General features: G+C 34.7%; 1 protein-coding gene across 1 annotated transcript; it reads right to left on the reverse strand.

Moving 5' to 3' along the window:
• Window positions 1-5295: 5295 nt before the first annotated feature.
• Window positions 5296-32561, reverse strand: LOC129222102 (protein obstructor-E-like). Its single transcript, XM_054856542.1, has 5 exons — window positions 32452-32561; window positions 21097-21315; window positions 19512-19700; window positions 17545-17707; window positions 5296-7172 (listed from the first exon to the last, which is right to left on the reverse strand). Exons 1-5 carry the CDS (start codon window positions 32498-32500, stop codon window positions 7034-7036), a joined length of 759 nt encoding a protein of 252 aa, XP_054712517.1. The 5' UTR covers window positions 32501-32561; the 3' UTR covers window positions 5296-7033.
• Window positions 32562-59727: the final 27166 nt, after the last annotated feature.

Here is a 59727-nt window from a genome sequence, read left to right on the forward strand (position 1 = left end):
GTAAATTTTCCCTACAATGGTTAAGTCATAATAGTAATGATTTTAAAATGAAGCCTGATGAGCAACTCTGGTGAAGAAATTTGTATGATGAACTACAAGACCAAGAAGGGATATAGTTGAGCTGCAAAAGCTGGTGACTATGTATTTGTAAAACTTGCAACAAAGAAAAATAAAGACTTATGGAGTTCCAATTTTAGAAGATGATGCAAATGAAAAAATAACACCAAAATTTGCAACAGAAATGGCGTCATTTCTTATTGACCTGATGTAGATGATGTTGGGGAATTATTTATGAAGAGGAAGTGATAATGATTCGTCCTCAGCCAACTTGAAATAGACGCACGCATTTGGTGTTTCTAATTTCGTTTTCAACTTATAATGCTTGTTAATTTACGATAAAAATATTTTTGAAGAAATTAGAACCAACTTCAAAACTGCAGCTAGAAATTGCTCCAAAAAGTAAAAAATAATTTTATTCTTTTGAACACCATCGATATACTTTTAAATATTTGAATAATTTTTGAAGTTGGCTCAAAAACGAAACTTAATATCATCTGTAACCATACTTCGTTCATATTTTTTAGAAAAACCACTCAGTTAGGAATAAAGCAATAATACCATTCCACAGATATGCTGTTATCAACGTATTACATTGCATGCGGGGTTGTTTAAAACACTTGAGTAACTAAAAATTAACAGTTGTATGTTATTGTTTCTGCACAAAGGAAAATGTTTACTTCTTATTTCGTGGTATGCTATTTCTTGCTTCCAGATTCCTCGCTAGAGTACTGTTGAACCTAGAGCTGTGGAGTCGGAGTCGAAGAGTCAGTCGGAGTGATTTTGGGGTAAAGAATTCGGAGTCTGAGTCGTTGAAAAACATACCGATTCTGGGCTTCTTTTTTTCTCTCTAATTTTCACTTACTTACCAAGAAATTGACTACAAATTGGTTCCATTTTACAAAGACCTATTAATACGAAAATAACTGCCATTGGCAACTAGCTGCCTTTTTTACTTCCTTTTACAAAAAAGGAAGTATTGTATTTGCAAAAAAATTTTCACTCAAAAATCGACTTTAATTTCCATTTTACTCACCCCCGAATAAATGAGTTTTTTTTTTTTTTTCCCCCGACTCGACCACACGTGGATAAGTGCCTAAGAATGTATAGACACGCGAAATATCCATTTTGACGATTCCCGAGTTAATTACATCGAGTTTTCCCGTGACGTCTGTATATACGTGCGTATGTGCGGATGTATGTCGCATAACTCAAGAACGGTATGTCCTAGAAAGTTGAAATTTGGTACGTAGACTCCTAGTGGGGTCTAGTTGTGCACCTCCCCTTTTGGTTGCATTTGGGTGTTTCTAAATGGGACTTTTTCCCCCTTTTGGGGGGAAATAATTGTTAATTTCGATGAAAACTCAAGTGGTGTTGTAATTTGGCGAACACTTGGCGATAGATTGCCAGTCTTTTGGTCGCCAAGTTTTGTCACCAACTTGGCGAGAAATTTGGCGATTTTTTTTTTAAAATCTGATTTTAATTTGGTTACTGTTGGGGATATTTAGAGAGTAAACTATTGAATCACATTAAAACTGCCAGTAATGGGGAAATGACATTAAATTGGGGGTAAAAGGAAGTCATGTGATGCACACATCAGCTCGTTTATTTATCGAACTTTCACTTTCTGTAGTAGCTACTTCCACTGATCCGCTAATTTGCTTTTTTTTTTTTTTAACTTTCTTTAACTAATAGCAACTGTCAGAAAACGGTTTTGTTGCCTAACATTTACAATAATTACTTTCAAATAAAAATATGATATATTTTTTACTTTGATCCCAGTTAAATAGTAAAAGGAATGCAATCCTTGAGCAAGTCAGGATCCGTAGCTTGGGAAGGAATTGCTGAGGGTGTTCGGTAATTTCAAATGTAAGTGTTGGAGCGGAGGCACAAATTCAAAAGATCCGATAAAATATACTATGTTTATAAGCTTGTTTCTTACTAAAACGTGTGAAATAAAACAAGTCTATGATTTCTTTGTTACAACGTTCAGTGATTTCAGTTAATTTAAAAATATTCATATTAAGGTTAATTCTAAAGCAGTCAATAAAATTAAAATTAAGAATAGATTACCTTAGGGTGTCACCCACCAGATGGGTGTCCCCCGGAGCGGACCTTTCCCTCGCAAGAAAGGTTTTTTGACTTTGCAATGCAAAAAAGCTTTTTTTTCTCTTAAGCTACTGCTTTCAAAAATTGAAAGCACACGATTTGATCAACATCTATTTGTTAAACATTAAAGGGGAACAAATTAATCCTTTTCAATTAAAAAAGGGGGATTTTAAAGGAAATCTCATTTTTAAAATCGTAACTATAGGAAAATTTGATTTTCAAATTGAATTTCTAACGTTGTATGCATGTTAGGTTTCCAAAAAAATACAACGCGAAAACTTTATAAAAAGGAGTTAATATTTCAATCTCTGTTTAGAGGTTTTCTCCTTTTCTCATCGAGGGGGGGGGGATTAAAAAGTACAGTAACCCCTCGTTATATCGCGCTTTTCGGGGGACAAAGAAAAAGAGCGATATATCCGAAAGCGCGATATAACAGAGATCATTAAAAAAAAGTTATAAGTCCAATACATAAGTAAATTAGCATTCGTTCTTTTTGACATGATTTTCTAATGGTTTCGATGTAATTCACGAATGTACTATCACACCTATTAAAATTTAAACAAGATTGAAATTTAAGTAAATTTTCACCGTCAGAAAGTTAAAAACATCAAATGGTGAATGAAGACGATCTTTTTGAGCTGCCAAAAGATAAGAGTGAGCATTCTCCAATACCTTCTTATTCCCAATAGACTTTCTAATATCTTTGACTTGCTGTAGAAAGGATGTGAAAAGTAAAAGTAACCCCATTGTTTACAGAAAACTCTTTTGCCGGTCCATACACTGTTAAAACCAGGAGTGCCACAGGGGTAAAGAATTTCACCCTAGGGTGAAAAAACAGTGCCGCGGGGTGAAACCGAGGCTAGGAAGTGTCGTCAAGGTGCTTTTGGTTCCTCAGTGGGTGAACGACGTTAACAAAAGTGATTCAATAGGAGAGCGACTCATTGCGCATGCGCTATGACTAATCGTCCAACGACAACTTCAGTTGGAATGGCGAACGAAGGAAGTTGCAACGAAATTTGCTTTCACATTGAATGAAGTACAAAACTGAAAATTTCGTGGATTAATCTTCGAAATATCACGTAAGTAAAGGCATTTGATCATATTGTAGCACTTAGAGCTTTCGAACATATTTAAAGTGTTTAAAGTATGTTGACAACTGCTTATTGTTCCGTTTACCTTATTAAATATTTATTATCTTGCTATTTATATCCTGCAAAACTGTTACCTAAAACTATCTATCAGTACTATCTTGAACAACAACAACATTAAAAATAAAAATGTTTAAATCAGCTGATAATTGAATTGCTAATTCCGGAATAAAAATGCATCGACGTGAGCAGCCAATATACCAATTTCTATTTCTTCTCAAATGAAATAACTACGTAGTGGAAACGAACAGAGCAGCAAAGGCGGGGGGAAAAAAAAACCGCCTGAAAAGAAATCTTTCTCACTCAGCGTTTGACTCATGAGTTTCACATCGTGTTTTGGTTAACGTATCTTTCTTAGGCGTTATTGCATGAAGCGAATGTAGTTATCTACTCGTTTTTATTTTGGAAAACTTGACATTGGAAAGAAGGGTTTTTAAATCAGTATTTATCTTGTACGCATAAGGATACTCAAATATCGAATCTTATACTAAGTATTGATATGTTACGCTCGATTAAAATTTTAAACGTTTATGAACGCTTTTATTTTCCCATGATTCTAATCTAATGTTACCTAATATTTCTGGTTGTTCCGATAAATGATTGATAACTACCTTCCCTATTCATTTTCAGTACGGATCATGCATTAAAAGTTGTCAACAACATATTCATTACTGAGCAATCCAAGTGTGAATATAAGAAAGTTAGTGCACGAACAGACAAATTAAAGTCATGAACACTTCTAAACTATGTTCGAAAGTTGAAATGTGATCAAATACCTTCGTATATATAAATCAAAATAAATAAAACACAATTGTATTAAAAAACGCAAACAACACGGGGGGGGGGGGGGAATCTCTCTAGGAAGCAATAAAGGTGCCATTTTCTCACCTAGAGTACCATCTATCACCTACGGTGCAGGTTGGGTGAAGGGAGCCAGTTTTTCACCCTTGCTAAGGGTGCAATTTCGGCTCTCTATCGGGTGTCGCTGGTGAACAAGCGTTTCACCACTGAAAGGTGCCAAACGCAACCTGTAGTTTTAACAGTGTATCATTCTTTTTTTTTTTTGATGCAAATCCCGGTTTGTGCAACCAAGCACAAATCTTTTCTGTGCTAAATGAAGGGCGTATGTGCTCTTCTACATGGGCTAGTATGACACTTGCTTGATGTCTCTCACTCATTGTAAAGGCAATGTATCAGAACAAAAGAAAATGTCAAGTACAATAGTTTACAGACTGATATATACTGCGCGGGCCGCGGGTACGTACATTTGGATGACAGGTATTGCTGCTGCTTTTCCAGTGGATTCTGAAGAACAGCTTCCTTTTGTTTATTGACAAAAAAAGAAGAAAGAGACTTTCTCTGAGCAATACCATATGTTTTCAGAAATGGTTTCAAACTTAAAGCGAAGTTTTTTTTTTTCTTAGACTTTAATATTTCAGGAGACAGAAAAAAAGAGCGATATATCCGAATGAGTGATATAACGAGACGCGATATAACGAGGGGCTACTGTAAAATGAAATAAGTAAATAAATACAGTCGGAGTCGGACGTTACAACATCCTGGAGTCGGAGTCGGCCATTTTGCTTCCGACTCCGCAGCCCTGGTTGGACCATCGATGAGATAGAAAGGTGAACATCCGGTTCACAGGTGGAAACTGACACAAATATTATGTTTCAGAGAGATGCCAGTTTGCCGAATTTGAAGCAGTGTCCATCAGAACGTCATCGTTATTTTCCCTTCTCCCCATCTAAACTCATTCCAATAAAGCATCTGAATTGGTTGCTAGCCAATTTTCTACGTGAACGTGGTCGGACAATACATTCGAGGGTTTTATTAATTCGAGGGTCAGTCGCATTTACTGTTTGATGGTTTGCCGATTGTAGCTGTTTTCTGTTTGATGAGTGAGTGCAAACTATGCTTAAGGTTAACTTGTAAAATGAATGATGTAACTCATTATAGTACACAGAAATCACACACAAAATAAAAAAAAAAACATTTATTCAGGTGTCTATTTACATAAAAACGTAAAATTATCCACTCGATGCTTATTTTCTGTGCAGAGGTAGATAAATACTATAAAAACAGTGACTGCTTGTGCAAGTGAATTCACGAGGCTTAAAAAAATAAAAGGTCTTTTCACCTAGATGCAATTGACAAAAATAAGTTAAAATTTTTCGATTTTTCATCGAGGTTATTTTCCCCAACGTGCACATAACTACAAAGAGTGATTTTCTAACAAAATCTATTTTCCGACACCCAACCGAAATCACGATAACAAAGCTGAAATGTATAAAAACTTTATTAATATCCATCGCACCAGTCGATTTATTTCAATGAGGTGTATAAATAGAGTAGTACACTTGCGATCTGGGATTAACTAGCAGTCTAATTTCCCGTGTCATTAATTTTGTAAGTCAGAGAAAATACTACAAGAATTCTCGGTACAAATACAGACAACTTGGGTAATCGAAATATGAATTTGCCACATAACAGATTAGAAACAATGGGTAAAGTTTGGAATTTTTGTTTGTTTTCAGATTTTTAGAATCGTGGAGGGAATACTATTTTTATTTCATCCAACAATATCTTACTGTATCTTGTATCACGTGGCTTATCCAAGATTGCAAGTGGCATACTCTTCCTATACTTATCTTGTTGATTTACATGTGAGTAATTTACACAGTGAAGTTATGACATTGAATAGAGTGACACTAAAAAAACTGCTTTGCTTAAAACTCTGCAAAGCAGCCAAGAACAAGCTGCATCCGACATCCAAATCGGTGGAAGAAAAATTGAACAAACTTGAAATGTATAAAAGACCAGTTACGAAAGCACATACATAAATAATAACTCCAATTAAATACAGTTCTAAAACAGAATTACATCCTATTATTTCCAAAAAAGAAAAAAAATTAAGAGTTCAAAGAGTTTGGAAGTTCCAAATAAAGACGTTAACTTTTAATTGATTAACGGGGGTGAAAAAGAGTCGTCTAAGCTGCTATCACACTGAATATCTTTTTGATCCACTTTTCATTATACCAACCAAGCTCACCGCTTGAATGAACGTTTTCTGTGAATTTCAAGCTGGAAAAAATTCTCCGATTCAAAAAAATAAAAAAATCTTATAATTGTTTGTATTTTGTTTGTTGGCTAGTAATAAATTAATCTTACAGAACCGCTTTTATACGTTGATCTGAAAGTGTGGTAAAAGGAGGTTGTCTAAGCGGTTGGCTGAGCGAAAGGTAGATCGAAAAATTATTCCATGTAATAGATGCGTTTTGAACCATTTGGTGAACAGGAATAAAACTTATAGCTTGACCACGGAGAGATAGATGGTGGGTGAGCTGGAAGCGGAAACGGACCACTTCATTTTTTAATGGGAAGGATCAGCAAGAACACACACGCAGTAAAAACTTAACTGCGTACGTGTTATCGCTGATCCTACCTATTACAAAAAGAAGTGGTTCATTTTCCGCTTCCAGTCATCAGCCATCTCTCCATAGGCAAGCGATATTGGAATCAGTTTGTAGTTCTAGAAATCTAGACTCTGTGAAAGTGGAAAAGATTTTTTTTCTCTCCAAACAAAATAATATTTTTGGCACAAAAATATGCAAACAGAATTGAATTAGAAACTAAGTTACGAGAATGTTCTGTCTTTGAGAATGATTCAGACGGCCTAGGCCGTCGAAGTCTTTCGAGCGTCCAAGTGCCGTCCTAATTTATTTGCCATTTTGAGGCCTGAATTGTCCGGCTGGTCTAGCTGCTGGACGGCGAGGAGGGGCGTCTGCTCCGGCGACTAAGTTTCCGGCTTTGGAGTCATCCTCATCGTCAGGGGCTGGTGTGGTAGGTGGAGGTTCGCTGAAATAGAGAAAATAGTTTGAAACAATTTGAGGACTATTAACACAGGTCTGAAATAATTGGGTATGCTTATAAAATATTTTTAAACATACGTTGTTCCACAACGCGAAATTTCAACTGGCGCGAGGGGTCTTGGAACTCATCCCTCGCGTAAGTCGGGATCCGACTGTACTGCAGTTCATGCCTTAGTAACAATGATTGACTTTTTTTTTTTTATTCCGAAGATTTCACCGACTCTTTGGCAAGTAGCGTTTTTTTATTTTCTCACCCTATTTTTTGAAAAGTTCTGTTTTGTATAATTAATTCTCCCTCTTTATTAAAGCTGAAAATATGGAATATTTTCTGCCGACCACTGTAGAAATGTATTTCGTAACCTCAACAAAGTTTTTATTCTCTTGAGAATCGTGTATCAAAACTTTGAACAACATAAAAATCTCTTATAGAGCGCGTTCAGAAAACAAATGCGATGAGCTCGTTTGTTTCCCAGGGAGTAGGAATTTTTAATATAGCAGCCGTTTACATCATAATCTGCAGTTCATCAATACCTGCTCTGAAGTATCCCGCTTTGCACCTGTTAAGGAGAAGGTCCAAAATCTACTTCAGATGATCCACTTGTTTTCCTATATTTAGGGCATTTTCGCATCGCGTACCCCACAATGACCCGGCTTTTTGACAATGTGAGCGGATTCCTAACAACAGTAAAAAACCGTTTATCCGACCCTCGTTAACCAAGATCTCCAGATAATCCAAATATTAATTTGAGTAATAATTTCAAATAATGATAGCAAGAACGTAACTATAAGTAAGCCAAACATTATTTATTTTATTTCGGTTAAATGTATGGCTCTTGCATAGTTTGCATAACAAATTATGGTATCCTAAAAAACCTCATGGCGTACTTGGATCGTCAATCAGACATCAACTAGACTAGAATTGAAAAACCGTTTACGTGACTGAAAATTTAACTTCAAGAATTTCCAACAGAATGACATAAATCCGTCTACCGCATGGGCGGATTTATGGGGGGTCAGAGGGGGGCAATGCCCCCCCAGTTTTGGGAGGACTTTATGTAGTAACAACACATCTTCCAAAAATTAAAAAAAAAAAAAATCATTTTTTCGTTTTTGAATAGTTTAGAAGAGCATGGGTGGATTTATAGGGGGGGGGGGGGCAAAGGGGACAATGCTCCCCAGTTTTGGGAGGAGTTTATATAGTAACAACTTATCTTCCAAAATCTTATAACAAAAAAAAATCATGATTTTTTCTTTTTTGAATAGGAAATGAAAATTTATTTTTTCTTTTAAACTTAAAATAGCCGTTTCTTACAAGTTTGAACAATACTGTACAATTGTATAATCTACTACTCAATTTCAGAGGCTGGAAAGTGCAAATTATTGATAGGTTCTAAAATCCCTGAAAAGATTGGCGCAGTATAGCCTACAAGGGCTCTTAAACCAAAAACCCAATCTAACCAACCAAACCTTGAAAATAATTAGACAAGTCTTGGAAACTCCTAAGCAAAGTGTGCTTTAATTTTATTTCTTATCAAGTGTATAAATGAAGAATTGTTCAAATGCGTAGTATGTTAAACTCTTGATACCTATTCTCTAAATCTGTGCACCATTTCTTTTAAAGTATTAACTTGCATCACAAAGCACTTTTAAAGCGTAAAATTAAAAAAAAAAAATATTTGCCTATTATTTCCAACTAACCCTTATAAGACTTCAAAATGCAGAAATTTATATCCATTTTAGATCATTTCCTCCGGGGTCTTTCCTAAAAATGTTGTTCCAAAAAAAAAAAAAAAAAAAAAAAAAAAATCCTGCCCCCCCAGGAACTCAGTCCTAAATCCGCCTATGGTTACCGATTCTCTAAAGACGGAATTCCGTCCTCAGTAGTAAAAAGTGGCACCCCCCATGCTCATATAACCTGATATATCCGGATTTTCGGATTGCCTTTGGTCCCAGTTAAGCCGGATAAACGAAGCTGTATGAGTTTGTAGAGGTAACGTTTGGAAATATGTGTACGTTTGCTGGTCATTGAGCAACCTTTCTGAATAAAAATTACCACATTTAAATATTTTCACACATGCCCCCCCCCCCCGATTCCTCCTATCCTCACTTTCTATTTCAGAAAAGTATACAGCCATGAGTCCCTTTCAGTGACCATAAAAATGGGAAAGTAAATGCTTTCTGAGCAACCTTGGGCACTGGCAAAAGGAAAGTATAACTGAAGAAAATTGCCTCGATGACCTACTGAGATAGGGGATGAGAGTGCTAGCTACGACCTGTTCTTTTAGTTCGCAGTAGCCCCAGGGGCATCATTGCAACTATAACAGAAATTTGGCGTTGTCAAAAAGGCTGGAGGAAAAAAAGAAAGTCATAAATCAAACGTGTCTTTGTTTTTCGCAAATGCTCATTAATTATTATCGTTCGTAGAAAAGCAATAATTATAATGTATCTGACCCAAATATCGACTACTTTACAAAACTGATGCTTGAGATCTTTCATTAGGGGTAACTTTTAATTATAAATCGATAAAAGTTATAGAGCTATTGGTGAAACAGCACGTTCACACCTTCTGGGACATGTGTTTTCAATGTATTTTTCTTTTTTTTTTTTTTTTTTTTTTTTTGTCTTTTTTCTTAACTTTTCATGTATCTAATTAGGTGAGCTTTTTTCTAACACACCAAGTTCGATCAATTTTCAAACCTGTCAAAAGTTTTTTTTTCTTTTCTTTTAGCAGCAGCTTCGATGCTACATCATTCGCCAGTGTGCAGATAGCAAACGACAATATCAAAATAAGAGGAAATAAAAATTGAACATAACATCTTTGTGAGACATCCGAGTAGGTGGGCCGAAGTGCATCTAAGTCCATCAGCTCACAGGTCCCACGTCTTACCCTTGCCCTTTAATATCTTTCGTATGTATATATTGCATGACAGCGCTGGACAGCTTTGAAAGTATTCAGAGTCTATACTGCCGTGTGCAGGTAAACGGCAGTATCTGCAAAAATGAGTTTTCGAGATATTTGAAGAAACGCGTTTTGGATTCAATACTAACAACTGGGAAATGTTGGAATTAGACGTCTTTATCGAGCCGTTTTTTCAGCGGAAACCAAATAAGCGAGCTTGTACAATAAAGATAACGTACAATAGATGACAAAAAAAAAAAAAAAGAAAAATGAAAAATTTGCAGTTACTGCCCTTTGCCTACACACGGCAGTATAATCGAGTTAGTCTTGCAAACAACATAATTCGGGCAATTCGGGCTTGCAAGAATTTTTCATCTAAAAAGTTGGTTTGCCGAGCAATTGTGCAGATGGGTCATTTGATCTATCAAATGTGTAAATGACCACAGCAATGATCGAAAATATTCAAAAAGTAGATGTCCTGGTTAGATCCATTATTAATAGTTTTCAATGGTTATGTGTCCAGTTCAAAGCTGTCTACGCAGTGAGAGTGCACAAGCTCCTTAGGTATTACTGTCTACTACAGAAAGTTGGTGTAAGCTTTAAATTTAGTATCCCCGTCGATAAACTGCTGTAGTTACAGAACAAAGGAACATTATTATGCCACAACTTGCAAAAAAATATTGTATGAGCGTTCTTCGGGATGGTATGCATTTCAGTTGATTGCGACTGGTGCTTAGCATATGGAAATCAAGAAATTTTCACATTCAAAAAAGTGCTACTTGGAACCTCGAAAAACGAATACGCAACATTTTTTCGCACATTATTCGGATACAATTGGATTCACATTTCCGCACAAAGGTAGAAAAAGCTGTAAATTTAAAGTTAGAACTGTTTCTTGGTCGATGATTATACGATATTGCTCTAGGTTTAAAATAACGGGACATCGGCAAGTTTGAAGCTGTTGCAGAGCAGATAAAGATAAAGGGTGCTTTGAGGTGTGAATGTGTCCGTGGCAGATACATATCATGTGTCCTAAAATTGGAACTGTTATGTACAAATCAATGAGATCAAAGCATGAACGTCCAGGTTAAAAGATGATGAAAGTTTTTAGCGATAACTGTCTAGGTTAATAAAAATAAAGCCAGAACGTTCTGGGAGAAAACAAATTGAAAAATTGAGTATAAGTGTTTTAAAACGACAATGAAGTTTTTCACCAAGTCGAAATGGTTGATTTATTTTATAACTAGTTCAGTCATTTTCATATGAGGCACTGAGAAGCAAAGTAGAGTGAGTGACAAAATTAAAAATTTCGAGGTAATCAGTACAAATATTAGGAGAACTTCTTCTCTGTTTTAGGGCAAGAGATGGTACTAGTAGCTTTAATGGGAACTGCTATACAGCATGATTTAGAAAAAAAAAAAATCGATGAACGCTTACCTAGGATCTGATTTTTTTAACGCGTTTCACTCGAAACTTTAAAAACTCCACTTATATCTCTATGCTTCTCACTGCCTATATTACTAGCTACAAATTGACATCCTCTATGTTATGAATCATGTTCAGCGATCATCATCGTGCGATTACATGATTTCTATGAAACGAAATAAGTTGTATATTTATTCTTGAACAATGACTAACTCGACCTGACAAAGTGCATGTTATAGCGAAATACTATGTATTGGTTAAAACTCTGTTAATATAGGTCAGGTGAGACAGCAGAAATAAGACCTTTATATATATATAAAAAAAAGCAGAGTTGTTGGAGAAAACGTGGAGTTGCTCAGTCCAGAAAACGTGAAATTTCTACGTTACCGTCAGCCTTGAGAAATGCTCCATAAAGGTTACTGGCATCAGAAACACGTAAGGACTCACTATTTCCTGGAAGCTAATGATCTCCATATAAATACCGACCTAGATTCTTCAACGAGTATTTTTTCTTTCCTCTTATTGTAAAGCGTAAGATAATTAAAACGGCCTTTACACGTGCTGCTAATTAGCTATTGCCAAATAAAACTATTCCAACTCGAATGCATTTCCGCATCATTAACTAGTTTGGAAAACCGACTGAATTCCAATACAAATATGATAATTGCTGCATTGTGAGTAAGGATTATTTTTTAGAAGTGGTTTAGTTATGGATTAGAAGATACATTAGAAATTAAGAACCTCTAGATTAGAAACTAAGTTTAAAATCTAGGAGCTGAAAAAATGCTTTATTGGATGTTTGTTGAAGCTGAGATGCAGAAAGAGCAATGGTTGATACATAATTTGGACAAAAAAAAAAGAGAGAGAGAGAGATATGATTCCCCCCACAAATAATTGGTTTTGAATGCGACCTAAAGGAATATTTAAACACGTATTCTGCAATTAATGGGTGATTATCAAGAATCTGTATGTTGGTTTCGGTTTTAAAGCTATTTTTGTAATCATTAGGTCTCAATTGAAGTTAAGTGCAAGATTTGGCTATAATCGATAGAGATGATATTTTCTCTGTTATTTATAAAGAATGAAAGAATTATAAATTAGTACTTTTAGAAGAAACAACTTTTTTTTCTACATATCGTTAAAAAAAAAATTAAATGAAATGAAAAGAAAAGAAAAACTAAAACCAACTAATATAGTAGCTAAGACTAAAATTTCAATCAATCCACTAGAATTGCTTCAGACCAAGCAATAATAATCTGTAGTTCGCTTGTCTTTTTGCAACTAATACAGATCGGAAGTTTGAAGACTGAATTTAACTCTCGCAGTTGTTGCTTTGAGAAATCAAAGGAAATTGTTCTGAATTGCTCATAAAGCTCGCTTCGAATTTCCATGAATCGAAGCATACAGGTCCCCTCCCTATAGACACATCTCCAGGAAAATATGCCAAAGAAAAGATCTGTGAGAAAACATACCCGTGCCCCTTAAAAAAAAAAAAACTTCTCAGACACTTTAGTGAAACATATCTCTGAAAAAATATCTTAAGAGAAACATACTATTTTTCAGAGTAGCAAAAATTTGGGACTAGGATGTATCCAGCTCATACGAATTGAAATTGTTGATTTTGACTCTTTAATTTTAATTGATCGAAGTGACATTTTCCCTACCCTCTTACTTTGAGATAAACAAAAGCAAAATTCGAAAAGCTGATTTTAACTATTCTGCTCGTCGTCATCACTAGGACTCGACCGATGCATCGGCCAGGCCGATGCATCGGCGCCGATGGTTCAACAATTTAGCCATCGGCATCGGCATCGGCGGCCGATGCTAACTTGCAGGAAACATCGGCCCATCGGCCTTAAAATACATCGAAAAGCCGATGGAATTGGCCGATGTTTTTGAAACAAAAAAGGACCTTTGTTGTTTTACTTTTTAATACAAAGTAAAGAGAGTTATTGTTTTCATATAAAATTGTTTACTTAAATTTTAGTATGAATTTCTATTTTAGTCACCCCTGAAAGAGTTTTTAATACTGCATTCAGATTACCAAACAAGTTAATTATTGCGTTGTTTCTTGCAGCTGGATGTACGTATATATCTCTCATAAGTCATAACTCTAAGATGTTACGCTGTAGAAGGTTAAGTTTTCGCATGTGGGATGTGCGTACGTTCCAGTTGTGCACTTCTTTTTTTGTTTTCGATCGGGTGTTCTGAAAAGTCGGTTTACTTACTTTTTATAGCTATTAATTACTTATTTCAATGCAAAACTAATCTATCGTCTCAGACTGACAATCATTTGGTGATATATTGCCGAATTGGAGATCATGGAAACAAATATGAGATGGTGAAACCGGTTTTTGTGTCATTTTGGTAGATTCCTGTTAACCGACGGTAATTTTTAATTTTTCAATACTTGTAATATGAATCACAGTAATGCAGTCTTTTCTGTATCGCTTCGGCGGAGTTACAAGTTTAGGGCCCGTCGAAATATATTTTGGGGCCCTATTTCTCTATCGCAGAAGTTGTGAAACATTTATCCTAAGCATTTTTGTAACTCCTACGATGGTTATGGGGCCTCTCGTACAATTGCAACATTTGCTATATTTTAAATCCGCCACTGCACGTCAAAACAAACTCGGGTGCAAGTTTTAAAAGTATTTTTCTGCTCCATGTTTATGATTATTTTGAACTCTATATTTTACGACTATCTTTTGAATTTCCGAGAACACTTGCGTGCCCCTCCCCCCACTCCCTCAATTTCTGAAATTAAACCCTAGTTATACTTCTGAGCTTTTTAAATTAACACCAATTCATAAAATTAGAGATTTTTTTTCCAACTTAATTTATTGTTTAGAAATAATCTAGAGCATTAATGTAAGAAATTCATTAAAGACGTTTTGAATGGTGACATAATTCGAAAATCAAAGGGACGTTTGAATTTTTTCTTCAGATGTGCTGAAGTAGATTCAGAAACTCTTCCGAGGCGTTGGTGGTAGCGGTTCTGTACTAAAAAAATGAGGCCGAAGTTGGGGCCGAAGTGTGAGTTACTCCAAAATCAGAGGGTGACCCCTCCCCCCTTAACCCTCCATCGTCGTTTCAAGCATTTCTTAAATATTTATAGCGATTATTTATTTTGGTCAAGAAATGTCATTTTGCGTATTTGTCATACTTGTTTCACCTCTATTTCGTAATGCGCCATCTTTTTTGCATCATTAATAGTGATCGATGTTTTTTCTGTTGTAAGTAAATATTTTTTTGTATTTATATAAAATCAATGAATAAGTTATTTTCGTTTTTATAGAAACGTTTCAAGGATTTTCTATTATGCAATTTTTTAACTTTCAGAAAATTATTCTTAAATTTAAAAATTTAATTTGAACTTGTTTGTAAAGCGTCATAAAAGATTAAAAAATCAAATTGTTCAATATTATGTGTGCAAACATCAGATCAAGTAATATATTTATTCAGTTATGAACTTGGTGTAAATATTGAGTTTGTTTATTATAGCTGCGTTTTAAGAACCTCGCTCTTTTTATGACTATTTCTCTTTTTAAGCAAAATGTATGTCACTGTTATAGCTTTTATGAAAAATGCAAACTTTTCTTTTCATAAATTTTAAATAGGTACAAAAATATTCCTATTATGATTTAAAATGTAATTTACCTTTTTTGTTTAATTTGATGACTAAAAAATGTCTACGTGCAATCTTTTCACTTTAATTGCGTAATTTCTTGACGGTTTCATAGTTTTATTCTTTTTTTTGAATGATTAAACAACATAATTTAATGTTTTTTAACTATTTTTAGTGTACCTAAATCCATACATTATTACAATATTACTGAAATCTTAGTTATATGCTCAATTAAAAAAAAAAAAAATCAATTGGTTATTAAAGTCTTTTTGTTTTTCTTCCTTTTTTTTTTTTCTTTCTTTTTTTTTTTTTTTTTGGCTGTTGTTCTTGCTCTTTCATCATACAGCAGTCAAAAAAGGAGAAGCATAACTACACCCTATACATAGTGTACGTAGTACGACCCAAAAGTTCGGGGAGAAGCTGTATAGAACCTTACCCAGAATAATTCACATTACCGAAGCACATCCAACTTCAAAAGGTCACCTTGAGGGACTATGTACTTCGTCCAGTGTTCATATAACTTTTGGAAACACTCCTGGAAGCCATTTTTCGCTACCTTCTGTGATGCAGCTTTATCTTCTCCTGACGGAAGAAAACGGCGTCCATGCAAATGTTTTTTTGCTGGGAACAGGTAGAAGTCACACGGAGCTAAGTCCGACGAAACGTTGTGTTATTTGTTTGTCATATCAGAGTATTGACCAATCAAACCGTGCATCCTCAACATGAAAGTCGCCTTCTTCCCCACGATGAAGTAAAAAGCAGCAGCGCAAGAGGCCTTACAGGAGGTTGCGTAAAATGTCTTCCAGGAGTGCTTCGAAAGGAAGACGAACTAGGCTATACGAACGTTGGCAGAAGTGCATAGTCGTCCAAGGTGACTATTTTGTAGATAGGCTTCGGTAATGTGAACTATTCAGGGTAAGGTTGTATACAATTTGTCCTGAACTTTCAGATCATATTACGTACGTATGTGTTTTCAACTTACTATTTCCTAACGTTTTTGAGTGACGCAAGTTTACCCGCATGAAGACGTCACTAGAGAATTTGCGATAATTTTAAACTGGGTGATCGTAAAATAGAAGTTTAGGTCGAAATCTGATTTTTTTTTTTTTTTTGTGATTATACGATTCCTTATTCGTAGAAAGAAAGTAAAATGAAATGAATCAGCGATCCTTTAAATCCCTAATAATCTTATCAATTTATTTCTGTTTGATTTTTTTTTTTTTTTTGCCATCGGCCGACGGCATCGGCCATCGGCCATCGGCCATTTGGAGGGAAACAATCGGCCATCGGCTGTCTTTGAACAATCGGCCAACAATCGGCATCGGCCCATCGGCCAAAAAATGCCATCGGTCGAGCCCTATTCATCACGTGACTTAGTTATGTGACAAGTTAGTGCTGGTTATGCAGACAAACTGGAATATCATTGAACATAGTGCCGCCTGAATTGGTTAGTGATCAGAGGACTCTGACTGTAACGAAGAGGTCCTGGTTTCGAACCCCAACTCGGTCACGGATGTATTTTCTCTCTCTCCTGTCCTTGTCCTTTCTTTGCGTGAATGTGCTGTGAATGATTGCTTACCCTAGAAACGGTTCTTATGGCAAGTGTGTACTGTGGAAGTCTGATTTCACACCAAATCACAGTACAGTTGGAAAAGGGAAGCAGCGCCCCCCAAATTGCCAGCCCCAGCTGGCACAAAACAACATTGAACATAATCGTTTATGAACAGCACCGTTCCTACGGGTGAGCAAGCCGGGATTCTTGTCCAGGGCACCAACTTCTGGAAGCGGCAAATTCACCGTATTTCTGTGTTATTTTTCAATGAAATTCGTTATTAAAACATCGAGGAAGGATGCGTAAGGGCGGCAGTTTTGAGGTCCCCGGCTCAGAAAAAAAAAAAAATCACAAATCCGGTAGTTTCTGAATTTCAGAACAAACTGGAAGTTGTTTTTTGTTAAGCAAGAGCATTGTTCTCTTTTATCACAAGGCATACAGGACTTAAAATGAATCGATTCTTTCAGAAAGGATTTGATAAGCTCCATTGCTTTTAATAGGACTTAAGTCCCTTCTGAAATCATTGATTCAAGTAATATTTTGTGTTGAACATTCTAATAAGTTTATGCTAACATTACAGTTTTCGAAAAAATATGCGTTTTTTACATGTTATAAATAGAATTAACTGTAAATTAAAAATAATTTTGGCAAAAAGAAAAAAAAAACACTTCCCAACGATATCTTTGATGATGACCAAGTATATCAATTAGGGATAATCGTCCTAATATCTGCCGTTTGCTTTAGCAACTCAAGGGCGAAGACAGTGAACCCAGCGCGGTTCCAATACCGGTCAAGCTCAAAATTAGAATTAGAAGCTAAGACAGATCTAAGAATAACACCGTGCGTGTACTTACCATCCTGGTACATTCTGTGCGAGTTCACACCTGAGGCCAGTTTGACTGAAGGCCAGACCAGCTGGACACCTCTGCAACCTGGGGTAACCACCCACGCAGAGCCAGAACCTGCCGCAAGATTTTTCGATGGGAATGTGACCGTTAGGTTGGTCTTTGCAGATAGCTGAAAAAAGAGAATGAAAAATTAGAATGATTTTTTAAAAAAAAATCTAATTAATTTTCAAAAATATTCATATAGATGAAACAGAATCTCTAAAATTGCGCATCATGTTTCCTTCTTTGCGTTAAGTTAGTTTAAAATGGATTTTATGTGTTATCTCTTTGATACATAGAATATAATTTCTTTTCCCTCGAACTGAGAGCAAGTGGATTCAGTTGAAACTACAATGCCATCAGGGGCTTCCCGATAGGAGGGCGCTGGAGGTCACTGTGACCTCCCAGAAATGTCCTTGCCTGATGATTCAGCAAATTTGCAATTTTTAATGCCCGAAAAAGCATCGTAATTAAAAGGGCATGAAGTACAATAACTCTCTTAATGTAATAGGTCTGTGATTTTATAGATTTTTCCAACTGATCGATTCCACTTGAGATAGTCCGATTTTTTCAATGTTCCTGGAAGATTCTTAAGCTTGCATAAAAAAACTGGGAACCTTGAGGAAATATTCCTTTGCCGAGGATTGCTGCAGAATCATTTTTATCGTACAAGTAAGCATCATTACTAACATCTATGAATAATTTCAATGATTTAAGTGGCAAAATTAATAAAATTATGCCCAATTTGGAAGATTATGGATCTTGAGATATAGTCAGCAGCGTTTATTACTCCTTAAAATGGTGTTAGTCTACAATTTTATCCATTTGCGGGAAGAAACATCTACAGGTGATTGAATAAAACATGTGGAGATGGTACTTCATAAAGGAGAAGAATATGTATTTGTGAATGCATCAAATAGAATTTCTGATAATTCATTAGCGGTTTTCTAGTTATATCAAAACAGTTCCTCCAGACAGTATTTGCAAAGGGTATCAAGCTACCATGTTGATATTGGGGAAAATATTTAAATTTGATGAAATATTACGTTTTTGACCTGAAGGAAGTCATACCCTTTTGTAGGAATGGCGTGTCGAGAAAAAAACAACAGCTCTAAGATCATGAAGAATTACTTCCTATACAAACAGATTTATCATTAGCTGTTAAATGTAAAATAGTACCACTTGCTCAACACAATATGATCCTAAAAAGGAAATTATAGCTGCACGAAAAAAAAAGTACATGTATGCAATAAATCGCTCACTGACGACAATAGTGGCACATCTTAAAAAAAAAAAAAATAAAAATAAAAAAAATCTAGCTTTTTTTGTGTGGTTGGTTTTTGTAGTTTAAATTAATAGTGTTAAGGTTTGAAAATTTTCCCTCTAAACTATGAAATTTCATGATGTATCATTATTGATTGTATCGTCAATATGCCACCAAACATTAGTTATTTAAATGAACTCTGTACAAGCTCTTTCGGCTAGAAAGAGCATTAGTTTAAATCAATACTTAGTAACGTTTTTTCATATTTTTTGAGGTCAGCCGCTATTGTCGCTGATGAGCGATATATGTACAGTATGTTACTGTGAAATACTGAAATTGGAGAATGTGAACGTTCACTGGTGGTTTGCCGGAAATACAGTGCACGCCGGTTTATTAAATCAGTGGTTAATTGAATCAGCCGCTTTAATGAATCAAATCGTCAAGAACAGAAACTAATCCAGCTTTATTGAATTAGTCGCTTTATTCAATAAGCCGCTTTGTGGAATCAAAACTGTTTTGAACAAACGTGATTCATACAAGCGGTGGTCACTGTATTTGTTCTTTCACCGATATCTCTGCTGTCTAAATGTTAGCATTCACCCACGAATTTTGACATTTACCAGATTTTGAACTTTTATAGAAACATATAAACACACTTCAAACTACTTACGATGCTTCTGGCAGTCAGGAACATTGTCTGGCCAGTCGCAGGAATGGAGAATGTCGTTGTAGAGCAGAGAGAAGGGGCACTGTTGAATAGTGGAAGTGCCGTTCCAACATTGCCAATAGCGGGTACAACTCGTCTGATGAGCAAACACCCCATAGAGCCAAGGGCAGTTATCTGTGCCGATGGGAGCCTCTAAAGAATAAGAAAAAGTCTTTTCAATAAACAGTCGCGTTTACTTAAATTTCAAGCACAAACTTGTAAAATCAGGGAATAGTAGACTAGAAGACTACATCAAAATCTTTTGCTAGTTACGGAATTTCACAATAACCGTCCTTTTACATGAAATACACCGCCAGCTCAGTCAATTCCAGCCGAGGTCTGCGGTTTCGTGCTTATTAGCACTCATCAGCCCGGCATAGGAGTGAATGAGCTGGAGGTGGAAAACCTCTTAAAGAAGCCAAGAGTGCCAAACAGACTGGTAGCTAATGCAGAATCAGCACCGACCAGACGAGTGACCGAAACAATGGACTCAACATTGTTTCGGTCAACTCGAACATTGAAGGCAAGGCAGGTATATTCAGTAAGGTTACTGAACTTGAAGTTTATGCTGATCCAGATAGTAAATGAGGTCAGAAAAGTTTTTTCTTCCTCAAAATTCGCCGCCAAATGGGTTAAACTGAACGATTTGCCTTGAAAATGCTCGAGATGCTCATTCGATTTAGAAATCACTTAATTAGGAAATCAATTGAACGATTCACTCGATTATGAAAACACTTCAGAAATTCATTCAATTCTAAAATCACTCGAGATATCAGAATTCGATTTGCTGACTATTCAGCTATCACATTACTCAAAATCGTATGATCCGCAATTGAATGATATTCAATTATCTATTATGCAAATCTCCCGATTATGCCCATCACTAGGTAAAAGTAACTGCAACTACTTCAACCTTTAACTACAGTCATCTAAGGTAACTTTGAACCATGTCGGTAAAATTTGCTCCATTTCAAAATTTTCAATGTATATTTGACTTTTTAAAAACTTGAAAGTCCAGTGTAGCACTCTCCTGCCAAGGTTATGAAATGAGTTTTCTATTCTTTGTTTTACAAAAAAAAAAAAAAAATACCAACGTTGTACACAGCTCATTGCATCAGTTAAAAATTCTAAAGGTACTGTGTGGAAGCCACATTTGAAGTTGTTAGAATTTCTCTTTCTACATGGTAATATTCTATGCTATGTTATTGCATAGAATTTCCTTTTTCCCTATTTAGTAATTTCCTTTTTCTGCTTTAAATTTGAACTTCTTTCATTAAAGTAATTTATTTCGCGCTCTTTTTCTGACGTTGCTCAAAGTGAGCCTAATTGACTGGGTCCCTTTGAACAAGGCGAGTAATTTATTTTAAATGGATTTAATATTTATTCTTTCTTAACTTTGCATAACCAGGAATTTTTCTTTCCTTTTCTGACAAGAAATACAATAAAACTATTAAAATATGAGTGAGGCTGTTTTAAATAGAGAAATTCTGTATCAAAGCTGCCTCGAATAACTAACTAATTAACATCTTTAAAATCGAAGTGTACTTACGCCCCATCACTCGCCCTTCATTGTCCGGGCACCCGACCCTGTGTGGGTAGTCGCAGTTCTGCATAAGTCCTCTGCCCTTGCCGGAGAAGGCCAGGCCATTAGGGCAGGCCTTTTCTTTGGGGATGCCATCTTCGCACTCGTAGTAGTAGTCGCAGTATTGGTCGTGCATGAAGAGACCATTTTCTTTTTTGCACTGGACGGTGCTTCTTTGGGCGCTCACTAAAAAATGAAACAAAAAATCGTTCATATAAAGATAAGGACAGGCATTTTTACAAAAATGGTGAAAGTAGGTTCATCCCACAAAAAACAAAAATCCATCAAAATTCGTAAATCTAAATTTTTGAAATTTGAGGAATCCAACTCTTCTATATGTTATACAGGGTGGTTCTAGCTATAGTGAAACCTGTGTAAGTTGACCACTTGCGTATTTCCAATTAACTGGCACTGTTAAAACTAAGGGTTGCATAGGCACTGTGTAGCACATGCGACACCCTCTCAGGGGTGCTATTTGGCTCTCTATGGTACCCTTAAGGGTACCAAAGAGAGCCAACGGGCTCCCTTATAGAAGTGCCATACAGAACCAAATGGCACCTTTAAGAGTCACATAGGAATGCCGCAAGTAGTCAATTGACACCCTTATGGAGGTGCTGGTGCTACAGCATTTCACCCTAAAAGGTGCCATATGCAACCCGCAGTGTTAACAGTGTACCTTTGTAGTCAATTTATAGAGATTGATATAAAATATATAATGTAGGACCAATTCTGTTCCTGGCGAAAGCGATCAAATTAAGAAGATGGTCAACTTACTAGCGTGGTAAAAATAACAGATTTTACTGCACCAGGTTTTGACCTAAGTAGAGTTCGTTCTAATAGGAATATATATTGTTGAAATTTGGTTTACGCGTTATTAAAAGAAAAGAAAAAGAAATGTGTAATTAAAACGTACTAGTTCAACTTTTTAGTACCGCAGATTTTCTTGCTAATTTATTAATTGCAATTCTGATAATCAATTACAGCAACTGATAGATATTCCATTCGGGTTACTACTGCACACACTATAGTACGCTTTGAATGTGCAATTGAAGCAATCGGAAAGTTTACTGAATAAATTTTGGGACAAAATACTATTGGTTCTAGATTACGGTTTTTTTCATGCGCTTATTTACACCTGGTGGTGAAAATTTGAACTAGGGCTTATTCATTGAAAACCTATTTTTTCCATATTCTGTAGATACGTATCCCAACTTTTAATGAGAGTCATATCTACGTAGGACCAAACTGGGTGACTAATCATTTTCCTCTGCACATAGAAGAAAGTAAAAACCTGATGTAGGCAGCACATAATTCCCTTATACGCCCATTATATTATGCATTTATAGTTTTAAAACTAAGTCCTGTTTACAAAACGGGTTACAACAACGGTATGCAGTGTAACAAATAATGACAGCACAAAGAATTCTTTTTGTGATTACAACACTCTTTTGCCGGTCTACATAGAGTAACTAAAAGGTACCTAATGAGAAGCACCGACCGAGTGGTGTAACGGTAGCTGGTCTCTTATGCCCAAAAGCGTGTTCAAACCTCGGTCCAGTCGGTAGATTTTCAAGATGCGGAAGTTCGTTCATGTTGTAAGATTATGCCGCATGTCAAAGATACCTTGAGTGTTCATTTGAACTGAATACCCTCAGCAAAGTTAAGCTCCTAGTGCAGTTTTGCATCGTAAGCGACCAAGTAGCTCCATCTGGTGTGGAACTGCGTGTCAAAGTTCCATATGACACTCAGTTTCCCCGGCTCGACAGGTAGCCACATACTTTACTTTAACTCCAGGAGATTGGTGCCAGGAATGAAATTTGGGAAAGCCTGCTCTACAGCCCGATCTCAATGAATCCTCCCATAACAAATTTGCTGCCATTCTTGGAGTTGCTAAAAGCCATGGCTATCTCTAGGGTCACCTCCATTGTATTGGTGCGATGGATTCAACTAAAACCTGGATAATGATTCCCCAAGTGTTATGCAGCACAACGTATTTTTATTTTCTAATAAAACGGTGTACATTTTCTCACGAAAACATGCTTCTAATTACAAAATCAAGAAGTCAAATCATTATGATATACCATTACTAACCGAAAGCGAGCTGAGATTGTTAATGCGAAAAATCGAGCTTTATATCAACATCAAGCAATAAGTTTCACCCAAAAGAGGACACTAACCGTTGAAATATTTTTGTTTTAAATTCTTGTTTTTAGAAAACCAGTTGTGTAATGATATCTCACACTGAAAAAGAAAGACATAAGTTCTGGAAGTTTCCGCCCAAAATTCAAGTTTCATTGACACTCACTCGATTGCATTCATTAGATACAAGAAACCCGTTATTCAACTCCATCTGCATACATTAAGACTGAATTCTTTCCACTAATTAGCCATCCTGATGCGAATCAGACATTTTCTTATGAGATTTAATTGCAGGTGGGCCGAAGAATTGTAGCTTTCACTAGTACATATTTTTTTTTAAAACTTGATTTGATCTTTTTCAGTGGATAGCTGAAAAAATTGGGTCAGACGACATGGAGGATTTGAGAGATCGAAGCGTTTTATGTTGCAAATAAAGCCTCAAGCAATCCAGCTTAATTACCGCAGAAAAAGTTCCAGAAAATGCAATTTGTTTATTTTTTTTTTTGTAATCGAAGTTGTCCAACATTCTGCTCTAATAGCATGTCGAAATGTTTCAGAGGTGATTTGTGATTGCTAAGACAGAATTGTTTTACAAGAAAAGGATACAAGTCTGATAAAGAAAAAAAATAATGACAAGACTCCGGGACATATTTCGAAACGTTCTTTTTCAACGTGAGAATTTCGAACTGAAGTTTTGATGAGAAATTCAATAAGGTATAAAATAAATAAATGCTGGTATCTTTCCCAACAGCATCATGACAAAACTCTTATTTCTCATTTCTTGCGAGTTAACCACCATAATTTAAAAAAAAAAAAATAGTTGAGGGATTTCTCAAAACAAGTACTTAAGTGTATACAGGATGCTACATTAGAATTATCAATTGCAATAAAACCAAGGATTCCTGGCAACTATATCTAAATACCCGTTGCTGTATCCCTGGTTGGACATTCTTTTTTTTTTTTTTTAATAGTAAGGAAAATTTGTGTAAAGCTATATTTTAAGGTTGTGTTAACCTACTTCCTAAGTATAGAAACCTTCATGGGTAAGTATTCCAAACTTTTTGAAAACTCTAAATCATCTTAAAAGCAATTAGTGCTCCATGTGACGCATTTGCTCTTAGGAGAACATCTTTAAAATTAGGTTTTAAATGTAATTCTTTTCGTTTCCATTGACAAATTATAGCTTCCAGAGTAACTTAACAACCTTGACATAGTCGAAGATTAATTGATAAACCAGCAGCAAAAGTCAACGAATATCTGGCAAAAAAAATCTTAAAAATTGAGAAAAGGAAAAGTTGCGATGTGTAACCAGTCGCTACTAAATCCATTTTGAGATTTATATATTTCTTTTCATACTGTTTTCTGTTGAGAAGCAAAAACAAACTTAAAGAAATCAAGACAAGTGAATGCCAAATTATGATATAGAATAACGTATATGTGTTATAAATCGAACTATATAGAAAAATTAGTGAGAAAAATAAATATAAAAGCAAGTATAGAGTAACAGGGGATGTGTAACATGCACGGGATTGGGATGTGTAGGCATATATGTATAAATAGCCAGTGGCTAGTAATCGATAAAAGATTTTTCCTCCTCAAATTCACAAAATGCATTACCATCAAAACAATCAGCTACTTTTTGTAGAGAAAAGTAGTATAAGTTCAGAATATCACACCACACCTACGATATGGCTCGATATGTCTTGGGATCAACACAGAGGACATTCCACACAAGTTAGCAGTGAGCATTACGCAAAAAACTACTAGGAAATAAATGGAACATTCAGATTTTGGTGTTAAACCATTAGATCGATTAGGGCAGAAAATAAAAGTTCGTTTTCTTGTTAATATCTTTGCATAAAACGAAACTCGTTAATATAAAATTAAACGCTCAGAAAAGCGTAGCCAATTTTATTTGATCAATAAAGCTACTTTTTTGACAGCCGTTTCAGAAAGTTAGGGAGCAGGTTCACGTCCTGAAAATCTCGGAATAGCTCAGGATACATTTGAAAATGCCTTTGAAACCTACCAGATTATTTCTTGCAAGACCTAATATAAACTTGGATCTGTTACAGCAAAATCTACAGATATCTTAGTTTTCCCATATTTTATGCTTTTCCACATTTGACGTTTAAATTCAGCAGCAGATACTAGAACTGCCTGATAAATAACGTAAATTATTCTAATTCAGATTACTAAATTGTTTCTTTGATAAACATTCTCCCGCATAATACGTTGGAAAATTTGCTGACTTCAGACATCGGGCGAAGTGATAAAGTAATTTTCGAAGATTACAAACCTTTGATTTTGCATGAAATCAAAAGAAAAAAGTAGTTAATTCTAAGTGAAAGCGCTTCAAAATCCACAATTTAAATCGATAAGAAAGATGTACTACAGAAATATTTTTGACGAATAGAATAGATGTAATAATTTTGGTTTAGTTAGTTTTATGAAACTTTTAAGCTATACATATTAACATTATAATTATCCGCATTTATGCGTTTTTCTTATCCTTCATCTCCTTCGGACTGAAGGTGAACGAACTAAAGTTAAAGCAAGAGGTTTTTTTTGTCATTCAATTTACTCAGTGCCGGATCTTCAACTTTTCGGAGCCGGTGCAAATATTGAAACTGCCGCCCTTACTCATCTTCCTTCAAGTTTTCATATCGAGTTCCAACGAAAAAACAAACAAACAAACGTAGAAAAAGGATGCATTTGCTGCCTTCAGAAGTTGCCACCCGGGGCCAGGGTCCCGTTTTATTCCCGCCAGATCTGGCACTATATTTGCTTTTAAAAGATAACCTCTACAGAAACAGCAGTATGTGCGACTGGAAGTTTGGTATCGACAGTTGGAAACAGTCTCTCACACAAACATGAGAATGTCCACAAACTACCCCCCAAATACACTAACTCCTAACCCTAATCAATACCGCGTCTTTTGCCCAACACTTGCTCAATATGGGAGTTTTTCCTCTCACCACTACAAATTTCATTTCATTTCCTATATCCTGATCCCGTGATCCCCGTGATATTTTCATATAAATAATAGCCGATGATCGAGTAACCAGCGTGTTTTCAACAATGAAACTCGCGCCATGGCATGATAATTTAATAAGTTTTGGTAATGTTTAACATGCAAGGAAAGGTTTTATTGTGTCAAGGCTGAACTTGATCCGTTAACTTAACTGCTTTACTGGTAAAACTGTCATTTCAGGGGAATGAAGAAACGAAAAAATGGTCAACAATGAACGCTATCTACTGGAGTTTAGGGTTAATCCACTGGAGTGAAGGTTAAAATTTCAACTATTAAAATATCACCAAACGGGGTAAATGACTTCGTTCGAATGTAGAAGCAATTTTCACCCGTCGTACCATGACAGGCGGTTTTCTAGTTATTTAATGATAGAAAAAATGATAGCTCATATAATGACAGTCAGAGTCGAAGGTGGTATGCAGGTACTTAGGGGTTGTCCACAAATGATGTCACCCTTTGAAGGAAGAGAGGGATCGTGAAAATATGAGGGTTTGTGACAAGGGGAGGAAGGGGCAACATGTATTTTTTATGAGAATAATGCTTGTAAAAAAAATGACATGTAAGAATGGGAGGGGAGGGAGTAAGGTGAAGTGTGACATTTTGTGACAAAGGAGGTCTGAGCAGGGGCGGATTTACAGCCTATTCAAGGGGGTGGCGGTTGAAAACCGTTAAAGCCATTCCTCCCCCAAACCCGTCATTTACGGGGGTTGGGAGTCAACTGCCCCTCCCCCCATCCTGTCTTTTAAATACTAATCGCCCCTCACGAACAGCCCCCTTGAAGTGTCAAATCTCCCCTTTGGGGGCTATCCCCAGGGCCTGATTAACGCACGGTCCGGCGGGTCCGCGGACCTGGGCACCACAAATTTAGGGGCACCAAAATAGCCTAGCCTAAGTCCACTTACTTACTTCCTTTCATTCTTTTTTTTTAAAGCTCATTTTACTTTTTCTCAACTTTAAGGGAGAGGGGGCTCAAAATGTTTTAAAAATCAGCTCAAAAACTCATAAAGTTAAAAAAATTTCGCATAAAGAAGTCGTTGTCCCTTAGCTTTGGAATTTCAAAAAATTACTCGGATGACATAGATGGACATTTTCCAGAAGAATTAACACACTTTCAAATTTTTGCAATTGCCTATTAGCAGCTGTTCCAGTGAGCGTTCCTTTTCATTTTTGAAAAGAATAAAAAATCATTTGAGAAGCTGCGTTTCTAAGGATAATTTACAGGCGTTTTCCTTATTGACCACTGAAAATGCTGTGACATCAAACATAGATTTCGATTATTTGATCGACACATTTGCCTGTGTTAAAGCCAGAAAGAAGCTTTTTTAAAGCTTGATGTCAGAATTAGTAAGATTTTTTTTGCAGTTTTAAATTGTTTTTTAATTCTTTTTTGCCTTAAGAGGCAATTTCAACTGTGATTAGTTTAATGACTATCAAGTGTTTGGCATTCAAATCCCAGGTTTCCTTTTAAATGTAGTAATGTTCCTTTAAAATATAGTTTCTAGTATATTGGGCTTCTAGTATGATACATTGACTTTAAAATTGCGCAGATTTTCTCATGGAGGGGGAAGGGGCACCAAGTTCTACTCAGGACCTGGGCACCAGTTTGGCTTTATCCCTCCAGGATTGATCGGAAACTACTGTTCTGAGTCATAGCAATGTATTATCGTACCAGCATAGTGTGGTCCATGGAAGAAAAAGGTTGGAAGACACATATAGAAATATAAAACTTATTAAAAAGGGGGGAGGGGCGAGCTTAGGTTCAAATTAAAAAGTAGGTAACGCTGTCCATCGTTGAGTACACTTAACTATCTAAACTTAATTTCAAGCAAATTTGTGGAATGTACTTGATTGAAATTAGTAGCGAGTGCTAGTAATTCCTTCAATTCTATATTATTAGATTTAGAAAATGACGGTCACGGAGGGGACAATCGCCCCCACCGTCCCCTACTAAATCCGCCACTTGGTCTGAGATCAAAAATGTAGGAAAAAAGTGTGACATCATTTATGGATGGCCCCTTATGCAGTTTTCTTTTGACCGACGAAGCCGTAAATTGCCGACTTTCTGCGACCATCCTTGACTCTGAAAGAATGTACTAACTCTTGTGTTGCATCTTGTAACATATACTATCTTAGGGTGCCCCCCCCCAAAAAAAAAGTCAATTTTTCAAGTCGCACACTCTCTTATCTTTTTCCTTTTAGGTCCAAACAATTGAAAAAAAAGTTAGTTTCACATAATTTGAGCAACCCAACCAGTGCCGACCTGCGCTTGAAAATGTGAATCAGCATTTTGTACTAGTAGAATGAATCGAAAAATTTTTTTTTGGAATTTCAAAATTTTATGTTGATAAAACGTTGCCCTTATAGCCCCAAATGTACCCCAAAAATAGTTATCCAAATTAAAAAATATTTAGGCGTCCAGTAGGAGGCTTAAAACTAAAAATGTTCCCCCAAAATAATTTTTTTCGATTTGTCTTTCAAAAAATTATATATACATTTTAACAAAATATCAAGTTCAAAAAATTATTAGCGAACACATTTTCAAATCATGATTTTAATCAATTTTAAAATAAAATTTTTAAAGAAAATTTCTAGTTTTAGACCTCTTGCTGGACACTTAAATAATTTTTTAATTAGGATAAATATTTTTGTGATCAGTGGGGGCTATAGGGGCAACGTTTTATCGATATGTAATTTTGAACTTCCAAAAAAATTTTTTTTTTCGATTCGGCCTAGTATACAGTGCTGGTTCGCACTTTCAGGCACAAATCGGCACGGAATGTCGTTGTTCAAATCATGCGAAACGTTTTTTTACAGTTGTTTGGACCTAAAGGAAAAATATAAGAAAGTGTGCGACTTAAAAAATCAATGTTTTTTTTCGAACACCCTAATATATATCCTTTTGTGGTTAACCACTTCCTTATTGGCTGCCATTTACTGTCCCACCATCAAAAAATACGACTGCGCAACTGTATTACTGAAGAGATTCACTTAATCGTACGTTAAGCAGTAAGATGTAATAGGAAAATTCATGAAACAAGGTAGGTGTAATATGGCTGGCAAAAGTATTCCATTTAATGTGAAACCAAGTTGACGGCAAATTATGGGGCAATAAAGACAGTGATAACCCATTTTATAAACTCCCTGTCAGTTCTCTAAGACAGACCTCCTCCTAGTCAGACATCTAAGAGCCTAATTTTCAGTGTTACCGTGACTAGTATACCGTTGTACTACATTTGAAGCAACCAACAATGGTACGTGATCAAAAAGACGGTTGGTATGACGGTACCTTTCAGCAATAAAAGTAGAAGTGTTTTTGCTAAAAGAAGTTGTTGATTGCCATTGTTTATTGAAAATGTGACCGAAATTGTAAATAAACAAAATTTTGTTATTTTTAATTTTTACACATTTCTGTAGTTGAACTGAGGAATACTAGGCAAGAGAGAGACAGGGAGAGAAAAGAAAAGCATAGACTGTATAAGGGTAGACATAGACCCAATGAAGTCGGACAAATTATATTAACGGTATTAATGTATGGACATTGCTTTGAACGTCGATAAAAATCTGCAATTGAAGTTTAGGCAATTTTTATTGGATGAATCAAAGGCGACATTGATTCGTCCGAAACAAAGACAAATGCCTAATCTCTAAGTTAAAAATCATCATCGAATTTTCGGAGAGGAAAATAATGACCTATAACAAGATTTTATTTTGCAAGTTTCATCAACTAAAAACTCACTTATTAAAATTTATCTTTTGAGTGATAGATAAACTTTTGAAATGTATGCAAAGCTGTCAAAAAAAGAAAAAAAAATCCATTTTTTTAAACTAATATCTGAGTATTTATTAACGAAAGGAATTTTAGTTAGTCAACCAGGAAAGAATTAAAATTAGTTCATACCGAGAAAGATTGTAATTACTTAAAATGTGACAATAAATAAGGTTTGAAAGACAGAACTCATTGTTGAAAAAGGAAGCAACATATTATAGTGCACACACGTTCGAAGAACGACAGCATTAATTTACAATCATCAAGTGATATCGATCACAACCCATCAAATTGCGGCGGTTGCAAGAGCGAAATTAACCAAAAATTTTGGGTAAATAATTTGGATCTGCCGTTTGACAGATGTCAAAATGGAAAAGCAATGATGCCTTATTTTGAAGAAGGAATGATAAGAAATAGTCAATTCGAGAATGGTCAAAAAGATGCTGTTTGAAGTGTATATACAAAATACTTTGCAAACTTGATTATATAAATCCGAAGTTGCGCGTTTGGGCAACTGGTAATACGTTAGCTGGAGTACGAGGGGAATAATAGATTGCAAATAGCTTTCTGAAAATAATTTGAAGTTGTTACACTTGGAAAATTTTGGAAGTTTTGCGTGTCAGTTTGCAAAAACTAGCCTGTAGTAAGATGAAGTTACCAAAGTGATCTCATAAGTGTGTTGGGCTGGAATTTTTTACTTCGGAATCACAAAATAAGTATTGTTCGTTTTCCACGAGAAGGCACTTCATCCCGCCTTCTCGAACACAGAGTTCCATTTTACGCGGGGGTGATCGGTAAACATATCCCCGCGCTTGTAAGTGAGACAATCAGACAACGTTAACTTTGGCGCGTGCATTTTAATGTGCAAGAAAAGCCGGTGTCCTTTGCATCACTTGCTTCACTTGTCTGTTCCTACTTTCGTTATTCTTTATGATCCGAATATGCCTTCTGCCGAAATCAGCGAAATTGAATCATCAGATACCACGTGACGAAGGCGAAGTCAAGTGCCTTCTCGTGGAAAACGGACAATACATCATTTCAAAACGTTGTTGTATTTAATTCGGCTATGTATTGGCTGCTTCCCATTTGCAGAATAAATGCATTTCACACTACTAGCTACTCTTATTTCAAGTGCCATCACTATCGGCGGATGCTATTACCACTTGAAGACTAGTATCCCCACCGGATGGAAGTACTTTAACTGTGTGAGTTGTACAAGGAATTTAATTTAGCCTAGACATTCGAGTCAAATGCACACTTCATGAAACGTTTAATATGCCGCATAATTACAAGACATGAACGTTGACGATCTTCTGCATCTTGAAAATCCAGATTAAAAGGCCGGGTTTGAACTCACAAACCTGGGCGTAAGTGGTAAGAGGCTTACCACTTCGTCACTCTGTCGGCACGTCCTTTCAAAATTGTAATCAGGAAGCAAATTTAAAAAAGAGTAACTCAAGCAATGACATCTAAGTTTCTTGTAACACATTTTTTCCCACCATGTATTCAATTCACCACGTTTTCATTGTGTGTAATTATTTCAGTGTGTTTCTGAGTTATCATCTGAAATCAAAGCTTTAAAAAAAATAAAGGATATTTTTCTCTTTAATTAAGCACCCGTTAAACTCTTTTTTGTAAAACTGCTTCGTTAAATGTATGGACGAATAGTGTTTAAGCTTCTATCTTTCTCTTTTAAGGAGATGAGATGAAGCATTTTTCTTCATCTGGAACGTTAATATCGGGTTTCAGATGGATGCAATTATAGAGAATCCCAACTTTAAATGCAGTATCTTCAAGTCCTTATTGTTGAAATATATAGATTTTATTGAAAGTAGAAATTTCTACAAATATGCTCTATCTTTCACGCAATATAAAATGTTCTTGCATAATTTTCATGCTACCCATTAAGTAAAAAACGGAAGAAAAGAATAAACACTGAATGCAGATTTTACACCACAGTTCAGATCAATCGTCAAAATGTGAAAAATTGAAAAGACAAATTGTTGGAACTTGTTCAATTCATTCTCTTGGATATTAATAAATGGTATTAATAAAATAGATGGAAAGAAATAAGCACAATATTTTTTTATTTATAAATTTTTAATCGGGAAAATTTATTTATTTATTTTCGTATTAGTTACGTATTTTGTTTAAAATCTTACTTTACTAATTTAAATGCATATATTGATGTAGGAAATTGTTCTGAATGCAAAAAGAGCTCGAATAGTCTGAACAAAATTTTACTTTTCCTATATGTTAAAATTAACAAAATTCAATTGAAAAAGTGGGTGCCAGGGATTTGGCAATTATTTTTTCATAAAATTTGAATTAAATCAATATTCTGTTAAGTGGAAGTAGTAGTAACTATTAATTCAGTCCTTACCTGTGACTGCCAGCAGTCCGAGAACTAGAAGTACCGTTCTCACTCCCATTCTACAATTTAAAGTTTGAGGAAAGTGTATCTTCTCCAATAGATCCGCAGAGTTCACAGTTGCAGACCAGTTCTGATCCTCGGACTCGGGATGAATATCTTTTTGTAGCCAGATCGGTGTCGAACACAGTTACTGGGGCGAGACGAGTTCTCATTGGTCCGTTGGCCTTCTTCTTTAAAAAGATGCAGAAATTCCGTAAAAAAATAAAACGTGTACCAGCTACAGACAACTAAACTCGTTCATGATGTTTTCAAACGCGATCGTTTTTTACTTCTTGTTTTGACATTGAATCTTGGCGAGAGGTGATTGCTTTGAAGAGCCACCAAATAGTATCTTCGGGTTAATTGTTTTGGGCAGTCGAGGTGGGTGGATTAACACGTGAAAGGGGGTTATAAAACAGGGGTGAATTACTTGACCTATTTCTGGTGCAAAATTTTGCAGAATGTGTCCGATGAACTCGTCGTCTGTTGGTTTCGAATTGGGTTAGTGTCACGCGTGGAGCATTTCTACGGGACGATGCTTTCTTACCATTTAGAATTTTTTGAGCTGCGCGTCCGCGAAAGAAATGAAAATGAGATAAAAGCGGAACCTGTTGCGTTTTTATTTATGTAAGTCGTAAATTTTGTCAGAAAAGCTGATTTGAATTCGTGAAAATATTCATGCCGTGCTTGCAAGCTGTCATCTTTCTCATTTTCCGACCGTAGAGCTCGAGCCTTTTTTTTTTTTTTTTTTTTGAGTAAACACTTCCGTAATGCATAACATGTCCGAAAATGCTATTATGTGAAAAGTGAAAGCGTTTCTCGCGCTGTTATATATATTTATAACAATCACGGGAAATTCGAGGCATACGAATCACATTTTTGACCGATTTAGAAAGAAAGCAACCAAAAGCTGAGGCGAACAAAATGAGAAACACGCGTCTTTTAATAGTTTTAAACTTTGTTTTCTAAATGTGGATGAAGTTTTTCTCTTGATTCGTAATTCAATAATTTGCAAAGTTAGGTAAAAGATAAGGGGCCATTCATTAATCACGTATGGGCACCGAGGGGGAGGGGGTTGAAAAAATCTCTACATGCCCTTACTTTGGGGGGGGGGGGGGTGTCAAACCCATTCTTACGTAATAATTTCTAAGTCGATATTTTTCATTAGAAATCGCGCGGTCAAGTGGTTTGGCAGGGATCTATTTCATTTGCGCCTAGGAGATAAAAACGCATTAGGATGATCTACTTTTTACTTGTTTTACAAAGAATGAGTAGTGTAAAATATAATAAAATAATCGCACCATACAGTTGGATCTCGATAACTCGAAGCTTATAAATCGAATATTCCTTTTTCTCAAAGCTTTCATTGGGTCCCAAACTCTTGAAACTATTTTGTAAACTTCCCATAACTCGAACGTTTTAGCCGGTCTTTTAAGACTTCGAGTTATCGGGAGTTGACTCTAATTTTTAATTAGCGTCGCATCATATACAAAAAAAGGTAGAAGAAACAAAAAATATTTAGTCTAGATTCCCACAGTTTCGTAAATATTTTTTACACAAAAAAGTTCAATTTAATAACGATTCCAATGATGTTAGGTTCGTTACTATTATTATATATACAATATATTTTTTTTTGAATAACAAAACGGAATCTTACGTAAGAGTGGGGGGAGGGGCTTGAAAAATCTTACGTACCCTTACAGGGGGAAGGGGGTCAAAAACTGCCAAAATCATCCTTACGTAATTAATGAATGACCCCTAAGTAAAAACACTCAGCATGGCATTTATTTGACTTTTGACGTCTTGAATTCAAATTATGTTTTTCACAATCACAAATTGCAAAAGGACCCTACTCGTTGTGTTTCTTGTTTCGACGGATTGAATGGAATGGAAATGGAGAAGAAATTCTCTCCCGTCATATTATGACTGGTAGTTTTCTAGATTACGTAATACGAGACACATCCATTTTAAAAGAAATGGTCATTAGGATGCGGTAATAAAGAAGTCATGGTTATCATGGCCAATTTGCAGCCGTACACTTATCATAAAGATGATATTTGTAGCAGTAAAAATTCTCTTCAATGGTGAAAATTAGTAATCTGGAAATGTTGTATTTTGATAAAGTTTTGCTATTAAGTTCATCAACATAGGTGATTTTCCTGAAGAAACATAATTTGCACAAAAACCCCGTTTTCTAGTGTAAAATCTGCTTGAGTGAAGCCTTGAATGAACACAGTCGGTTTGTAACCATGACGACGAAAATTAACCTCTCTAAGTAAATACTGAAAACAATGAGCTGAACTTATTCTTGTCGTCTTGATAATCTGCAAAATCAGACCAACGTCAATTACGGTCAAGAGAGGATAATAAGCATCAATTCGTGATTGCCCAATAAACAGGTTGAGTACCATTGAGAAGTGATAAAATGGAGGGAGTGAAGACTTACTTTCGTGAACCAAAGACCCCAAGTCACGTGATAGATTTTAAAGCAAAGCATTGGAAGAAATCAGGTTTCTTTCGCTAGTTTCACGCAAAACGTGTCAACCGTTGGTCGTTGTTAAATCTCGTGACTTGGACTCGTATCCGCAGCTTTTGTTAAGCCAATGATTGGACTTGCTCCCTCCATTTACTTATTTCTGCTCTAAGGTGAGCACCAATGATTGATCCGGTTTAAAAAAATCATATTCCCGATACTATTGCGCATATTACCATAAGTGATACATGAATGTCAAGAAAGAATACAATATCTAGTTTTTTTTTTTCAGTTACAAATGTTTGATGCGCGAACCCGCGAACCTTTTGTCAAATGACAAACATCTAATTTATAATCCAGCTCATTCCATTCGCCGTGCGATTTCTTTCAAAGTGGTTACGTCTAGGACCCTGTTTGTCAACTCCCGATGCCAAAAACGCTACAAAATCTTCAAGAACGCATTTTCGCAGCATTACGAATCATGATATTCCAAAATGTGTGAAACAAACTGAATTACAGGTTAGAATGATGTGTCACAAAAGGCTCTAACAGTTGAGCATTTATAATTGAACGCATTGCTCGCATGTGCTCTGCTCTGCTCACACATTGCATATTTGTGCAATTGAAACTGATTGGATTAAAAACTTGGTCTACTTTTCTTTAAAGTCATGTATCACTTTATGTATTATGTGCAGTAGCTTCAAAAATGTGATTTTTTGAAATCGGAACCCTCATTTGAGCTCAGCCTGTGTAACTGCAAAATTTTAAGAATAGATTTTCACGGATAAAACACCGATTTTTTTTTTCAAAACAGTTTTTAGCATCGTATGCAGTTGTGTGCTTTTAAAACCACATCCTTACGTCCAAGTAGTTAACGTAATATAAGCTTCTAATTTTTGATACAGAGCGATTGACTGTCAAATTATAAGTGTTGTGTGTTACGTTTTTCATGCATAATTAGTTTTTTTTCTATAGGCATAAGAATAATTTGTAATGAAAAAAAGAAAATAACATTTCTTTTTTTTTAAAGAAAATATTTTCTTGCATGATATCTGTTTTGCTTAGTTAGATTGGAAGTATTGGCTAGTTCCAAAGCTTGGAAATCAATTGAACCACGAAATAAATAAATAAGTTACGAAATGCTCCTCTTCCTGCAGCTAATTCGAGATTTCTGAATGTGGCGGCCCGCAGTCTTCCTCGTCTCTTCCACTTTCTAAGCATCTGGTTTGGAGAACTAGGTCGATGGTATTAAAATTTCATGTCCCTGTGCGGAGCGAAGAAAGTGGCTTATCTCGTTTTGTTTCATTGATTTTATATTTATTGATTTATTTATTTATTAGCTTTTCACTACGTTTTGATACGTTTCATTATGAAGAGAAAAATAGTTTTTTTCATTTGCAAGGTTGAAAAAATATACATACAGGGTGAATTCAACCTAATCTGCCAAACGAAAGGTGGTGTTAGAAAAGCCCAAGTGGAGCACAGAACCACCCAATTTTATGTCCAATTCGTAACCGTAAACGAGTTATGGTAGATAAAAGAAAATGAGCTTGAAAACAAATTTTTGAGATTAAGACCGATTTCTGAAATTCCTGGAGAAATCTACGCACAAAATAAATACACATTTGGAAAGAGCAGGCAAAATCCTATATAATGACCCTTTTTCATCGAGATAGTAACTCTTTTCAGTGAGCTACAAGCTTTGAAACATTCGATATACTCAAAGTTGAATTATCGCTAAAATCTGCAAAAGGCCTTTTCAAAAACAATCATTTGAGCTACAACCGATCCTATCTACCAAAAAACAAATCCATCCCGTTAGCTTTCAAATGATTTCACAGTAAATCATATTGGGGTTCAAGTTTGGCAGAAATTAAGCCTTTTGTTTGCAAGAACAAAATCAGCTTTTGTCAAAAAAGGGACAAGTAAACGCGCGTATCACAACCCTTTCGTACAAAATCCGTTTGAAAATTTCTACCTCCATCTGTTTTTTTTATAAAAATAAAACACAATTTTTATGCATATTTATGATAAGATGTAATAAACTTTTTTTTCGGCGATTCTAAAACGTTTCACAGTCAAACTTCATTATTATTATTATTTATTTATTTATTTTTGCTTATTCCGATTCCCATGTAGTAAAATTCTTACTGTTTTGCATGGTAAATATAATACAATCTCTCTACCTCTTTACATCGTTATAATTGGCTCCATTTTATTATTCATTGTATGTAATTAACCAGTGGCACCCGCACGGCTTTGCTCGTAGTAGAAAATTGAAAAGTCTTTTGGTTCGCCTGTATATTTACAAATAATGTGTGGTGAATTTCTTGCCAATTGGCTTGCCCATGTTACGGTTCCACGTTATAATAGCTTGGTAATTTACTCATCCATCTTATGATAATTTTGTTCGGGAAAATATTCTTAAAATTGGAATAAAAAAAGAACAAAATCGAATTTTCGAAAAATTGCTTCGAGGTGCACCCCTATGTTACAAATTAATTTTCTGCTAAATTTCATGAAAATCCGCCGAACGGTCTAGGCGCTATGCGCGTCACAGAGATCCTGAAAGAGATCCAGACAGAGAAACTTTCAGCTTTATTATTAGTAAAGATTTCGCAATATTTCTCTGCTCCTTATCAATTGTCGAACAGTTTATTAAAATTTCCTTGGGGGTACGTTCGAATTTTTGACGTTCGGACTTTCGATACTTTACCGTAAATAATTTTTCAAGTTATGCGTGAGAGGTAACAGAGGAGTAGTCTGACTGCTAAACCGCATTTTAATTTCCAGAAATTCCTAATATCATAATGAATAACATCACTTTTGGACTAAGAAAATCCTAAATATCTCTCTTCTAAAAAGTTAACTTTGTACTAGTTGATAATTTGCACTAAATTCTGGTATTGTGCCAACATACCAGTTATCGTCATAAACTCTGTAGTATTTTTCAACGACATATTATTCTTCAAGGTTTAGTGATTCACCAATCGAATAGTGTTATATATCCTGAATTAAAATGTAGTATTGAAAAAAAAGTTTAAACATTTTTGCAGAGTTTCTTTTAATTCCTGATATCATCACAGATGTTTAAATTTCTAAATCATCATTCATGCATTTTCTGTTATATGCTACAGCAGCGTTTATCGTCACTGTATCATGTAACATCTTCAAATGCTTTGAACGAGCTGCCATTACTTCATTTTAATAATTAGTGGAGATATTTTCTAAAAAATATAAACGTTCTCCCTTGTTGTCTTAACGTCCTTAAGTCATTCCATTTTCTTAACTCTTTAGCTTGGATTCTTGTGTTGAATGCATATTCAGCAGAGTACTCATTTTGCTTTGCCCACCCTTTTTTTTAAATAAATCTTTTTAAACTTGAAAGTATTTCTTTTTAAAGAAGACCTTTAAAAAAGCCTTGCAGACAGAAGGTCTGCATTGTAACATTACTAGAGGTATTTTCACCCTAAATATTTTTAATGTAGAATGTCTACTTATTCAAAACTGTCATTGAAAATGTACATTAAATTAAAAGGGTTTTAAATAATGGCAGTCCTTTTAAAAATGTTACGTTATTCACATCTAAACTGATACGTTAGTCACATCTAAACTGTTACGTTAGTCACATCTAAACTGTTACGTTAGTCACATCTAAACTGTTATGTCAGTCACATTTAAACTGTTACATTAGTCACAGCTCAAATGTTACGTTAGTCACACTAATAATTTTATATCTACTGTATCTAAAATGAATATTTTGCACTTTTTAAGTAGATATGATACAGATGTTAGAAAATAAAAAGTTTGACTGGAACAATTATCTGGTTTAGTTTAAAAAAAAAAATAGTACATTTCCGTGACTAACGTAAAGCTTTTTTTTTTCAGTGAAATAACCAAACAAATTAAAATACTTATCTTATCATATATATAAAAAGAACAGTCAATTTTATTGGGCCAACATCTAATATTTTACAATAAACATACAGTGGCTCCCAAAAGTGTTCGAAGTGTTCGTACACCTACGACTTTCAATGAAATAGGCCCTTATTCATTGGTTAGAATTAATATTTCGGAATAAATATTTTATTATAAGATTTATGATCTATTTTTAACAAAATCAGATGTAAATTTTTAATAAAACATTCAAACTTAATTTTTTAAAAATCAAGAACCAAAAAGTGTAGGAAATTTTATCTCACAAAAGTCTTCGTACACTTTGAAAAAAATGTCAAAAAATTAGAAAATAATCCAACTTTTCATTTAGTTATTATTTAGTAGAATATCATGCAGTAGCAACAACAGCTTTTAAACATCTGGGAATGGATTTCATTGTTTTTTCTTTCCTTTTTGAGCAATCACGATTGCTTATTGCTTTCACTTGACTGTTTTTGGCGTCCTATCATTTTATTTTCCCACCGCCACCCTCCGCACCATCACCGTCGACCGACTCCTCACGATGCTGCTCCTACAGCGAAAGCCGTCTCCAGGTTGCATCCATGTCCTACACACACGCATACATACATACACACACAAACACATACATACACCAACACACACATACACACACGCATACATACAGACACCTACACATACACACCCACATACACACAACTACCCACACATTCATGCCTGCACACAGACACAAACACATATGCCTACACACACATACGCATACCCCTACACACAAACACACATACCCCCACACACAAACACACACGCCTACATACACACACTCATGATTGCAAAAAATATAATTTGAATTCAAAATGGCAAAATTCAAATTAATTTTTTTTTCTTTTTTCTTTTTTTTTTTTTTTGTGCAATTTCTGAGTTAGCGTTCAACCGCACTTCGAGCCTTACTGTTTCTAGTTCGTTTTTCTTTTCAATGGTGTATTTTCGTAATCTAGCCACCAGATATCTCCAAATATGTTCCATTAAATTTAAATCTGGCGATTGAGAAGATATTTCTAAGCTTAAGGACAATTTTTAAAGCACCAAACGCAAACGTGTGCTTCTTATCGTTATCTTGATAAAAAACAAAGTAGTTCCCAATTACCAAATTTTGGGCTAATAGGTTAAAATTGTTTTTTAAAATATTTAAATGAACAGCATAATTCATTATTTCATCAAAAAATTCCAAATTTTCAGGTCCTGATGCTGATATGCACTCTCACACAAAAACACATTCACCGTCCTGATTGACTGATCCAACTAAGTTCTTAAGATTAAATTCCTCATTTTTTCTTCCATTTACAATTATACAACAATTTAACCCAAACTGTTGAATTTATTTTTATCTATGAGTAAGACTTTGTTCCAAAAAGTTTTGAGCTTATTTATAATTGATTTTACGACGGAAAGCGTAAGCTTACTGTTTTTCACACAAACAAGAAAATTTCTGCTGAGGTAAGAACTCCCATTTAATAAAGCTAATTAGAGAACTTGGCGAACAATTTTAGGTGAAAATTAAACGTAAAATGTTTCATTCAACTCTGCAGAAACTTTTTCAGTTCTGAAATGTGTATTTTTCATATTTTTTTTAACTGTAAACCTCCGATCACGCTTTGTTAACTTTGCCAGTTGACCTTTTCTTACCTTGTTTTCGATCCGATTCTTGTCTTTAAAGAATTTATCAGGCACTTCACTATAGAATGGTATAACTTAACTAATTTAGAGACATTTTAAACCAATTTACGGCTACTGTGAGGGAAAAAATTCAAATTTCGAATTGTGTTTGTTGTTTTCTACGCATACCTGCCATTTAAAAATAATAAGCAAAATATTGGGGAATAAATAAACAAAAAATTAATGGCTTGACTTTACAGTGTCATTACAATGAAAAATAATTAAAAAACCACTTATGATAATTTTAATTATGAATTTATTCGAAAATATTTCAGTGTGCGATGACTTTTGTGGCGTATTTATTCTCTGTCTCTTCGTTCTTTGACAAATTTCAAAAATAAAATCTGGCAATATTTTGAAAAAAACTACTGGGTTTTATTCAGAATGGCATAGGAATGGTGTGAAAAAAAATTGGACTTCATATTCGAATTCAGTTTTGCGTTATTTTGGTTTTACTACAAAATTCCAAGGTGTACGAACACTTTTGGGAACCACTGTAGTTCTTTTGAAAATTTGCAAAAATTTTTACTTTATGCAAGAAAATAAACGTAATGTTTTTTGCGTATGCTAAGCCTTTTCTACAACCTTGCACGTTTAGAGCCAGAGGGAAAACACCAAATGCAATTTTTTCAAGCTGTTACTGGATTTATATACTAGAAATTATGCTGATTGAAATTACGCATCACAATTAGGGCTTTATGAAAAAGAATTTCTGAGGCCGAGGTTGACATTTCTATAGAATAACCCACCCCTTCCTCACCTAAGGTTTTTTGGATACGGATGTGAACGTCTGGCAGAACTTTAACTAGTGTCTTCTTCACCGAACTGCCCTGAAAAATTTCATTTGAAGTACGTATAAAATTGTCATTTAGCCGAATACCGAATGTTTGATGAAACATTTGGCTGAATACTGAATGTTCGTTATAATCATGCTCAAACACTTCATTTTTAATATTGAAAATTCACAATTATTAAAGACTGGTTAAAAATTGTCAAATTGATGGTATTTTAAAGATATCTTTTAATTCTTGATGTATTTTTTTCTGTGGATATTTCTGGTTTGACTCAGCAGCATGACTCAAACTTTTTAATAAAAGCCTACCTAGAGTTTGAGCTTCGCACGAGTTAGAACTAAATTCGAAAAATTCCACTTCAATCCCTTCGCTTCGCCACGCCTCATTTCGTTTTCAAAAATAAATCACGTAACATTGATCTTACGATTCCTTAATTCGATTAAAGCACCTTATGCAATCATAAAAAGGGAAACTTCCTTCCAACTCATCTTCTACCCGCAGGGTCTCGAACATAGAATCACCAACCGTATTAAAAATACCGTAAGAAGGAAAGACCTTCCATCTCTAAATTGTTCTACGCTGTTGCTTTTCGAAAGTAGGCTAATTCCGAAGACGAAATCGGGAACGAACTCTCAGAGAACATAACCTCGAATGTTCTATTCAAGATCGCCCAACCATGGGAAGATTCGAAGATCAGCAAGGCACAAAACATCTCTCATGGAAAACGCCCTACGTGATTATGCATTCATATTCCGCGAAAAACAGAAAGGAAAATGGCCCACAAACTGCCATTTTCATTCTACAAATTTCTGCTCGTGCGCGTCATGGCAGATGATGAAGAGTTTAGTTTCTGTTATACTGCTTGGGCTTTTGTGTCGGTCCCAATTGTGTAAACGTTATTTTTATGCTGACCGAGCCCCGGAAGCTTTTAAGAGAAGTTTGGGAGGAATTGTCAACGCCTGGAATGGTGTTCTCTTCCTTTTGAGCACATTCTTCATTCAGCGTTCCGCATAGAGAACTGTAATTCGCTCTCACAAAGCAACTTTTAACGCAATTGAAGTTGAAGACAGATTTATGAAATGAGTACTGTAAAATGCTGGAAATTAGCCATACATTACAAAATGTTGAAAGTAAAACAATGTTTGTAAGCCTCTTGATTTAGTTTTAAAAGCATATCTATGTCAAGGCCCTCTTTCAAAAATAAGCCATCAAATCTTGTTTGATTAATTGTTTCCTTTCGTGCGATTTTTAACTCTCCTTCTTTTGCAGAACAAATGGGGGAAAAAAATTTTTTTTTTCGTTGTTTTGCTTTAAAAGTTTTTGCTAAAATTACTCATACAATGGGGTCGCTTCCAAAATTTTGAAAGTATTTTTTTCCGAAAGAGCATGCTGAAAAACATAGGCTCTGACCATTTTTTAAATAATTTATTGAGCAATCACGATTGCTTATTGTTCTCATTTGACTGTTTTTGGCGTCTTTTGATTTTTCCCAGCGCCACCCTCCGCACCATCACCGTCACGATGCTGCTCCTATAGCGAAAGCCGTCTCCAGGTTGCATCCATGTCCTACAAACGCACATACATACACAACTACATGCACACACACAAACACACACATACACCTACACACACATACATACAAGCATACATACAGACACCCACACATACACACACAAAAACATACACACAACTACTCACACATTCATGCCTGCACACAGACACAAAAACCTTCACGCACATGCACATACCCCCCCCCCCCCACACACACACTTTCATACATACAACTACCCACACACTTATGCTAGCACGCAGACACAAACACACATGCCTACACACACATACACATAACCCCTACACACAAACACATACCCCCCACACACAAACACACACGCCTACATACACACACTCGTGATTGCGAAAAACATAATTTGAATTCAAGATGTCAAAATTCAAATTAATTTTTTTTTAAGTTTAATATTTTTAAAAAATTACTTAAATCGGTGCGCTTTCATTGTTTACACTTCTGTCGTGTGACATCACAAATGATGAAATGCTATTCAATGTTGCATTTCACACAACAAAATATTTAATTCGCATTTTTACTCACGTGCATTGGCAACGATATGTTTGATAGCAAGAGTAGAGCACTATTTTAATTCGCTGCTTGATTATCATAACGTGGAAACGTAGTAGAAAGATGCGCCAAATTGCATCATTTGTGACATCATAAAGACCACACCTTGTTTGAAAAATCGGACATTTTAAAAAATTAATTTAAAAAACATGTTAGGTAAATGAAAGTATTTTCTGGGTGCATGTAATTTTTTTGCTTATTCTATCCATTTCAATGACTAAAAGTAGTACTTTTGACTGAAGGAAACCAGCCCATTGTGCATATGGATGTAACTTTAGTTCAGCTTTTTTATACGATGCTATAAATGCAAGTTATACTTTAAATGATTGTATATTTGAAGAAAAGCCATTTTTTCCGCCAATATTATGAGCCACTTTAATCGAATAAGAAAGCAAAATGCACCTTGTATTTGTATCGACTTTTCACATTCGAAAAATTTATATTTTTATGTATCTATATTTTTATGAATGAATATTTATGTATTGTAGAGTAACTATCCCGCTTAAATTTCAAATTTCTTTTAACTATTCTCTACTTTATCAATTAGATGCCTATTCTTTAAAAAATTGCCAAACGTTTTAACATATAGTGTTTTTAGCTAGCAAAGATAAGTAAAAAAATTCAAAACAAGCTATAGCTTTTTAAGGTTAAATTCGATTGATAAATTGTAAACACTTGAGGCTTCAATTAACAGTATTTTTAAGGATAGTAGAGAAAGATTCTCGGACCGGAAGGAGTCGAAAATAGGGAATATTACAGATTTTTCTCCAACTTGATTTTTTTTCCGTGGAAGAAATAAGATTAATAAAATTGGTTTTAACTAATGTTGAATATCATGGTGAAAGATTAATAAAGGCATTTATATAAACTTTTACCTATCTATTTATGTTTGATGTGTACTTCAGGTGTTTCCATTTACTCTATAGATCCTGTTCTCTGGAGTAAATGGATACTGCAATGTTTTTTATTTTTCCTACTTTTTTAGAAGATTGACTTTTTATATAAATTACACTTTTGTTTGTATTTTACATAAATTCAGTGCATAATTTAAGTTTTATATAATTTTTCTTTTTAAAGGATTTCAGATGACATTTGGAAGATTCTTGGGACTCAAATTGAGCATTGTTCGTGTAGAACTTCTTAAGCATGTAAACTGATTGTTTATAGTGCAATTATCTACCTACGTCAACCTCATGGGGAAATCGGGGATTTTCATTTACCTCATAGTCTCCGGAGCAAAGAGAAACTTCTCTGGGATGAAAGGAAGCATGATGCATTCGTCAACAGTCATCAAGTCAAAATTTTCAATACACTTTCTCTCAAGGTGAACTTAGAGTCTTGGACGCAATGTACAAAATTTTACGTCTCGAATCTTACAACAGAAAGAGAAGGACCTAAAGTTAAAACCTTGAAATTCTGTTTCCCTTTACCCCAATTTACCGTAAAGCCTTCTTCACACGAGGCAACATGTAGTTGAATCAACTTTCGTCTTAAGATGATACAAAAGAGCAATTTTAAATTTAAGGTCATTCAAAATGACCTTTAATATTTCCAAAAGCTATTATTTTAAATATCTGAAGAAAAAAAAATCATATTGTACACATTGTTATGTTTTTTATTCGTGCTGTTTCATGTTTGGGCAACTAGGGGATCAGCGATTATTCAATGTTTCATGCAATGAATGTTTGACGATAAGTTGAAAAAGAAAAAAAAAAATAATTTGAATTTTGACCTCTTGAATTCAAATTATGTTTTTCGCAATCAGTGGTGTGTGTGTGTGTGTATGTAGGCATGTGTGTTTATGTGTGTGTGTGGGGGTATGTGTGTTTGTGTGTAGGGGGTATGTGTATGTGTGTGTGTGTGTGTGTAGGCATGTGTGTTTGTGTCTGTGTGCAGGTATGAGTGTGTGGATAGTTGTGTGTATGAGTGTTTGTATGTGGTGGGGAATGTGTATGTGTGTGTAGGCATATGTGTTTGTGTCTGCCTGCAGACATGAGTGTGATGAGTGTGGGGGTAGTTGTGCGTAGGCATGAGTGTGATGAGTGTGTGGCTAGTTGTGTGTAGGTGTATATGTAGGTGTCTTTATGTATGTGTAAGTGTCTGTATGTATGCGTGTGTATGTATGAGTATGTGTATGTGTTTGTGTGTGTTTTTGTGTATGTGTGTGTAGGTGTATGTATTTGTGTGTGTGTACGTGCGTGTATGCATGCGTGTAAGTGTAGGATATTGACGCAACTTGGAGACTGTTTTCGCTAGAGGAGCAGCATCGTGAGGAGCGGGTCGACGGCGATGCTGCAGAGGGTGCTGGCGGGAAAATAAAATGATAGCACATCAAAACAGTCAAGTGAGAAAAATAAGCAATCGTGATTGCTCAAAAATAATAACATAAGCAAAGTTTGGCAGACGATAAATCTGTACCTCAAAGTCAGATTAACGGAAGTCACATTATGATAATTTTACAGTAGAGATGAAAAACTTTTTTCTGGTGCATGTTAAGGATGGGACACACGCTCTTTTAACCCTGGTAAAAAATAGGAATGGGGAGTATTGGAATTAATTTTTAAAAAGAATTACGTTCACGTCGCTTCTACATACGATGCACTAATAAACAGAATATCGCCATTTTTGGACTTGCGTCCCTCTGGCTCTGAGGTACAGATTGTAGAAATATATAAAAATTGTAAAATTATATGTGTTCTTTTTAAAATATCGTCTGACGATTGACTTGAAGATGATATTTTCTTCAATACATATAAGGCCTCTTTTACGTCGTGAGGCAACTTAGTTGAATCAACTTTCAAATGGGCGATTATGAGGATGTGTAACAATTAGAACAACGATGGCATCCTTCACACGACAATCAGCCTATCAAGCACATGTGCTGCTACCATTCTCGTCCCAATGAGTTGAATCAACTTTTACTTGATTCAACTCATCAGGACAAATACCGAGTGTTCGATCCACACACGAGTAAACTAGTCGAGTCAACTCGGTTCAGTTTCAACAGCATTATGAAGCAGCTACTCGAACAAATTCGGTTTATTAGAAGAAAAGTTGATTCAACTTATTTGCCTCGTGTGAACACAATGAAAAACGCTAGTCAGCTAGTTGATAGGCAACATTTTCGAAAAGTTAATTTAACTAACCGCTTCGTGTGTGAAGGCCTATCACGTTAAGAAATTTTTCAGTTAGAAGGCAACAAACAATCAAAATTTCTCATATCTACTCTACAAAAATCAATTCTCATCAAAAATGCAGAAAAGAGTATTTTTTAACTGACCCCTTCGTTGGTGTGTGTAATCTTTTGAACTTAAAAGAAAAATATTAAAAACATAAAGCGTCACTTTTTACGCGATATACGCTGGGTAATGAATTGAAGGATAGGTATGAATATGAACGACAAGTTCAAAATTCATCCACTGAAATATTAATTTAAAGTTTTTTTTTTTAATTTGTATGAAAGAAAAGTAGACATTTGCAAGGGGAAAAAGACGTGAATGTAATTCTATATTACATTGAACATCAAATATTGAAATATTCAAATTCGTTACGTGAGACAATACTTGGGAAAATTTTCCTTCTTACGTCGCAATGGTTGAATGAACTTCGCGACTGAGCGATTTCAAAAGTTTAATACTTTTCATTTCCTTTGGAGGAAATAATTGTTTTCATCATCGATGATTCTTCTCAATCAATTCTAATTCAGTTAAAAGAAATGAATTTGTTGAAAACGGAAATAATTTAGATGCATAAAATATTTTAGTTTTTCTTTTGTTTGGGAAAACCTATTCCCCCCCCCCTCCCGGCTTAGGTGTCAAAAAAAAAAAAAAAAACACCTACTTTCAAAAATAGTTAACCAATTCAAAGACTACTGAAATCGTTTACATTTCATTATTCATAAAGTGTTTAACCAGTGTCGATAGATACTATTCTCGACAGTCTAGGGGGTTGGGGGTCATGACCCCTATGACGCTCCCCTTGTATCTGCCACTGATTGTAGGCCAATTCTGGATTTAATGCTAAAAATGCACACCATTCAACTATCAAAACATTTAAGACCACAACTATTGCTAGGCTTATCTTATTCATTACAAATTTATTCATTAAACATCTCTTATTTGAATTAAGCCCCCCACCCCTTTTTTTATTCATTGAAAAAAAAAGCAGAATTTTTCACTCTCGTAAATGATCACCACTTGTGGCTGTTTATGTTCTCATAATAAACATTCATGCTCAAAAATAGATTCATTTCTCACGGTTTTTAAGAATTTGTAGCTTCACATCTCTCAAAACTTGGTCATATAAACAATTTACTGTAGTCGATGTTTTCGATGTTTTTAAAAAACATATAAATAGTGTTTTCAGTTTCTTTTTTCACTTAATGAATTTTAGTAAAGTTTTGGTCAGCACGCCAGTTATATGTGGGTAGATATTTCAAGATTTAGGAATAGCACAAAAGTCTGGCAACTGCTGTTCATGGGGCGTAAAAAAACAGTTCATTGCAAAAATAAAAATGACAAAAAAGAAGCTTTTCGTAAAAAGTTATTATCTCATTTAATTCCTCCATAAAACTCGCAAAGCAGCTCTTAAAATAAATGGCGTGAAAACTCATTTTCATGAGATATAAATATGTCTGCCACAAACTCTTCATCTTAGCCGAGTTCATCAGTATGCTGGCAAAAGAATGTAAAATGAAAAATTCTCTAAGACATGTCGTCCTCATTAAACAGCATGAGTGATGGAAGTTTGATCGAAAAACTTGATTATCTAGGATGTGTCCAATGAAACGTCTGAGGAAACTTTCTCAGAAGATTCCTTTTCATTGTTCGCTTTTTTACAAATTTTAAACCTACTACGCACAAGACAACTTAGTTGAATCATCTTTCGAAAAAGTTGCCTGTTAGCTAGTTGACTGGCATTTTTTGTTGTCTTTACACGAGGCAACTTAGTTGAATCAACTTTTCTTCTAATAAGCCGAATTTATCCAATGATAGGGTTGCCGTTGTTCGAAGTTTTATTATTGAAACTTTGAACAACGTCAACCCTATGATTGGACCACTTTTGCTTGAGCAGCCCTACACCAATGGTTTTGTAATATTTTTACCTACATTTTTTTATGTAACTCTTGTGGAAACTCGATGAGGATAAATTGCTCATATTTTGGACATTACTTTTAACCCCTGACAACCTTGGTTAAGCACCTTACTTTAGCGTTTTATTTGCATCTTTTATTCTTCATTTATGAAAACGATTTTCGGAAAATCGATGAGAGTAAATTACTTATTTTTATTCACCTTTAAACCCCTGGCAACCCTGATTAGTTCACGTGAAAGAGGAAGAAATTCTTACTTTCGTGTTTTATTTACAACTTTTACGACTCTTCATCTATGGTAACAATTTCTGAAAACTCGATGAGGGTAGGTCAAGCCTAGTGGGATCTTAGACTATAATATCCAATTAGACCAGCAATTCTCAACCACTGGTGCGGCGAACCTTACCTATCTGCATAAAAAAATTATAACGATCAAAAGAATAAATGAGGAGTTTACTTTCAAAACGGATTATATCCAGTTTTACATTTTTTTGGCAAAACGAAAAAAAAAAAAAAAAAAAAACATTTTACGCACAAACAGCAACTGTATGAATTTCGAATTTTTCACAATGTTTTGGTAAAATAACAAGTTACTATTGGCATAAATCTAGGAATTTTTCCTCAATTGTATCAGACCTAAATTGCCAATTTTATTTTGGATACACTCCCTTTTGGTGTAAAACAGTGGATATCATCCCTTTTGCAAAAAAAAAAAAAAAAAAAAACACGCATTTCTAGTTTACTTTCAAAACGGATCATATCCAGTTTTATATTTTTTTGGCAAAACGAGAAAAACGTTTTACGAACAAACACTGTAAGAATTTCGAATTTTTCACAATGTTTTGGTAGAATAACAAGTGATTATCGGCACAAGTCTAGGAATTTTTCCAATTTTATCCCCAGGCCTAAATTGCCAATTTTATTTTGGATATATTTCTTTTTGGTGTAAAACTGGATATCACCCCTTTTGCAAAAAAATGAATTAATAAACTTTAAAATTGAAACAAAATATTCAACATTTTTTAATATATTTTTTTTAACTCTACCTATTTCCTCCCTACTTTATTCTTTTCATTGAACATTTCAAAAAAAAAAAAAAAAACTTTCGATCCAATTAAGTATGAACAATGAAACCACACAAGCCGATTCAAATAACAACGTTGTAGGTATTAATAGATGACAATTTTTATCAAAATTAATTAGTTTTTTAACAAATCATAATTTAATCATTAATTAATCACAATATAATAGTAATATCACTCATTTAATATTAATTTAGTAATCACAATTTGAGGTCGTGTTTGCATAACTGATAACAGGCTTGCATAAGGCGCAAGGTGCTGCGATCTCTTAATACGGACGGGCATCATGCTTGATGGGAAACGCTCAGTCAGTGCCTCGCTCCGTTATTTTCTTTGTAAACTACTTTAGAATTAGAAGTGATAAATTCAAATTTGAATATGTGCCCTTTTGATATGAAAGTGAATGAGTGGATAAGTTCCACTTAATAGAAGTAAACCACTTCGGGAAGAAAGAAATTCATGGGCAGAGATATGGCTTATACTAGACATTTTGAAAAAAAAAAAAAAAAAAACGCTTATTTTTCAAAAGTGGATATAATCCGTTTTGAAAGTAAACTCCTCAAAAATGAATTAATAAAATAAATAAATAACAAGAAGTTCTGTCTAGAACTAGACGAGCCTACTTTCCCGTTATACCCATACTACTTTCTAGTACCTGATCAATATTCTCAAAAATAGCTAAAATCGCAAATTTTTTCAAACATATTTTTAAAATACTTTAAGCTGATTTCTAGGAATAAAATATTCCTCACTCATCTAAAAAAATTAGATGCGTAAAAAAAAAAGCAGCTGATACACTTTTTGCCATTAAAAAAAACTTTAACAGCTTTCAAAACGAAAAAATAATAATTAAAATTAATAAGCTCATTAAAATAAATTCATCATATCAAAAAAAAAAAAAAAACCGTTTCTTTTTCCCCTGTTGCCAAAAACAATTTTTTAAATGAATTAATACACTTACCAAAATAAATTAAAACAATAAAATGTCAACTTAAAGAAATAATTTTCATTGTCAAAAAAAAAAAAAAAAAAAAAAAAATCGTCTCCGCATATCTTTATGTAGAAAATATAAATGACTTCGAGTTTATTCGCCGAAAACTGAATACCTAAATCAAAACTTTAGCGTAAAAATAAAAACAAGTCAGATCAAAAATAATTATTTCACAGTCAAAACCATAGCTGCGGAGTCGGAGTCAATCTCATTTTGGGGTAAAGGAGTCGGAGTCGAATATCTAAGAATTGGAGTCTGTCATTTGTCCTCCGTGTATAAATTTTTCCCCAAAGCTACGAAGTCAGAGTCGAAGTCGGGGAGTCGGAGTCCGATTAATTGTCGGGCACAGGAGTCGGAAGTCGGGGTCAAGTGCCCCTAAATTCCCGGAGTCGAAGTCTGGAGTAGGGCGTCAAGAGCTATTTCCAACAAAATTTGTTTGAAGTAAATCCGCCTACAAGTACGGAATCTACATTGACTTTCAGTCTCCCCATAGGCGCTAATGTTAAGGGATTTGAACTGTTCAAAATTGAACGGAAAATTGTTCAAATCAAAAAGATATTTTATATACAAGTTTTTTCATCAAACGCTTTTTCCTACAAAGTTTGTTTGAAGCAAATTCGCCTCACAGTTCGGAATTGCCTTGAATTTTCCCGTAGGCGCTAATGTTAAGTTTTTTTGAACTGTTCAAAATTGAACAAAAAATAGTTCAAAATCAAAAAGTGAAATATGGGAATGAGATGTCCTCGCCGAGATCTTTCGAACAAAAAAAAGTTTGTTCGAATCGGACTATTCATTCAAAAGTCAGACAGACAGACCGACAGAAAGACCGACAGACATTTTTCCCCATTTCAATACCCTACTATCCAATTTTTAATTTTTTCAATATTTATTCAATTATTTTATTTATTTTTGACTTTTTTTTTGTTTTTTGCGATATTTTTAAGATGCATTAAGCCTTCTTTCATGCTTTTTTTCTTCCTTTTCTGACTTTTACTGGGAAAGTAGGCTAAAAAGTGAAAAATATCGCATAGTAGCTTTTACGTTAATAATAGGATTCGTTTTCCTAATTTTCTGTGATTCCTTTGAAAGGCTCATTTACGTGAGTATAGCAATCACAATAATACCTTATCTTCACATTAAAATTACTTTAAAGTCAATCACAATAAAAATTTGCAAATAACTTGTGAAACTAGATCTTTAAAGCCAAAAAAAAAAAAAAAATTTTTTTTAATTTTATTTTTTTAACAAAAAACGTTACCAGTCCGATAAACTTTTTCACATATTTTTTTTCCAGTCCGCGGGTCCAAAAAGGTTGATAAACGCTGGGCTAGACTAATAGTATAGCCTTTTGTCAACCCTGGAAGAAGACGGAGTTCAAAATTAAGGGAGCACATAAACCTTAAGCAATCAAATGAAATAAATTAGCAGTCTCCAACTGCACGATAACTTACACTAACCAGTTAATTTATTTATTATCAGTCAGTTTAGTTTTATGAAATCTTTACGTGAGTGTACTAGAAGCTACGAGTTTACGTTCCATTTCAAATTCATTTGTATGCAGACAAAGCTATGTTGGAAATGAAACACTTTCGCACGAATTACCCACGTAATATGTTAAACATGTGATGGAAATTTAGTGGCTAAGTTTGGGAGTTTAAAGCTCTACCTTTGAGATTGATATAGCTACGACGGTATTGCTACATATATAAGACAACCGCACACAAAATGACCACGTTCTGTCACTGTCTGTGTGTTTTAGAATACGTGATGCTATTTATTTTTAATTGATGAAGAAAGATAAAAACACATTATTAAATTCTGGATCTGTTTTATGAGTTCTTACCAAACTAAATCTTAGGATGTGACAAACTCTCAAGAATTTTTTGTTATTCATTTCAAAAATTATTAGTGGCGTGCAGCAACGAAATTTTCTCTGATCTGTGCACTGACATCGATCACTGACGACAATACAGTAGTACATTTCAAAAGAAAAAAAAGGTAAATTGGCGGACAAGATTTTACGTAATACTAGAAGTAGTATTAGTTTTAAATATTGATTTATTCTCAACTGCTATAAGGTATAAAAAAAATTGGAAGTCGCATTTTTAGCCTCAATGTTCAAACATTTCAGGGAAGATCCACGGTACCCTCTCCCTTCTTCTAACGTCACGAAAGGCGAAACATAGCCTTAGAGTGCATTTTAGGCTTTTAATTTCGAACAATTTAACCTCCTCTCCTTCTTTAATGTCCCTACAAAGTCAGTATAAAATGCGTTTTTATGACTATAATTTCAAAAAAATTCTGGAGTAGGGTCCTCGAACCTCACGCTTTCCCATACGTTGCTATCAAAGATAGCCTGAAATTGCGCTTTTCATAGTAGACAAGAAAAAATTGTCTTACGCGAACATCTATCACTTTTTTCATAATCTCGAAATTTTTTCGAGATAAATCCCAAAACACCCACTTTCACCTAAAGTTTGCAAAGATGACCTAAAATTGGGTTTTAAAGACTAATTTCGAAAAAAATTGCCTTAGAAGAAATCCACCCCCTAACATTACCAAAGATAGTCTAAAATTGACTTTCAATTTTGAAAAAAAATTAGGAGATCACTCTAAACCCCTTTCCTACAATATTACCAAATATTGCCTAAAATTACGATTTTTGATGTCAATGTCAGTTATTCACATTCTGCTCTTGATGCTAGGCACTCACCCAGTATGTATGTAGCAGGCTAAAAGACAACTTTAGCATTTAACGAATGAGAACCAATTTAAAGAGCAGTTCTGGTCAAGAGCGTCTAAATGGTCTAGTTCTGTCTGATGTCAATATACACAGTGAAAACAGTCTCTGATTTATAAATAACTAAATATTTTTTGGAAAACAAAAGACATTAAAATTTTTTATGTTTAAAAACTTCTTCTGCGTAAATGTAAGTGAATTAGTAATGTTACTGTAGGTAAAAACACTTCAGTTCTTCTGTGTCGTAAGAAAAATGTTGACTCATGCATAAATTTTGAGGTTATTTTTTTCCTTCTAAAGATACCCAGAATCGGAGGAGTGTATTGGTACTTTATAATACCTAATTATTAGTAACAATTACCAGTTATCAAAAATTAGCATAATCTATAAGGAAGTCTATTTAATTAGCGATATAATGAAAAACCATTTTTGTGATAATCTTTTTCTGGTAAGAAAACTGGACCCTCTCCAAAACAGAATTTTGACTGATTGTATCATTTAAATGACACCAAGTACCAGCCATGCAATCTAACTTCGTACCAGTATTGTAACAAGAAAAATCTTTAAATTTAGGTATCAAATCGATAACTTTTATTTTTTTCGAATTTTTGAGATGAGTCACGGTTGTTGCCGGTGGTATTCTCGAGATAAAATTTTGAACACTTTCGATTCCAGCCATATTTTAACAGAATTTCACTATTGCCAACTCAAAACTTCGAAAACTATGCTTAAGCAATGCATTAAATTCCGTACACATAACTATTGCACTGTTTGACCACGGGTTGTATGTAATTGGCAAACATCCAGTTAAGGCGACTTCATCTAAATGAGGGGAAAAATAAAAATTTTATGCTCGTAGTCCGCTTATTTGAATGAGACTCTGCTTAATTTAGAGGCTAACATACATTTGCAAAATCTGACATCCCTGAAAAGTAATAGATGCTTCCATTTCCGCGTGTAAACCGGATGTTTGCCTTTCCATACAATCCGAGGTTAGACAGAATATTGGGCAACTAGAATAGAACATAGCATGTGAAGAACATCACTGAGGCGATTTTTTAACAAGATTAAATTAGAACCCAGGGGAAGAGGGAAAACTTTTTCCGTTTCTGGAATAAGGAAAATTTACTTTTTGCAAAAGATAGTATTATAGATTCTATCTTCTCAATTAAAATTCAGCTGCTTCATTCAGTTTGATGTTTTTAGCATTTTCTGAAGTAAAAAGCATGTTCATGTGCCATTTTAAAGTTTTATAAAAATATTCTTCCTATTTCAGATGTTAATGACAGTTCGTTGTTGTGTAAAAAGATTAAAAATCTTTATTTTCATTTGATTTACAAGAATGCTACTTATTCGTCCGTTTCCTTTATGAAGTACTAAATTTGGATGTAAATGACACTTGACCTGATAGCTAAAGACAGTCGTTTGTAAGATGTTGTCTCTCGGCTCAATTAAATTGCAAAAAAAGTTTATTACTCTGTGAGTCAACTGCTTTTTTCTTTCAGTATATTTTAGAAATTCATTACCACTTGACTAATTATAGCTTGTTTCATTCTAAACACATACAGAATGTTTCGTAAGTAAAGGTGTGAACAAAATTTAAAGCGACGTAGAACACATCAAAAGAATTGAAAGTTGCGCAGAGTCTATGAACAGAAACGGCATGGGCAAGTGGGTGCAGAAACAGTTAATTGAAATAACAGAAAATAATTATTGATACGAACAGCATTTATTGAACATATCATTTGAAACAAATGGAATACACACCGTAGTGTAACCTATGATAAATCACAAATGATTAAACCACGAGATCTGGAGAAAGCTCAAAGTTTCTTGAAATACAACAGTAGTAAGTAGTTTTATGGGTGGAATTCAGTTAAAAATTTGTGCGACAAAGACGTATCAATGATGTAAAGGAAGAAACAACGTAAATATATACAAATTGTCAAGAAAATACAGGCTGTCCGAAAAGTCCTTGACACATTTAAAAAATTCATAGAAAACCAACAAATTGTATGAATTTGCGGTTTGCACCATAATACTTCACAGGTTCTAAACTTTTTAGGACATTGGAAAAAAAAAAGGGGGAAAAAAAGAAGAAAAAAAGGCATTTTGCAGCCAGGGTATCAGTATATGCTAGCTTGTAATTCTTCGTTTAGTAATTTTCATTCCTTTTTGCGTTTTCCCATGTCAACAAAAACGATTTAAAAGTAACTTTTAAATGCGCCTTTCTACGAGAACCACTTACTTCAGACTGACGCCATTGCACTGCTCATGCGCAAGAAAACGCTCTTCAATATGCAATCATTAGCGCCATCTTCCGGCCTTTCGTTCTCCTGCAGTTACGTCAGTCCTGGAAATAAATAGCCGGACTTTGTATTAGGTATAGAGGAAAGTAAAATGACCATCGTGAGAGAACAATATGGCAGTAAATCACCTGACTGCAATCCGTATTGCAAATATTTGATTTGTCAAAAACGAGTTCACAAGTTATTGCCTTATGGGTGAATATAATATTTTTGTGTGTTTGAGAAAATCTCCGGAAACAATTGCAACTATTTGAAAAATTCTTTCACTATATGAAAGGTGCATTTTTACAGAGTGACATAAGCTATACATTATGCATATATGTACTTATACTATTTTTTAAAACTAATAGCTTGTCTTCGCTATCAGTTTTTGTTTCGTACTGATCTATTGTTCTATACGTAAACACAAGTGCTTGCATTGATAAAACAGTTGAAAGTTCCCTATGAACTGAATGCTAAGGAATAGAAACAAGTGAAAAAAATAACGATGATGGCATAAGAATCACCATAAACTATACATGTATTTGAGGCTGCAGAGGATAAAGCATGTAGCATTCTATTAACCTAGGACATCGCTAAACATTTAGACTCGCAGAATTTAATGCATGAAAGTTTATTCAAATGAATTATAACTGGGATTCGCTTCGAGTAAATTAATTTTTGAATTCAAGTAGTGCAGATACGCGATATTAATCCGTGATTCTAAAAGCTGTAATTTTGCATGCATTTTGGACTACTCTTTGAAGTTTTTTTATATATATACTAATATTATTAAGGGAGAGGGTTTATTTTGTATGTTGATATGTTCCGGACAAGATTAATACATGATTTCAACCTACTGAATGAGTATGTTTCCAACCAAGCAATTAAATTAGTAACCCGATCAGCAACTCGCTTATGATACCTATGATAGCAGAATGCAAATTAATGTTTATCGGAATACCCGATGGAACTGAAAAAAGTTTAATAAATTTAACCAAAATCAACAGGCAGACTGAGGATGTGTTTGTAGTTTTTTTTAAAACTTACAGTCGAATCTTGAAAGTCCGAGGTAATTGGGGCTCACCTCGCCTCGGATTACTGAAAGCTCGGATTATCCGGAAAATTCTTTCAGAGTAAAAATTTACACTATTCGAATGTCATTAGGAGCACCATTTATTAACTTGTAAAAAGGAAAAGAACTATTGTCTTCACGAAAAATTTATCACTCAATTTTCAACATTAATTTCTTTTTAATTGCGTTTAAACGAATTTTAACTTAAGTTTCTCTCGATATCCGTACATATTTATGTGTGCAAGGCAACCTAAACGTTCATTTTGGCTGTGCCCAGATCCATTTCGACGAGTTATGTCATGACGATTGTATCAATGTGCGTGCGTTTGTATGTAACACAAAAACGGTTAGCTGAAGTAAGGTTTAAATTCCGTGTATGAAACTCCCGTGGAGTCAAGTTGTGCTCCCCCGTTTTTGATTACAATCTGATATTGCAAAAGGAATGTTAAAATGTTCTTTGCGGCAAATTAGTTAATTTTACCTATCAAGATCTTATGTCCGAGGCATCTCTTAATTCATATCTTGCAATCTATGAATATTTCATGCCACCTAGGGAGTGTTGTTAAAAATAACCCCTCAATGTATTTTTATTATTTACTATGCGTGGTAAATAAGCTTTACAGTAGCAAACTATTTCTGTTTTCCGGTTTTAATGAAAATCAATTTTTTGGAACTAAGAAAATTTACCCAAATTCTAAACGAAGCACCTCGGATTAAGCGGAACCTCGAACTTTCAAGACTCGGATTTTCGAGACTCTACTCTAATTGCAGCAATTTTTCTTAGTGGTCGTAAACAGACCACTCCAGGTTTAAACTACTTTGAATGACTCCCTTCAGAAAGACTCCGTACGTTTCATAAGAAAAAAAAAAATGGGTCATTTGGATAGCGTCTTCAAAAGGTCTGCCACATAATGTATTACGGATGTTCGATGAGCCACTGTGTGTATATAGAAGCCGTGGATTCTAAACGAACTAAAAGATTAAGACAACATTGAAAGAGGTGTCATCTTCGCATTTGAGGTGTCATCTTCGCTCTTACCAAACTGTTCCTGTGGTCCCCTTGATGAACGCGTGCAGATATATTTTAAGCGTGTTTAAAGTCGTCTCTTTTTAGGGACTCTGTACGATCTCTGTATCTTAAGAATACTTTTAAGGGCCCATATTCAATCTGTTAAAATTAAAGGAGGTATTCCAATAATTTCGTCGCGAAACTTTAATTTGTATTACGTATGCAATGGAACTGTACTCCAAGTAAAATCAATTATGGACTAATACCGTACTGTTCTTACTGGATCAGCAGCAGGTCAGTCAGGAATATTTCTCGAATTCCCATTTTCCTTGCACATTTCCATTTCTAATATAAGTAATTGCAATTTCCAATGAAAATTTCTTATGCCATCACATCATCAAAACTGAAAGTCAAACGTACAACATTACATATGGGAAGATTATATTGTTCACGGGGAAGTAAAGGTTGGTCTCTCTTGATTAGAAAATGAAGTGAATCAATTTCTTTCAAAAACTCATAAAAAAGAAACAAAAAGCGTATGTACGAGTACATCATGATAACATGAAAACCATGATATTTTAAAACAAAAAAATCTGCAGAGTATTTATTTAAGACAGATATTGTTTTCAACCCGAACATGTTCGGGACGGGCCCTTAGTAATCTATAAAAATAATAACACGCTTTCTTTTGACCAGAACTAAAACGTAATCCGTGAAGTCTACACACAATAAACGTTGCATTGTACAAACGCACATTAAGGTAACGATAAAATTTTAGAAAATATATTTACCCGGAGAAATATCGAAGCGACTGGCACCAGCACACTTTGTAGCAGTGTAAAGATAATTGATGCTATATTATTTGATTTCCACTGAACTCAACCCCATTAGTTTGCTTTTAACTTTAGTCTGTATTACGCTGGTTATTCACGGTCAAGGACATCTTTTAGCAATTTTAATGCTAAATTAGAGTCTTTTAATTTCGCCAGGTGAGGATGACATAATTATTATTTTTTCATGTTAGTATTTTTAGTGTTTTTTTTTTTCTTTTTTTGATAAAATATGTTTTGATGTTTCTTTAGGTGTATTATTATGGTAAAACACATTGTGCCAGCTTATTTAAAAAGGAACAATTAATGTGTGTATAAAAAATATAAAAGGGAGGCCCGGGGAGTATACATTTTAAACTATTTTCAGATATTAATGCGAAAATAAAACAATTATCGAGAATTGACGGTGTGGGCCACATAAAAGACAATATTCTTTATTAAAAAAAGCTTACGATAACAATAATATTATTGATTTTGCCTAAAAAAATCAATGCACCGTTGAAATTCAGATAGCGTATATTCAATTCACCTTCATAACAATTCGAACGAACGTGCATTTTGTTCCAACTGCCCAGGAGAGAGAAAGATTTGAAAATTGTTGCTTTAATTTATCCAGTTAGTCGAAGATGGACCTCATCGGAAAGCAGCATTTCAGACAGAATATTTAACATTATGCAGCTATTTCTGCTCCGTCCTACTTTAAAATGTGACACAGATTCATTTTCTTCCATTTAAATATAATCTCGCGTATTGTAATTTCGTTTTCGAAGTCTGGAAATAATAAGAATCGTTATCTAAAATATAGGTTACTATGTCTCAGCCCTGAAGATCGAAATGGTCTACACGGTAGAAATTGATTCGAACAACAGAAACAAATAACTCATCAAAAAACAGCTTTCCTGGATTATTCGACCGAAACTATCGCCAAGGTCATTAGAAGATGCTCTTCCCAAGCAAAAGAATGAATACCCTCTTGGCGAACCAGTCTTCATCAAACATCAGTTTGTATGTGAACTTGACCCAAGAATAAAATCTTCATGCAGATCAAAAATTGTTTTCGAGGAAAGCTTATTTTGTGAATAATGTATGGCATTGTTTTTTATCATATGA

The sequence above is a fragment of the Uloborus diversus genome, chromosome 5 (genome assembly GCF_026930045.1).
Source record: "Uloborus diversus isolate 005 chromosome 5, Udiv.v.3.1, whole genome shotgun sequence".
Lineage (NCBI taxonomy): Eukaryota > Metazoa > Arthropoda > Arachnida > Araneae > Uloboridae > Uloborus > Uloborus diversus.

Coding starts and splice junctions, on each gene's coding strand:
- LOC129222102 (XM_054856542.1), bottom strand. CDS start 32,500: ATGGGAGTGAGAACGGTACTTCTAGTTCTCGGACTGCTGGCAGTCACA. Junction 21,316..32,451: donor CGGACTGCTGGCAGTCACAG/GTAAGGACTGAA, acceptor TTCATTTTTTAG/TGAGCGCCCAAAGAAGCACC. Junction 7,173..17,544: donor GCACAGAATGTACCAGGATG/GTAAGTACACGC, acceptor TCTCTATTTCAG/CGAACCTCCACCTACCACAC.